Source organism: Mercurialis annua, linkage group LG2 (genome assembly GCF_937616625.2).
Source record: "Mercurialis annua linkage group LG2, ddMerAnnu1.2, whole genome shotgun sequence".
In the NCBI taxonomy this organism is placed as follows: domain Eukaryota; kingdom Viridiplantae; phylum Streptophyta; class Magnoliopsida; order Malpighiales; family Euphorbiaceae; genus Mercurialis; species Mercurialis annua.
The window spans coordinates 29,338,821-29,410,037 of NC_065571.1; the positions used below are offsets into that span (position 1 = coordinate 29,338,821).

General features: G+C 40.4%; 7 protein-coding genes and 4 pseudogenes across 7 annotated transcripts; 8 read left to right on the top strand and 3 right to left on the bottom strand.

Moving 5' to 3' along the window:
• Window positions 1–7,824: 7,824 nt before the first annotated feature.
• Window positions 7,825–8,665, bottom strand: LOC126667515 (putative cytochrome c biosynthesis ccmC-like mitochondrial protein; annotated as a pseudogene).
• Window positions 8,666–15,425: 6,760 nt separating this feature from the next.
• Window positions 15,426–16,128, top strand: LOC130015079 (secreted RxLR effector protein 161-like). The gene has a single exon (XM_056104588.1). The coding sequence runs from the start codon at window positions 15,426–15,428 to the stop codon at window positions 16,116–16,118; it is 693 nt and encodes a 230-aa protein (XP_055960563.1). The 3' UTR covers window positions 16,119–16,128.
• A 5,845-nt stretch (window positions 16,129–21,973) lies between these two features.
• LOC126668401 (ATP synthase subunit a-like) lies at window positions 21,974–22,868 on the top strand (the record flags this gene model as incomplete). The annotated part of the gene is made up of 1 exon (XM_050361606.2): window positions 21,974–22,868. A coding segment is annotated over one exon (834 nt), but the record flags the coding sequence as incomplete, so codon positions are not given.
• Window positions 22,869–25,740: 2,872 nt separating this feature from the next.
• On the top strand, window positions 25,741–28,022 carry LOC126667511 (intron-encoded DNA endonuclease aI4-like). Its single transcript, XM_050360500.2, has one exon. The coding sequence runs from the start codon at window positions 26,425–26,427 to the stop codon at window positions 27,982–27,984; it is 1,560 nt and encodes a 519-aa protein (XP_050216457.1). The 5' UTR covers window positions 25,741–26,424; the 3' UTR covers window positions 27,985–28,022.
• Window positions 27,995–29,045, top strand: LOC126668402 (cytochrome c oxidase subunit 1; the record flags this gene model as incomplete). Its single annotated transcript, XM_056104758.1, has 1 exon — window positions 27,995–29,045. A coding segment is annotated over one exon (894 nt), but the record flags the coding sequence as incomplete, so codon positions are not given.
• An 8,716-nt stretch (window positions 29,046–37,761) lies between these two features.
• Window positions 37,762–41,317, top strand: LOC126668403 (DNA polymerase-like). Its single transcript, XM_050361609.1, has 4 exons — window positions 37,762–39,350; window positions 39,426–40,000; window positions 40,667–40,878; window positions 41,126–41,317. Exons 1-4 carry the CDS (start codon window positions 37,762–37,764, stop codon window positions 41,315–41,317), a joined length of 2,568 nt encoding a protein of 855 aa, XP_050217566.1.
• A 5,482-nt stretch (window positions 41,318–46,799) lies between these two features.
• On the top strand, window positions 46,800–50,450 carry LOC126667517 (DNA-directed RNA polymerase subunit beta'-like; annotated as a pseudogene).
• Window positions 50,451–50,542: 92 nt separating this feature from the next.
• Window positions 50,543–52,846, top strand: LOC126667510 (DNA-directed RNA polymerase subunit beta''-like; annotated as a pseudogene).
• A 27-nt stretch (window positions 52,847–52,873) lies between these two features.
• LOC126668404 (ribosomal protein S4, mitochondrial-like) lies at window positions 52,874–56,478 on the bottom strand. The gene is given in 11 exon segments (XM_050361610.1): window positions 52,874–53,200; window positions 53,202–53,746; window positions 53,749–53,813; window positions 53,908–54,026; window positions 54,128–54,255; window positions 55,098–55,202; window positions 55,402–55,493; window positions 55,781–55,835; window positions 55,904–56,028; window positions 56,332–56,389; window positions 56,472–56,478. Coding segments are annotated over 11 exon segments (1,626 nt in total).
• Window positions 56,479–62,858: 6,380 nt separating this feature from the next.
• Window positions 62,859–64,213, bottom strand: LOC126667513 (cytochrome c oxidase subunit 2). Its single transcript, XM_050360501.2, is given in 2 exon segments — window positions 62,859–63,385; window positions 63,388–64,213. Coding segments are annotated over 2 exon segments (831 nt in total). The 5' UTR covers window positions 63,758–64,213; the 3' UTR covers window positions 62,859–62,924.
• Window positions 64,214–66,727: 2,514 nt separating this feature from the next.
• On the top strand, window positions 66,728–68,094 carry LOC130015104 (ATP synthase subunit beta, chloroplastic-like; annotated as a pseudogene).
• The last annotated feature ends 3,123 nt before the right edge of the window (window positions 68,095–71,217 follow it).

A 71,217-nucleotide genomic window follows, 5' to 3' on the forward strand; every position in this document is an offset into this window, starting at 1 on the left:
TATTAGGATTCTTCCGTACTTTCCATCGCTTTGCTTCTTCCTAGGGATGAGGTCTCGCTAATCCCCCCCCCCTTCCTAACAGCTTTCATGGAAGAATAGGCGCTTAGGCTTTTTTGATAGCCTCTGGATTTAGATCGACGTTGCCTGCCTGGGTTGAACCATAAATCATTGAAGAACCTATTCCGGAGTCATCAATAGAATATCTAGGGCCTATGGATCCAAAGCCTATTCCTTTTCCATTTCCAGACCTAAGATGCGATGCTTTGGTTTTCAAACCAATAGCATAGATGAAGGCATAGCCCATTCCAGTTCCATATCTCGATCCGGAACCATGAATAGATAAGGGCAGCATATGCTGGGGCTTCTCTGGAAGAAGATCTCATAGGGGATCTCGAGGTTGAAGATGAAGATCCATATGCATGTACGTACAGATCGACGATCCAATTGATCTGGGACCCGAGGCATAGCAATCAGAGACGTAGAGCATAGTATGTTGGAAGGTGCTTATAAAAGACCAACTAAAGGCCTGTCATAGTATCCCCAAGTATCATGGGGGTGGAGCCTATTCTATGAGTACCTCGGGAGGGGGGTAAACATATGGATTACTCTTTTTGTACATCGACCCGGCGTAGAAAACGGAAGTGCGCTTCAGCGCACGTAGGCTTGAAAGCTGTAGTTTTCTGGACAGCGAATGGAAGAAATGGAAATGTGCCACTATCAAGCCTATCTTGATGAACCAGAAGTGAGAAGGGTAAGCTCAAAGAAAGACTGAAAAGAGATAGATAGCCAGTCAAGTAGTTAGCAGGTTAAGGATAAAAAGCTTTTAGAGTGAATAGCCCGTTCTTCAGTGACCAAGGAAGCAAGATTCACGTAGAAAGACTAGCACTATTACAGGAGCGCTTATGAAATATATCTTTTCTATTTCAGAATGTAAGACTTGTTGGACTCTAGACCTTATAATATAAGCCTTTATACGTTATAGTAAACCCGGAGTCTCTTGCTTGAACCGCATTCTCCTATCTTAAATAAGGGGCTCGACTTCCCCTTCTCAAGCTAGTAATAGGTCTGCTGCCCTCCCCCTCGTCTAAGCAGTCTTTTGACTCCCCACCTCTCCTTCCTTTGGTCGCCTTGCTTTTGACCTTCAGCCTCTTTCCCGGTCTCAGAGCCTAGTGTTTTAGCCCTGCTTTGCCCATCTCCCTTTACTACTCTTCCAGTTCCTCGTGGACCAGACGCAGACAAGGAAAAAAAGAGAATCTCGAGGTCTAGAAAGATCTCTCTTATCTAGAGCCCTCCAAGGTAAAGAAACCTATATATTATCATTAGCCAGCCCTACCATCATGGAAAGATATATCCCTACCTGGAAAAGACAGATACCTATTTTGACTACTCTTCGATTCTTTATGCTCACGATATCGTCTGATAAAATGTATATCAAGACAAGACGGCACTAGGACTATGGGGACAGAGACTATACTTATTACCTCCTGCCTCTAAAGAAAGGCTTTCATTTCAAATAAAGCATTCTTACTTTCTTAACTCATATAATGCAGCTAGAAAGAATAGATTCAATAGTAGGGAATATGGCTTAGCCGCTTCAAAGGAATTATTGGCATAAGATAAGGGAAACGAATTATCTCTGCCTTCTCGCTCCAAATATGTAAGGTTTAACGTTAACGCCCTTACGGTCTTAACTCCATCTCTTCCTCAGAATCAAGCTTTCCGATAAAAGTTTCAAGCCGGATCCCAAACCCAATAAGAATTGCGAAAAGGTACGTAGTCGCTTATGCGAAGCTTAAGGAAAAAACTCCCTTTCACTTCGTTCGAGACTTTCAGTTCCTCTCAATCAAAAGGAGTCCAGGCGGGCTCATCCTCTTTGACACCCGGAAATGCTCTTCTTAACTGGACTAGGACAGCTAGAAGAGGAGTGGATGCTGGAACTGGTTCAAGGGCTAGGAGTGAAAGTTAGGCTGTCTAAGATGTGAGCTCAGCTCTGAGACTTGCGCCTTTCTAGCTAATAAAACCTCTTCGACCAATCCCAACATTAGAACTCTGAGTTGTGGAACTACGACATATGTCCCTCCCGCTTATTCCCTAATAGTGGTTTTCGGAGGGCCGTCTGAACTCGGATTGTCAGTTCTTTGAGAGACATAAAGACCTACCGACAAGGTATCCTTTGTCTACTACGTTTTTCCCCTTTGGTCTATCAGCTTTATCTAGGAGCCTCTTTCTCTTATGAAAAAAAAGCGATGAAAGACGTGCTCTAGTCCCTTTAAGGTGTTTTATAGTTGCGTGGCAAGAGCTCTCTCTTCTAAAGCCCTTCTTCAGTTGGTTGACTATACAGACCTGTAAACTTAAATGAACAGCGTGAAAACTTCACCAAAAGCAGTAAATATTAAGAGCAGTAGCTAGGCAAAGGAGAACTCGGGCTTAGACAGTACAGATGCCATTTGAACCACCATCGAGGCGAGGAACGAAGTAGCTCGACTGACCTCCCTATTTGGAAGGAGCGGAATTCACTCAGCAGTTAAATAAGCATTCTTGTATCCAGCAAGGCCGTGCTTTCTCACTCATAAACCTTACTCCTACTTTAATCGATCTTTCCTTGTTCTTTTTATTTGCATTCGATATGTTCTATTATCAATGTTAGTTGAATGCTGTTTTAAAACCTCACATTACTCCCCTACTCCATTTATCGGACCACCTGCCACTAACAGATCATAATAAAAGAACAAAAGGGAATTAGGATGAGTACAAATAGGTTAAATTCCAATCTCTGTTTGCCGTATCAAGAAAGAAAGATGAGATAGCCGGCAACGACAGATAAGATGGTTGATTATACGTGATAATGAGATCTGAATACCCGATCCGGCAATAAACATATAAGAAAAAAAAGAAGATCATACATGATCGGTCGATCGAGATAGGTTACATTGCATGGATAGGGAAAGAGGGGAATGGTCTCCGCTGGTCTGTCTTGTGCTTGTGTCAAGTCCCGGTAATCGGTAAAGGAATCCATTATCCAATCTATCCTTTTTAACCTGTCGTGCAGAATTCATGTTGTCAGTATCAGCTCCTTATAAGGGAATAGGACGTACAGTAAAGATCATTAAGCAGGTAAATAGTCCTTATTATAAGGCATCGCATTCAAGTTGGCACTCTTAATGAATTTCTGGGTAACAGCCTTTAATGTCCCCTATTTTGAAATAGAACTAGAAATGGCTTTTTCCAAGCCCAAGGTCACCTCATTCCTGATCTCTCCTCAGTACTCTTTTTTTTCTATCTTCCTTTGATTGTCTCTGCTTTTTATTTTAAATGGATGACTCATAGCGAGGGTTATTAACCTTTTGCTCCTATCGCTGTTGCTCGAGCTTGATTGCTGATTCGACTTTCCTATCCTTCTCCCTATCGTTCTCACTCCTCTCCTATTTTATTTCCTATGTCATAGAGTCGCATCTTAAGGAAGGAAAGAGCCAAGCAAGGGATACGATCACACCAACAAGACCAGAGCTAGGATAAGATCTGATTCAATAGCTGCCTACTTTGGGCATGAATGTGCAGCTACTCTTCTTTTTTCTTATTATAATTCTACGATTAAGACCACCAAATGAAACCTACTTCCTTCCCTTTGAAAGCTGGCCAATTCCTTGTAAAAGAAGAGTCCAGAATAGTAAAAGTATAAAGAAAAGTGCCCCTATTCACAATAACAGGATAAGTCCCAATTTTTAAAGTAGCAGGATGGAGAAGTCAGAGTAGGAGCATTTCCTGTGGCTAGCATATTTTGAGTGTTTTCGTTCGCCCTCTAAGTCCTCAAGCAAGTCAGTTACTTTGAAAGCACCAGTAGGGGATTTCTATTTCAATATAGCAGCTTCTATCAAAGGTGCTAGCAAGTCAGTTATCACGCTTAGGAAAGTTACTTAGGCAAGCAAGCTATTCTATGGATAGAGCATTAGATGAAATGACTTAAGGAAGTGAGCAAGCAAGTTAGAAAGCACAAGCTGGTAATCTATTTCATTTGTTAATAGCCCTTTCAATTGAAAGAGAAAGCCGTAGTGACATTTTATCCAGTCTCATCTCAATAGGAGCATGAGCATATTTTATCCTCTTTTCTTTTTCTGTACTAGAAAGAGGAATGCTTGGCCAGATCGAGGGATGAAAGAAGAGGGTGGACATGAATCAAGAAAATAAGCTGTTTAATCAGAATAAAGAAGGAATTCAAAAGATGCGTTAGTTTCCGCTTTCTTGTTCAGAGCTAGTTTTTCTTTCCTTATTTATTCTGATATATGAGTATAGTAGCGGGAAAAGGAAGAGAGCTGTAAAGGCGTTCATCAAGAGAATACCCTGCTACAGGAAAAACCCTGCTGTTAGCAAGTTTCAGGTTTGACATTAGTGCACATGAAAAGGGCTGACGACTCATAGGTTCCGCCTGTGAATCAGATCTGTGCTGTTCGGGAAAGTTTGCAAGAGAGAGCTGATGCCCTAGTCGAAAGTGGAAGCGGTTGGCAAGGAGTTCTTTATAAAAGAAGCATTTAACGATTCTCCGATCTATGTCATATTAAACGATTCACCCACATTAGTCTTCGAAGACATAAAAAATAGTAAATAAAGTGCATCGAATTGGACAAGGAATGCGCTCTTACTCTTGTTACTGTTCTCGAATCAGCTGCACATGAAGATGAAGTGGACTTCTCTTATATACGAGAGCATCTGTCTCCTTCTTATACTATTAGAAAACCTCCGCCAAGGAAAGAAGGGCATGAATAAGAATCGAGAGCTAAGAGAGATTAGAAAGGTTTAAATAAGAGTGTTCCTGACGTCTTTCTCGGGATATCCCTCTAGGAATAGGAATTTCTCCATAAGCTGCTATCGAACCGTCTCTTTCGAGAATAAGGGTCTTAGAGAGGGTGGAAAAAGGGCTTGTGCAAGGGAAGAAGAAGACGTAAGGGGGGCAAGATCTTAATTCCATTTCTAATGCTCTAAGAGCAAGAAGGGCTTTCTATTAAATAGAAAATGTCCGATTTCCATCTTTTGCAGATAAGAGAAGACACGAAGGGAGGAGTTCTGCTTAGCCCTTGCTACTCTTTGATAGAAGTAGCTCTTTTCTTTTCCAGAATGGTTTGTTAGCAAGAAAATGCCTTCTTAGGAAGTTAATCAGAATAGGCCTGCTTGAGAATGCCCTCTTCTTGTTCTCGAAAGAGGGCTTGCACATTAAAGGACCCGACCATCGTATATCAGTTGAACTAGACCGGATAGCGCATCCAATTGCAGGATAAAAAAAAGAAGACGAGACAGAAAGAACTCTTAGGCAGAGAGAGAATCTGCTGTGAATGCTGACGATAGCGGAACTGCTAAAGGAACTGACAGACTTAAGATAGGAATCAGATTCATGGGTAGAAGGGAAGCTGCTATCTTTGGCTTTGGCCATTCTATTATGATTTCGTTTCAAAGGAATCGAATCAGCAATTTCCAATTCCCAATCCGAGGAGAGTGAGTGCAAAAAGGCGGAGCTTCTTCTTGTTGTGCCCTACAAAGCATTGAAGTCACACATGGACTAGTCCTATAGGAGACTTCCCGGCACTCTCAACTCGTACTTAGGAGAAGGGAAGACTGATCAATTGAATGAAGACAGACTTGAATTGTATCTAGAGGAGAATCCTTTCTTACAACTCTCAACTTTGATACCCTCAACTCCTATCAAGGAAGGGAAAGACATTTAGACTACTACCAATACCAAGTGCTTCCGGTACAGGAGTAGAGCACTCACTTAAATGTGGCGAACCTTACATAGAGAGAAAGATTCCGAGAATGGGGAAGAGAGGCTTCATGGATCGAGGAATTCCATAGATATTCTAGGGTCACTATGAAATCACTGCGACAGACAAAGGCAAGGAAGGAATTGGATTGAGATTCCTGCTTTCTTGAAGCTCTCTTCCGATATATGAAATGAGATACCAAAGGGAAGCAGGAATTAGACCAATAGGGCACTGCTCTCCGCCTGTCGTAACAACAAAAAAGTCCATACCGGAATTTCATTACCTTCTTCCTAAAACGGAGACATTGGTACAACAGAAGGCTCGAGAGACCTCAAGCGTAATATAGTCTCTGCTGTCTCTCCAGTCTGATCCAGCTTCAAAGAAATTAGAACTGATGGGGTCACAAGACATTAAAAGATAGGTTCTGAAAGAAATGAACAAGGGGCACGTCAATTACAGGCTGTAACTCTAATGAAGATATCTCAGCCATCGAGGTGGCTACTTTCTCTTCAAGTTCTGAAATCTGCTTCTTTAACTTGGCCTCCTCGGTGACATGTCGCCTCATCTCGGCATCCTGTAAGAAAAATGGTGTCAAATCATGACTATTCGTGGGGATAAAAGGGGGGAGAATTGAATGGTGATTACCAAGTTATCCGAGGTAGTGAAGAATGTCTCTCTGAGATTGGCGATGCCCGTCAGACTCGTCATTGTCTTTCTGATTTGCACAAACAAAATGGTTCTCTTTTAACAGGATCTCGATAAAGTAACTTCCAACCCGAATAGAAAGAAATGAAATAAGGATTGATGGGGAGCGACTCTGACTTACTGAGGCAAGCTCGTCCTGCAAAATGCTCACTTTAGCCCTCAAAGAAGCAAGCCTGACCTTTACCTTTCACTTTGACTGACCCCTCTTCCGTTGGTTTAATAAATTGACATAGACCTCTACCTATGGAAAAGTAAATCAACTCTCCCTAATGGTCGAGCTATTGACATCTCTGCCCCTGAACAGGATAAGCTTTTCCGCCCCTTCCCTTATTCAGCAGAGTGGTGCTCACTTACCCGGTAAAGGCAGAGAGATAGGAAGGATCCCCTCGGCCCCTGATTCTCCCCACTCAAAGACACCATCACAGCCCAACTCCAACACATGCAAATAAGGCTCGACGCACGGATTATACTTTCACAATAGAATACCTGGAATCTCAAAACCAAGGCTGAGGAAAAGGAGAGAACGAACAAAGAAAGGGTTTCGATATTCACATTTCCAGAAAAGGAATATCCAGAATCATGAAAAAAAGAAAGAAGGTGAATTACCGGGTCCAATGGGAATTGTTTTGTTATTTAGGAAACCATACGGAGGATGGGAAAGCTTATATGACTAGTAGATAAAGAGTAGTGAAAGGATTGAAACCAAAGAGAAGGTACTCTCAATCAACTAGATCGATAGCAGCATGTCCAAAATTGCCAACATTACTAAAAAGAATTCAAAGAAGACGGTTCAAAGCAGTCAGCTCCTCCTTACCTTAGCAACCCGAGCGTCTTCTTTCTAGCTTTCGAAGCTGCTTCACCCTGGCTCTATCGAACCAGCTACTTCGTCCCTGGACTTAAGGAAGGCAAAACAAAAAAGTGCCCCTATGACTCTGGTTCTAATGAAAGCGATGAAAGTATAGCTGTGCTCCAGTTTTTCAGGTAAAGGTTGTACGGTGAAGAGCCCGATCAAGGCGACCTTATTAAAGAGAACATTCGGGACATAAAAGCCTATGGTAATCTCGTCCTTAGTTGCCGAATCTAATGGAGGTTTCAATCCGACGGATCAACCGTCATTTTCAGGTAAAATGAGACCTCGACGGAGATGATGGATGGGAACTCCTACTCTGACTATAGTTGCGATCTCTAAGTGGGATTTTCAATCAGCTATCCCTTTTCTTTCCCTAGCGAGTGAAGTGCCCCATAAGCTATAATGGCGAGCTATATGTATAAATTCCGTGAGCAGCGATTGAACTGAACGTTCCAAGTGCATCCAACAGGAATCGAACCTACGAATTTCCCCCTTTTTTAGGTTGGGCGCTTTAACCATTCAGCCATGGACGCAAAGAGACTCAGCGAGTGGACTAGGTTTTGGTATTGCTTCTCGAGCTTCTATTTCTTCCGTTAAAGGAGATTCAAGAAAAGATGGAATAGGAAGACGTGTTTCCAGAACAAACAAGATACGGGTTGAGAAGGGGGAGTTAGCAAAGTTAGACAAGATTGGAATTGGCATAGGAACATGTATTGATGTACCAGATCGGCTAATGCTCCCAGGTTGATGCGATGTATTCCACCAGTTGACTGAAGACTTGATTATTGGTATATCGATCGGTCCAGCACGGTTTGAAATAAAAGCCGGTTCGACAGGAAGCTTTTGAAAACGCAGTGCACCCAGGTAAATAAGGAACGAAATGAATACAGAAGTTAAACGAGCATCCCACACCCAAAAGGTTCCCCACATAGGTCTTCCCCGAAACCCCCCCAGTAACTAAGGTAAACAACGTAAAAAAAGCACCCATTTCTGTACCGGTTCCGGAAGAGCGAAGAAAAAGGGGATGTTTTGTTAATAGGAAAAAGAAAGTGTTGATAGCCGTAGCGATATAAACAAGAATACTCATCCGAGCCGCAGGAACATGTACATACGGAATACGAGAATTTCCACCTTGTTGAAGATCTAGTGGTGCTACCCGAAGACTTAAATGAATAGCCATCTCTGTTAAGAACAACCGAAATCCAATAAGAATTTGCGCATAGCTTCTGGTCTTTGACATCAAAAAAGAAGGTTGTAATAACGAAACGGACATGTGAGAATTTGGTCCTAGCTAGTGGAACAAGAAAGACATGGATCTATATTCAATACGCAATAAAAGGATTTTTTTCCCCCAACGAAGAATTCCCTCTGCTTTGTTTTCGCTCCGCTCGTGCGCGGAACTCCTTGCTCGCGGAGCGGCATACCGAAAAAAGACATAAATGTTAGTAGTTTGTGCCCTAGGGCCATTTTGTATTTATTCTTGTATAAAAAAATCCCATTGGCAATGATATATATGTTTTTATTTGAACTAAGTGTCTCATCAACTAAGTGTTTATTTAATACATATTGTCCTTATCACATTGTGATAGAATCTATTCTTAAGGTAGTAAGAATATGAGTGACATATTCTATTATACAAGTGATCTAAATTATCGTTCACGATCGATGGGGTCCTACGAATAAGGGCATCGCATTATCCCGGAAAGATCGTCACCTCTGTTTATTCTCATGATTAGTAAAGAGTTACTAATTATAGGAAGTAGTGAGTCTCATACTACTTGATGGGGATCAGAATAAACATGTGGACACTCAAGTTGTTGAGTGAGTCGAACAAGTGACGATAGATGACTTATACATGGTAATTCATCAAAGTCAATTTAATGTCATCTAGTTCATAATTGTACATATGTCCTTTGACTTGCGGTGACACTATCTTGTATATAGGTGATTAGAGTTTGATACTCCTTAACCCTAGATCTTTCATGAGCTAGGGCCGCGGGATGTGTTGGCTCTAATTAGTTGCATATGGAGATAGGGGTTTAACCTAGAAAGGATTCATCACTCTCGATGAACGGAGACAAGATTCTATGCTATCTCGAATTATTCTTGATGGATGATAAAACCTGCGCAGGTGTATATGACTTACATAGAAAGTTGTTTCTAGTGGAAGTCATATTTATCAAGAATTAGAACTGAGAGATGAGGTCATATGATCAAGACAAACAGTGTTTGACTTAACCGTGACACTAGTCGAGATTGGAATCTTAGATGAAGGGAATTTTGAGTGTACGGTATTATGAACAATGGTTCATAAAGAATGCATTGAAACATTCATCTCTATTTGGGGGTCGTGATATGTTGCTAGACGTCACTCTCGATCTACGAGAATTAATAATTAAATGGGATTTAATTATTTAATATAAGAAAGGCGTTTCTTATGACTCTCGTTGCCATATAGATGTGAACCTAGTTAGTCACACACAATAGAGTGTGCAACCGATTGAGTTTACAAAAGATCGATTTCATATAGATACTAGCATATCTCGGAAATTAATCTAAGATGAAAAACAAGTACAAATTAGGGACTAATTTGTAAGAGTTATAAATTAGTAGGAACCTAATTGTACTATGTCCAAGTTAATTAGGGACTAATTTATAAGAGTTATAAATTAGTAGGAACCTAATTATATTTTAACCAAGTTTTATCATTAAATGGCTTAAGTAATTAATTAGTGTAATTAATGATACTTAAATCATTAATCATATGCTAATGGAATGATGATGTCATGGTGATGATGTAATGAGATAAGCTTATGTCATATATGTGATGTCATATGATGGCATCACCTATATGATGTCACCTATGTGATGTCACCACATGAAAGGTGTCATGTGGTGGCAACACCTTTGCTTGGTGTGTGACACCTAGCATGCAAGGTGTTGCATTCTTAAGGCATGCTCTAGCCTATAAATAGAGCATGTCCTTACTCATTTCAAAACAACACACAACACACATCTCACTACAAAGTTGTAGAGAGAGAAAGCACTTGAAGGAGTTCAAGTATTCATCAATCACGGGAAAAACTTGGCGACGTTTTTCATATATCTGAGCAAGGTAGTGATCGCGGCGAGAGTTTGAGCTTAGGGCTGCTCGGCAAGAGGAACTCTTACGGATTACTTCAAGGCGAGGATTCAATCGGACGCATACTCGTGTGGACGAGCTTGAGGTCGCCGTACTTTCGGGACTACAAGAATCGTTGGAGAATCGACATAGGTATTCCTCTTATGATTCCTAGATGCGTGCTTTAATTACTAAATGATACGACGATCCATTTGTTGTTGATATGATCAACTTTTGGATCCGAATTGTTGGAATTTCGATTCATAATTGAAATATACGATCCGGACCCGCGCCTCCCGCTGCGCCAACAGTGGTATCGGAGCCACCGTATCATCGAGTATTAACGCTTTACGATTGAATAAATGTATAAATAATCATGGACTTAGGAATTATTATTGGGCATGTAATTTATAATTCCGAGGGATTTTGTTTTTCCAAAAACGAACAAACGCTATTGTGATATTAATTACATTTGATTAAATTCTGTCTAGGAGATTGGTACTTAAGTGGTCCGCTCGTGACCCTCCAATCTATCCTGGGAATTTTTCTAATGTGATCATTTAACACAATACGTGATTCGCTTGTGCATTATGTTGTCATCAACGGAATATGCGGAAAAAGCGAAACCCGAGAAAAAAAAAACCCGAAAAAAAAATAATATTTTTTTTTTCATAAAAACCAAAAATGCTGAAAAACGGGTTTTACACCCGGGAAAAAGTTTTCGGCCCGAAAAAAAAATATTTTTTTTTCTGTAAAAACCGAAATGCTGAAAAAGGGGTTTTACACCCGGGAAAAAGTTTCCGACTCGAAAAAAAAAAAAAAAAAAACGTAAAATAAAAATAAATTTTTATTTCGAGGATCAGCGATCGGTTCAGGCTTTCGGAGGTTCTAGGATGATTCCTCTATACCTAAAGAAAGCAGATATTACATAGTGAATGATTAAAGAATCATTTCCGAGATATGTAATAGTTTGCTCATTCTTTTGTGGCTAAAGAATGAGACCTAGGAAGTCCATGATCATACATGTGTGATTGCATGATTAATTTTAGCTTTAATATGTATGAGATGCATGCTAAAATGTATTGTGTGTTTAGTGAGACCTGAATAACTTAAAACCCTAAGAAATCTTCCTAAAAGTTAAAAGATTAAGTTTATATTTATTAATCATTAAATTGTTTATCAATGGCTCTCCATTGGAGCAATAAACTAACACGCTTTGAGTTATCATCTTGTCGGCTATGGATACATAGGGGTGAGATGATATCGTCAAGAGATGTTGTTGAGTTTATTGTTAAGCATGAGATGTTACGGGTGTAGTCGATATAATATACGGCGAGAAAGGCAATTAGGCGTACCTGAGTCGTATATTATTCAAATCGATACATCTTAGTTGATTCAATGGGTTAAACTTAACTAATGTGGAAACCTAAGAATAACATTAAGTACTTGAGGGTGAAAGCATTAGGAGCCGGAAATGATTGAACCTCATATGAGATATGATGAACAAGTAATTGTTCACTTATATATCATTTTGATCCCAAGAATAGCATTAAGTACTTGAGGGAAAGATAAATGAATATAAGAATTCAATCACCCACTTGAAATCATTTCCAACAAAGATTCACGTTTCCTATTTTGGAAGTGTAGGATTCAAAAAAGATAGTGGGAGGCCATTTTGATAAAGACCAAATCATTATGGTTAAATATACAAAATAACACGAATACTAATTAGAGATCTTTGCTATCCATAGGTTGATAAGATAAGATGAAATCGAATCCATTAAGTAGCATTCTCGACAATAATCGACTAGTGGGTCCTAACTTTGTTGATTGGTTAAGAAATCTCAAAATAGTTCTTGCAAGTGAACACATAGCATATGTTCTTGAGGCAAATGCTCCGGGACCATTGCCGATTGAGGCACCTCCTGAGGAACATGAGGCATTGCGCAAGTGGAAGTTAGATGACGAACAAGCCAAGTGCTACATGTTGGCATCTATGAATAACGAGTTGCAAAAGCAACACGAGAAATATCCGGGAGCCCGCGAAATATTGTTTCACTTACAAGAGTTGTATGGTGAATCAAGTCGTTCTGCTAGATATGAGATATCTAAGCAATTATTTCGAGCAAAGATCTCAGAGGGAAAGGATGTTGGAGAACATGTGAACATGATGATTCGATGTATCGAACGTCTAGAGGGTCTAGATTTCATCATGGACTTCAATCTCCAAACGGATATGATCCTTCAATCCCTTCCGGATTCGTATGGTAATTTCATCACGAATTACTATATGAATCGGATAGAATGTACACTTGCAGAGTTATCAAGTATGTTGATAACCGCTCAAAAGAACAATGTTAAGGGAAAGGAAGTTTCTCTCGTGGTTGCTTCTTCTAGTAAGACTAAGAAGAAGAAAACTAAGAAGAATGTTTTGAAGGCCCAAAAGGCCATTGCAAAAAGGAAGCGCACCTCGGAGAACAAAGGAAAGTGTTTCTTTTGCGAGGGCGAGGGACATTGGAAACGAAATTGCCCCAAGTATAAGGAATTTAAGGGCAAGAACAAGAAGAATGAATATCCCGGTGAGGGTATGTCTATTTCTTGTTCTTTCAATTCCAATAATGATAGCTCGTCCAAAGCTTGGGTATTAGATACCGGAGCTAGTTCTCACATTTGTTCATCCTTACAGGATCTAGCAAATGACAGGAAATTGGACAAGGATGAAGTGATCTTGAAGCTTGGAAATAACGCAAGTGTTGCGGCTAAAGCTATAGGATCGTCTTCTATTTTGTTGTATAAGCATGTTTTGTATTTGAACAATGTTTTGTACTTACCGAACGCTTATAGAAATATCATGTCTATTTCTTGTATGACAAGATTAGGATATGATTTTCTATTTACAAAGGATGTTTGTAAAATTATCTATAATAATGCAATCGTTGGTTATGGTTATGTACAAAATGGTCTTTATTGTATTAATGAAGATGCTCGTAATACAAATAATGTTATAGAAATAAATACCGTAAGTAATCAAACCTCGAAACAACTTTGGCACTTACGATTAGGACATATTGCGGAAGATAGACTTAATAAGTTGGATAAGATGGGAATATTGAGCAATCTTGATTCTGCATCAATTTCGACTTGTGAGTCATGTCTTAAAGGCAAGATGACCCGATCACCCTTTGTTGGACAAAGTGGTAGAGCCAAAGATGTTTTGGAGATCATACATAGTGATGTATGTGGACCATTTAAAGAAATGGCACGAGGTGGTTATTTATACTTCATTACCTTCACCGATGATTTATCACGGTATGGATATGTTGTTCTTATGAAGAACAAGAGTGAAGCTTTTGAAAAATTCAAAGATTTCAAAAATGAAGTAGAAAACCAAATTGGAAAAGGTATTAAAATCCTTCGATCTGATCGAGGAGGTGAATACTTGAGTACGGAATTTGGTACATTCTTAAAAGAATGCGGTATTATTTCCCAACTGACTCCTCCGGGAACACCACAATTGAATGGTGTATCAGAACGGAGGAATCGTACATTGTTAGACATGGTACGATCAATGATGAGCTATACTGATTTACCCATTTCATTATGGGGTCATGCACTTCTTAGCGCAAATTATATTCTAAATCGAGTTCCAACTAAATCCACTCCGAGAATACCGTATGTGATATGGTATGGTAAGGAACCAAGTCTTAAGCATATTAAGATTTGGGGATGTTCGACATATATTAAAAAGTTGATAACCGACAAGTTGGAATCGAGATCAATCATGGGAAGGTTCGTTGGTTATCCTAAAAACAGTTTAGGATATTATTTCTATATTCCATCCGAACAAACCATTAAGGTTAGTCGGGATGCCCAATTTCTTGAAAAAGAGTTCATTCAAGAAGGGGGCAAAGGAAGGAATATAGAATTAGATGAGGAGTCATCTAAAGACCAACAAAATGATACAATTGAGTTTGATAAAACCCATAGTGAACCAGAATTAGTAAAATCTACAGAAACACCTCGAAGATCAAGTAGGGTATCTCATCCACCAGAGAGATATGGTTTTCTTCATGATATACAAGAGTTGTTCATTCATGAAGAAAATGATCAAATAGTTGATCCCTCTACTTATGAGGAAGCTATATGTGATATAGATTCTTCAAGATGGCTTGAAGCTATGAAATCCGAAATGGATTCCATGTACAGTAACCAAGTATGGGAGCTAGTTGATCCACCCGAAGGAATTATACCAATAGGGAACAAATGGATCTTCAAGCGTAAAATTGGTGCTGATGGAAAAGTGGAAACTTTTAAAGCTAGGCTTGTTGCGAAAGGGTTTCGCCAGAGGCAAGGAGTCGATTATGAAGAGACTTTCTCGCCGGTAGCCATGCTTAAGTCCATCCGGATTCTTCTTGCCATAGCTGCACATTTAGATTATGAGGTTTGGCAAATGGATGTCAAGACCGCATTCCTTAATGGATATATTGAGGAGGAAATCTATATGGAACAACCTAAGGGTTTTGAATCCGAAGAAGGTTCCAAGGTGTGTAAACTAAAACGATCCATATATGGATTGAAGCAAGCTTCGAGAAGTTGGAATCGTCGTTTTGATGAAGCTGTAAAGAGTTACGAGTTTATCAAAAACGAAGATGAACCATGTGTTTACAAGAAGGTTAGTGGGAGTGCAATTACTTTCCTAGTCTTGTACGTAGATGATATTTTACTAATAGGAAATGATGTCGGTATGTTAACCTCTGTAAAGCTTTGGTTATCCAAAACTTTCTCCATGAAAGACCTCGGAGAAGCGACTTACATTCTCGGTATTAGACTCTATAGAGATAGATCTAAAAGAATGATTGGTCTCTCACAAAGGCTCTACTTAGAAAAGATATTGAAAAAGTTCAATATGGAAAATTCTAAGAGAGGATTGATTCCTGTTAGGCATGGAATTCACCTTTCGAAGGAAATGTCTCCAAAGACTTCTGAAGAAAGAGATGAAATGGCAAAGATACCATATGCTTCGGCAATCGGTAGTCTTATGTATGCTATGTTGTGTACGAGGCCAGATATTGCCTATGCAGTTAGTTTGACTAGCAGATATCGATCCAATCCAGGTTCAGAACACTGGATGACGGTTAAGAATATCTTTAAGTACTTGAGAAGAACTAAAGATATGGTCTTAACATATGGAGGAGGTGATCTAAAAATATATGGCTTTACAGATTCTGATTTTCAATCAGATATAGACGATCGTAAGTCTATATCTGGATTCGTATTCACGTGTAATGGAGGAGCAGTGAGTTGGAAGAGTTCCAAGCAAGAAACCACTGCCGATTCCACAACAGAAGCCGAGTATATTGCGGCATCAGATGCTGCAAAGGAAGCTGTTTGGATTAAGAAGTTTGTTTCTGAACTTGGTGTGGTTCCTACCATTGAGTCGGCGGTTCCTCTTTTCTGCGACAACAATGGTGCTATAGCCCAGGCCAAGGAACCCCGGTCTCACCAAAAATCCAAACACATAGAAAGGCGATATCATATTATCCGAGAAATTGTTGGAAAAGGAGATGTGTCTCTCCAAAAGATAGCATCAGCCGAAAACACGGCTGACCCACTGACAAAGCCCATGACCCAGAGTCAATTAGATTTACATCTTGAGAAGATGGGGCTTAGATATAGTAGCCAATGGCACTAGTGCAAGTGGGAGATTGTTAGTAGTTTGTGCCCTAGGGCCATTTTGTATTTATTCTTGTATAAAAAAATCCCATTGGCAATGATATATATGTTTTTATTTGATCTAAGTGTCTCATCAACTAAGTGTTTATTTAATACATATTGTCCTTATCACATTGTGATAGAATCTATTCTTAAGGTAGTAAGAATATGAGTGACAGATTCTATTATACAAGTGATCTAAATTATCGTTCACGATCGATGGGGTCCTACAAATAAGGGCATCGCATTATCCCGGAAAGATCGTCACCTCTGTTTATTCTCATGATTAGTAAAGAGTTACTAATTATAGGAAGTAGTGAGTCTCATACTACTTGATGGGGATCAGAATAAACATGTGGACACTCAAGTTGTTGAGTGAGTCGAACAAGTGACGATAGATGACTTATACATGGTAATTCATCAAAGTCAATTTAATGTCATCTAGTTCATAATTGTACATATGTCCTTTGACTTGCGGTGACACTATCTTGTATATAGGTGATTAGAGTTTGATACTCCTTAACCCTAGATCTTTCATGAGCTAGGGCCGCGGGATGTGTTGGCTCTAATTAGTTGCATATGGAGATAGGGGTTTAACCTAGAAAGGATTCATCACTCTCGATGAACGGAGACAAGATTCTATGCTATCTCGAATTATTCTTGATGGATGATAAAACCTGCGCAGGTGTATATGACTTACATAGAAAGTTGTTTCTAGTGGAAGTCATATTTATCAAGAATTAGAACTGAGAGATGAGGTCATATGATCAAGACAACCAGTGTTTGACTTAACCGTGACACTAGTCGAGATTGGAATCTTAGATGAAGGGAATTTTGAGTGTACGGTATTATGAACAATGGTTCATAAAGAATGCATTGAAACATTCATCTCTATTTGGGGGTCGTGATATGTTGCTAGACGTCACTCTCGATCTACGAGAATTAATAATTAAATGGGATTTAATTATTTAATATAAGAAAGGCGTTTCTTATGACTCTCGTTGCCATATAGATGTGAACCTAGTTAGTCACACACAATAGAGTGTGCAACCGATTGAGTTTACAAAAGATCGATTTCATATAGATACTAGCATATCTCGGAAATTAATCTAAGATGAAAAACAAGTACAAATTAGGGACTAATTTGTAAGAGTTATAAATTAGTAGGAACCTAATTGTACTATGTCCAAGTTAATTAGGGACTAATTTATAAGAGTTATAAATTAGTAGGAACCTAATTATATTTTAACCAAGTTTTATGATTAAATGGCTTAAGTAATTAATTAGTGTAATTAATGATACTTAAATCATTAATCATATGCTAATGGAATGATGATGTCATGGTGATGATGTAATGAGATAAGCTTATGTCATATATGTGATGTCATATGATGGCATCACCTATATGATGTCACCTATGTGATGTCACCACATGAAAGGTGTCATGTGGTGGCAACACCTTTGCTTGGTGTGTGACACCTAGCATGCAAGGTGTTGCATTCTTAAGGCATGCTCTAGCCTATAAATAGAGCATGTCCTTACTCATTTCAAAACAACACACAACACACATCTCACTACAAAGTTGTAGAGAGAGAAAGCACTTGAAGGAGTTCAAGTATTCATCAATCACGGGAAAAACTTGGCGACGTTTTTCATATATCTGAGCAAGGTAGTGATCGCGGCGAGAGTTTGAGCTTAGGGCTGCTCGGCAAGAGGAACTCTTACGGATTACTTCAAGGCGAGGATTCAATCGGACGCATACTCGTGTGGACGAGCTTGAGGTCGCCGTACTTTCGGGACTACAAGAATCGTTGAAGAATCGACATAGGTATTCCTCTTATGATTCCTAGATGCGTGCTTTAATTACTAATTGATACGACGATCCATTTGTTGTTGATATGATCAACTTTTGGATCCGAATTGTTGGAATTTCGATTCATAATTGAAATATACGATCCGGACCCGCGCCTCCCGCTGCGCCAACAATAAACACGTGCTACCATCCAACCAGAGAGCCTTAGAACCATGACAGCAGGAGTCTGGTTGCTTCTATGTAGAGCTCACTGGCAGGATTATGTAATTCTAAAAGAAGATTGAGCGCGGGGTCAGCACCCAGGCCCGCTGGAGTTGCCGTATTTAAGCTCTCCAGGTGGCGAGCTACGTCCAAACTGGTGTGTGATGGAGGAAGGGATAAGTTATGTAACTGAAAGTAATGATCGATCAAGCGAGAAGCCTTGTTAAGCAAGAGCTCATGGCTATCGCCTGGATCCGGTTTGAGCCTTTCTAACACATCGAAATAATTCATACGGGCTGTATCGACAGGCTCAATTTGCCTGTTCGTCGGCCTACGAAATAACCACGCGAAAAATGCTTTCATTTTTCATTTACGATCATTGCTCTCTGCCCACTTTTTATCACTCTTTTATGGTGAATGGGACTGAAGTCTTGTTTTACGCCCTTCTTTGGCGTTTGAAATTAAGTGGCGTGTTCCGCCACAACTGTTTGGGATGAGATTAAGTTGAAAAACGAAAAAGTATGTCACCGCTAAGCATAGCTACCATTGCAACCCAGTTTGTCTTATAATACGATGATAGTAGCAAGCAAGTCCTTCTTTCTTTATATACACAATTCTCAGTCAATAGTATGTTATTGTCGAAGAATAGTATGCTAAATCGGAGAGTAGTATTAGGTAAGAAGGAAGTAGTGCTTTCTTCTTTTAGAAGCATAGTGCTTACTTTACTGAAAGCAGGAAGCATCCAAAGCAATCTAACGGAATTAAAGAAAGTTAGAGTGTAGAGTGCATCAATTGATTGCCCATTAATAGTGGAAATTAGCTAAGGTATTTCTATCACTTGTAAGACCGACATTGAAGGCATAACCCTAGTTCTCAGGTAGAACATAGGGTATAGGGATGATAAGGCATCTGTCTCCTTGCAGGGAAGAGGTTTTCTTTCTAATGAGATGAGTGGAAGAGCTGCTTTCGTTCGAGCTCAATTCCATCGACCCTAGAATTGATAGAAATATTCAATAAAGTAAATAGCTCATACCCGTTATGATGCGAAATTTATCCGGTATTGTGCGATCCCCGATTGCCTGCTATTCCTATTATGGCTTGTCTATTGGGATAAGTTTCATCGCTTCGCACCTTTAGAGGTAAAAAAAGCTCCTAACTTTGGACAGAGAGTGATTTCCGACTTTAGGGCCTTCACTCTTAAAGAAGGTGTTCCGGGGGGAGGTTGAATCATTAGTAAAGATATCCGCGCACAGTAAATCTGATCAATAGCATGCAATCAGATAAAGGAAAAGTAAGATATTTGAGGAAGAAGACGAACGGGATTCCACTGCACATTCATAGGCTGTTAGGGGGGTTGTTGAGCAGGAATCAATCAGAAAGTACATCTTAGTCACGTTAAGTCACGCCGAGATAAAAAGAAATAGATAGGAAAAAAAAGGCTTTTGCAGAGAGTGGCGAAATGCTTCACTTGTAGATCTATTGTAATCGCGAAGGAAATGCATGAAAACGGAGGAGTTCATTACAATATAGGGAGGGATTCTAACTATAGATGCTTTAGGGTCTTTGCAATAGGTAACTATGTCAATCAACGGTTATTGTGGCCAATTCACTATTGGCTTGCTAAAGTTCTTCAAAGATTACCATTCGATGGTACCTTCGATCAACTTAAACCATTAGATTGACTAGTTGGCAATCAGGTGACATATTGCTACGACTAAAAGTCGGCTACCGATGGGTGGCCTTTTGTTTTTTATTGTTCGATAGGTCGTTCGCCTCAAGTATAGTTAATTCTGCGCTTGCCTGGAACATATTTGATATTCCTTTCGTGAAACGGATAATCAAATATGTTTCGTGGATGGACAACCTTTAGGATACCACGCCTCCTGGCCTCTGTTTGCCCTCTGTCACCATTTAATTGGTGGGCGGCAGAACAAAACAAGTCCGACCTGGAGAGCTTTTTCATAGGTACGCGGTACTCGGTGATGTTATTTTCATTGCCGATGAGGCCGTAGCTCAGTCTTATTCTTCAGCCTTAACTTAAGTAGGTTGGGGGTCTCAATTAGTTATCAAAAGTCCCTCATATCTACTTCTGGTTCAGTAGAGTTTGCTAAGAGGTTTCGAGTCTGGAGATTGAGTAAGGATGTTATTAATTTATCAATCAAGAATCTTTTTAATTCAAATCCCCCTTGTGGTCTGTTTGCAGTCCACATAACATATCCTGTCATTAGGGTTTCACCCCTTTGTAGGATAGGAGGTGCCGTGCCGGATTGAGTACTCTTAGTAGACTCAATCACACCCGTTCTCTTCACAATGAGAAGGTTCGGGCTATGTGGGATAAGAGCCTTCTTCCTTTTGAGCTTTGGCTTATAAGGGGAAGACCTCTTCATCCATACTTGCGCGGAATGGATCATCTTCGCAAGGGAATGAGACCAAAACTCATTCCTGATGAACTGTTTGTTCAGACTGGAATGAAAGATTTTCTTGAGTGGTCTTCTCTCCGAGCATGGATGAAGAGCTGGCTAAGGTACTGTCATTGGTACTATACTACCGCCTTGTCTCCAGATGTTGGCATCGAGCAGTTCTTCTCTGTTCCTGAAGTAAATTCTTCATGGAAGATTGTTAAGAAGGATAAAAATTGGCTTCGGTCTTTTATGGAAGATTTATGACATGGTGGCCGTGAAGGGTGTTGATTTTAGGTTACCTAGACTTGAGTCAACCTCACTTTCAATTAATGGAGGTTACTTGCTTGGTGGTTTCTCCGGTGCAGACTCCTTGGTACAAGCTGTGGGTTGTGACCAGCCTGCAGCTAATCGGTCTAGTATCATACCTGGAGGGTGTAAACACTTCAATGAGATTCTAGATTGAATAACCATCAGATAACTATAGACGCTTCGAGATAGACCGCGAAGGATAAGTTAAGAAAGGCCTTTCCGGGGATGCACTTAAAAAGACAATCCTTTTCTCGCTTAGATATGAATGAAGGTCTTTGGTTAGATGGAGTGAAATGACGTGAAGTTCCTAAGTATATCTTTTATATAATATAAATTTTTTTTATTATATAAAGTCAAATACCTGACTTGCCCCGAACTGCCTTCCTTGCTTGGCTTGCTTGCCTGGCTTGGCACACTCATACTAGAAGTAAAAGAATGAACTCTTAACTGACCTATTGCATAAAAAAGAGCTCTTTCGTTTTTAAAAAGAAGTGGAAAAATCCTCTTTTGGAACTCACACATCCGATTCTGGTCTATCTACTTCGTCTATTGATTCACGTGCAATATGCTTCTGGCCTTTAGGTTCGGCGAGCTGTTGCCTCTTAAACGCTCTCTTAGTGGTGGAATAGCGGGACTAGTCAAAAAATCCGGGGGGTGTGTGGTTGAATTGATCTTTACGTATTTTCTTAAGTAAGGGATTGCTAACATGAATCGGCCTACTCCGAACTTCCTTACGGGCTCTGGCCTACCCCCTGTGAACCTCTCCTTCTTCCAGGCCAGCCCTCTGGTCCAGCCTTATCTTGCCGCTCTATCCTGGCATCCCCCATCTCTCCCCGAGATTAATACGCTACATCTCGGATGACGGACTGGCTATCCCCCTCTCCTTGACTGAGGCAAGAAGTGACTCTTCCCGACGTTTCACCTTCTCAAGAGAAAAGGCTTCATTTAGGAGCGCTCTTTTCATCCAACTAGAAAGATCGTAAGAGAAGAAAAGGAATCTGATGCCCAAAGACTCCCATGTTTTTCTTGGTTGGACCAACCCAACCGGTGATTTCCGACAAGTCTTTCTAAATTTTTAGAGCAAGAAGCAGAACTACAGGGAAGAAATGAAAAGTGTTTCTTACGATTACGCCCAACAGCCCACTGGAGCAATTTGCCATTCTCCCATTGATTCCTATGAATATAGGAAACTTGTATTTCTCATTCACAAATCCATCTTTGTTTATGCTACTAACTCTAAGTTTGGTCCTACTTCTGGTTCATTTTGTTACTAAAAACGGAGGAGGAAACTCAGTACCAAATGCTTGGCAATCCTTGGTAGAGCTTATTTATGATTTCGTGCCGAACCCGGTAAACGAACAAATAGGGGGTCTTTCCGGAAATGTTAAACAAAAGTTTTTCCCTCGCATCTCGGTCACTTTTACTTTTTCGTTATTTCGTAATCCCCAGGGTATGATACCTTATAGCTTCACAGTTACAAGTCATTTTCTCATTACTTTGGGTCTCTCATTTTCTATTTTTATTGGCATTACTATAGTGGGATTTCAAAAAAATGGGCTTCATTTTTTAAGCTTCTCATTACCCGCAGGAGTTCCACTGCCGTTAGCACCCTTTTTAGTACTCCTTGAGCTAATCCCTCATTGTTTTCACGCATTAAGCTCAGGAATACGTTTATTTGCTAATATGATGGCCGGTCATAGTTCAGTAAAGATTTTAAGTGGGTTCGCTTGGACTATGCTATGTATGAATGATCTTTTATATTTCATAGGGGATCCTGGTCCTTTATTTATAGTTCTTGCATTAACCGGTCTGGAATTAGGTGTAGCTATATTACAAGCTCATGTTTCTACGATCTCAATCTGTATTTACTTGAATGATGCTACAAATCTCCATCAAAGTGGTTATTTTTTTATAATTGAACAAAAGCGAGGAGATTTATATTGACGAAGGTGCAGTTGGATGGGGACGGTTCCTGCTTATTCGGGTTTTTTTGTAAAAGCCGTTACGGAGAGCGATGAGGATTTCTTTCTCTGGTCTTCATCCTGTTTGGGTTCGTTTCAAATACGAACGTTTACCTTGTTTCTGCTATTTCTGCGGCAAGCTTGGTCACAATGAAAAGGATTGTGCGTTACTGCTTCGTGCGAAGGAAGATGGGGAGTAAGCGGAGTATCATATCAGTACGGTGATTGGCTACGGGCCGGTCCTGATAGAGCTAGACAGAGGGTGAGACGTGATCCTGGTGGAACAGTGGAGTCCTCTTCTGGCGCATCAACAAATGCTAAGGAGACGGAATGAAAGGAGCTGGCTGACAACTAGCACTTTCTCGCCACAACTTCTATAAATCACAAATAGGGAATCCGTAAGCTGTGATGCGTAAGGTCGGGGCTTCGTTATGGAAGTTCTGCAAGCTTTACTTTCTGTATATCCCTTCGTTAGCCTTTTTTTATAATTCAGCTACCAGCGAATCCTGTTGTTTGAGGAACCAAAACTTCGACAGAAAGGGAGACCCGCCTCCCCGGTTAATATGGTAACTTCGATTTCCGAATCTTATTTATTATTCATATTGCATATATAGTTGCATATATAGCATCTCATGTAATTGAATTCGTGAGATCTGCTGGGCCATTCTCAGAGTCAAAATGGAACTAGAGCTGCGATGAGACATTAACTTATCTATATCAGTCAAAATAGGCGAAAAAAGGGGTGCTTTGGCACCGATGCAGAATAAGCAGTCTTGGTGCCTGGGGAAATAGGAAAAGGCGTAAGCGCGGCGATCTTTCTCTTTCTTATAACGAATAGGTTCTTTTTTGGAAGTCAGGCGAGCTTGAGTTAGGAAGGAGATATAACAAGTGTGCCGGGGGTGAGTAAGAGAAGGAACTTAGTGCAAAGAGTTGGGAGACCGACCTCCCCCAAAAAGCGGAAAGAATGACGTAGAAAAGGATAGCATAGTGCGCCGGAGGAGAAGGACATACCCAGAGGGAGAGGGTGGGAACCTTCTAAAAGATAAAGAAAAATGAAGGGAATAGAACGATGTCAGATCCCAACTCTGACTTCCCCAATTCATCTGATCCCATTTATTTTCGCTTAGCAGACAACAAAATCTTTCCGCATGGTTTGAACGAAAAACACGAGTGTCGAGTCTCTCAAAGAGAGAGACGGGATACAACCTAATATCCAAATGATAAAGCAAATAGCTAACCGACTAAAAATGGTCGTTAAAGCAAACATAGGTCAAACCCAAAACCCCGACAGTAGCCGCAAAAGCCCCGAGTGTAAAGTCCCAACCCCAAGCAAGAAGATCGCGACATCTTTGACACTTCCTAAAAGCAATCTCCACCTTCCGAAGCTTGTAGGTGGTGTAAAGTCAATACAGCCTTTAGAATATCCCAGTACAAGTACGTTTGCAAGAGCTGGGATTATAAAAGCAACATCCCCGAGGACTTACTTCGAAGCTCCTGGGAACGGAGAAGCTACATAATGAAATCTTGTTGTCACAGCATAAAAGGTTAGCGAAGCTAGACAAAAGACTTCTGAAGTCACCTGAAAGAGGAGGGAAGGGTGCTCTTGTTGAGAAAAAAGGTAGACTGGGAATTGAGAGGTGGCAGCTCGCGAAGCAGGGGGTCGAGCAAGTGACCACTCATGGGGGGCGGGAAACATGCTTCTCCCATGCCTATATTTAGGATGCGCTCTAGCTTCGGGGATACTACCTGAGATCCTCGAGCAAGCGGGAGGCGAAACAGCAGAGAGAGGTTATAGAATACGCTCGACTGAAAGGAGAGGTTACGCGGGGCTCAGCAAATGGTTGAACCTCATACTATGGATATTGACCTCTTTCAAAGGGTACGGAAATTGCATATCATATAATAAGAGAAAGAGGCAAGGTCCACAGAAGGTTGGAAAGTAGTACGCCTGGTGAACCGGGTTCTACCACTGCAGGGCTCGGTTGCCATTCTCCCATTACTAAAGTCGTCCAAGGGACAGGATCCCAGGCTTTTGAAATGGGGATTTTGTCTGTGTCACTAGGGCTGAAGGATGTGCAGTTGCGCATCTAGTAGCAAGGGGGTGTCGCAGAAGCCCCGTCTGGGTCCTGGCGTGGCGCTGCTGGATGCTTCTGATTAATAGAACAGGAAGAGGAGTCAGCTTAAAAGAAAGACCACCAAGATAGGCATAGTGATTCGATCTTTTGATCACCCATTTTTGGAAAACCTTTTTTTTGGGGCTTCCACCTTACACACGGAAGATTGGATTGCCTGAATCACGAGTCTTATATACTGTGTTACGATCACCTCATATTGAGAAAAAGTCCAGAGAACAATTTGAAATGGAAATTAAGAGGTCATAAAAACAGAAACGCATGAATTGCGCAAGAAGTTCTTTCGGTTAAAACGCCGTGCGACTCGGAGGACATAAGACTTCTTGGTCAAGCCAAAAAGATTGCCGACAGGATGCTCCTACCCCACCATGTCTGGCCCTTTACCTTACCTTAAGAAGAAAGAGGGGGGTATGAAGCGTGGGAAAGAATGCAAGAAGTGTATGATACAACAGGTAACCTTAAGGAGTGGCGGCAAAGCTCTTGATTGATCAACGCGAGTGAACTGTGCTTAGACGCTTCGTAAAACCACACCGATCTACGAGAAAAGCTGATGGATGAGTAGGCTTCCCTTTTCGATACACGGAATGTGATCTGGGACACGATGGGAGTTTGCGTTCCTCGGTAGGAAAGAGATCACCGGAGTATAGCACAAGATCGCCTTTTCTTGCTGCCATTGGGTCGACCTGTAAACAAGGTAAACCCAATGGGAACCAAAAAACGGGAGGGTACCGCATTGGGCAGAAGATGATCCAAAAAGCGAAGGCTCACCCAGCCTAAGGTTGGAGCTTTGGAAGCTTACCTTCTTATTAGAGAAAGGGGGTGAGATAGGCGACAGGTAGCTTGCTTCCAAGCCGGCCCGGCCGCGAGGAAGAAAGAGATTTTTTCCGGTGCTGACCGGGTGACGGAATAAGGCGGCCAGAAGCGACGAGCAGTCGCGGTCGAAGCTTGGCTCTAGCCGATAGGCTAGCAGTAAGCTTGGCTACAGCGAAGCGCTTACCAAGCGCGAAGGAAAGGGCCTTCGCCACTTGAGCCGTATGCGGGGGAACTCGCACGTGCGGTTCTTAGGGGGGGGAGAGCTAGTAGGAGCCGTCCTATCCCAATAGCGTATATTTGGAGCTCAATATGAAATCCTATTTTCTTGCAAGACCCGTTCGGATAAGGGAAAACTCCAGAGATTGCTTTGAAGTAAGATCTTGCGTTGACCCTTTCCTGAACCAGAACGGGGGGGGTGAGAGGAAAGGGGGATCCAAATCATCAATAAAGTGAGGGCTTTCCGGACCCCCCTTTTCCATTCTTCCTTCCTCCATCACTCCCTCTTTTTCAATAAAGAAGCCCCCGGGCCCCTCTCTGATAAGGAAGGAAACGAAATAATCTCAATTTTACGAAAAATCTGGTCCGATGGCTGTTTTCCACTAACCACAAGGATATAGGGACTCTATATTTCATCTTCGGTGCCATTGCTGGAGTGATGGGCACATGCTTCTCAGTACTGATTCGTATGGAATTAGCACGACCCGACGATCAAATTCTTGGTGGGAATCATCAACTTTATAATGTTTTAATAACGGCTCACGCTTTTTTAATGATCTTTTTTATGGTTATGCCGGCGATGATAGGTGGATCTGGTAATTGGTCTGTTCCGATTCTGATAGGTGCACCTGACATGGCATTTCCACGATTAAATAATATTTCATTCTGGTTGTTGCCACCAAGTCTCTTACTCCTATTAAGCTCAGCCTTAGTGGAAGTGGGTAGCGGCACTGGGTGGACGGTCTATCCGCCCTTAAGTGGTATTACCAGCCATTCTGGAGGAGCAGTTGATTCAGCAATTTCTAGTCTTCATCTATCTGGTGTTTCATCCATTTTAGGTTCTATCAATTTTATAACAACTATCTCCAACATGCGTGGACCTGGAATGACTATGCATAGATCACCCCTATTTGTGTGGTCCGTTCTAGTGACAGCATTCCCACTTTTATTATCACTTCCGGTACTGGCAGGGGCAATTACCATGTTATTAACCGATCGAAACTTTAATACAACCTTTTTTGATACCGCTGGAGGGGGAGACCCCATATTATACCAGCATCTCTTTTGGTTCTTCGGTTTTAAATGGCCCTTTTCAGATGAAAATCTGAATACGCATTGCGCTATATGCTGGGACTGTCTGCTTAATGGTACTCCTACTATGTTCATAAGTGGTTTTCTAGTAAAACCCCGATGTAGTCAAAATGGAGTATCTAAGACACAATCAGCAGGTAACCAACGACATAAAAGCAGTCTAGTAGGAACCTCAGAGACTACATGCGCAACAACTTATCCTAAATCCTTCTGTGAGTGGCTAGCTGGAATTATCGATGGTGATGGAAGTATTCAAGTTAGTAAACAAGGAAAGACTTCTCTTGAAATTACTATGGGACTTGAAGATCTATCACTACTACGATATATCCAACATATGCTTGGTGGAAGTATTAAAATGCGATCAGGTGCTAAAGCTTATCGTTATCGACTACATAATCAACTTGGTATGATTAAACTAATGAATTGTATTAATGGTCATATTCGACATTCAGCACGACTCCTTCAACTACATCGTGTCTGTCAAGTACTGGATATCCCTGTAATTCTACCTATTACACTAGATGCTCAATCAAATTGGTTTGCAGGATTCTTTGATGCTGATGGTACCATTGGTATCGCTATGAAGAATCGACTACCTCAACTAAGTATTCGAGTAACTAATAAACTTCTACAAGATGTAGAGTCTTATAAGGTAGTATTTGGAGGAAATATCTACTTTGATAGTAGTCAAAATGGTTACTATCAATGGTCTGTACAAAGTCGAAAAGATGTTATCATGATGCTAGATTACTTTAAATCAAGTACTTTCCGAAGTCATAAATCACGACGATTCTTCCTTATTGAGGAATATTACAGTCTTTACGATCTCAAAGCATTTAAACCTGACAGTATTCACCATAAAGCATGGCTAGCTTTCCTAGACAAATGGAATAAGTTGATGATATAGTCCACCTTTCTTCTATTCATCCGCTTATATTAGTAGAAGAGAGAAGCACCCTGAAGTTTACATCCTAATTTTGCCTGGATCCGGTATCATAAGTCATATCGTTTCGACTTTTTCGGGAAAACCGGTTTTCGGGTATCTAGGCATGGTTTATGCCATGATCAGTATAGGTGTTCTTGGATTTCTTGTTTGGGCTCATCATATGTTTACTGTGGGCTTAGACGTTGATACCCGTGCCTACTTCACCGCAGCTACCATGATCATAGCTGTCCCTACTGGAATCAAAATCTTTAGTTGGATCGCTACCATGTGGGGGGGTTCGATACAATACAAAACACCCATGTTATTTGCTGTAGGGTTCATCTTTTTGTTCACCATAGGAGGACTCACTGGAATAGTCCCGGCAAATTCTGGGCTAGACATTGCTCTACATGATACTTATTATGTGGTTGCACATTTCCATTATGTACTTTCTATGGGAGCCGTTTTTGCTTTATTTGCAGGATTTCACTATTGGGTGGGTAAAATCTTTGGTCGGACATACCCTGAAACTTTAGGTCAAATCCATTTTTGGATCACTTTTTTCGGGGTTAATCTGACCTTCTTTCCCATGCATTTCTTAGGGCTTTCGGGTATGCCACGTCGCATTCCAGATTATCCAGATGCTTACGCTGGATGGAATGCCCTTAGCAGTTTTGGCTCTTATATATCCGTAGTTGGGATTCGTCGTTTCTTCGTGGTCGTAACAATCACTTCAAGCAGTGGAAATAACAAAAGATGTGCTCCAAGTCCTTGGGCTGTTGAACAGAATTCAACCACACTGGAATGGATGGTACAAAGTCCTCCAGCTTTTCATACTTTTGGAGAACTTCCAGCTATCAAGGAGACGAAAAGCTATGTGAAGTAAAAGAAAAAAAGGTCGCCGACTGACTGCTACTAAGAACCTAACAGAAATTTTAAAAATGTGGGTTCTAAAACCACTTGTGTAGGTCGGGGTTGAGAATTGGAGGGCCGACGAGGCTAGGGCCCTCTTTTCCAGCAATGACCGGTCAAGGTCAATCAAAGTGGGGATTCACAGATGATTCTAGATCTTAACAAGTCTGATCACCATCTATAGAAGGATGGAACGGCGGATTGATCATCGACTCAAGCACGTATTGCCAGCTTCACATTCTAACATGTCCCCTGAAAGGTCAACAAAGAGCGCCCCCCTCCACACTAAACCGAAAAACCTGACCCCTTGAGCTGAACCAACAAAGCATTCCATTGAATGAAGCCCACTTCCCTCCTAGAAAGCCACTTTTCGGGGGAGAACTCTTACTCACAGACTCCCTGAAACCAAGAGACAAGACAGAAGATGCAGAGGATACTTTGGATTCAGAGTGAGCCTCTATCCTATGTCTAGGAGTAGAGAAGAGAGCACCTTCAACCGGTTCCGTATATTTCATATGATAGGACAAAGCTAGGCATTCACTCGTAGCCCTGTATGCGCTCTTGAATAACAAGTCTTAGCAATAGACGGTGCTCTTATACCTGTAGACTGTTTCACTCTTATGTCCAAGAGGAGTCAAATATGAAAAGATTAGGAAGAATGGATAGTAAGTTATCCTTCCTTCAGTGACTATCCAATCTCATTGAATTCTTCTTATTATACGATAATAAAACCTATGATGGAAGCTGCTCTTAGATCAGTAGTAGGCATAGACAATTCACTAAATAGACTGATTCGAATGGAAGCACTTACTTAGACTTCTCTATAACCACAGCTTTGAAACACTTACCTATAATCTAATCACTGCCTTGTTACCCTAGGAAGTGGTTATCCCTAACTTTACCACCTACAGGTCAAGCATCTTTGTCCCCTCAGCCCAGACTTAGCCGCATCATTGCTACAATCATATCTTAAGATATAGATGAGATAACAAACATATAAAAAGTGTTCCGCGCCTTCGGACCCTTTTCCCCTACAGCTGAGAAGGGAGACTAAGAAAGCCTTTTTCCTCTTCTCCTTCGGAGATTCCCTATCCTCATCCGCTCTCACTGCTCATCCTTGGTTGCTATCTATGCCATTCCGATAAGAGATTAAGATATCAAAGAGAGAACTAGGAAAGAATCCACAAAAGGGAGACTCCCTCGAGCTAGAGGCTCTCTTATCCCAGCGAGGAAAGACATACGCGCTTCTTATCATTCTATTCCCCAGGCTGGGCTTAATCTTCTAAGCTTACAGCCCACAGGCTTCCTCGTTATAATGACTATTATAGTCTTCTTATTCTCCAGTAATTCTCTTCACTTCTATATAGAATAAGAAGGTCTTCGTCTTTCCTAAACTCACACTATTCTCTAGGATTCCTAAACTATCTAGAGTAGGGAAAGCTTTCGTCAACCACTAGCAGGAGCGTAGTCTTACTATATGAAATGGATTCAAAACCCTCCTCAATATAATCAAAATCTCTTTATATATGGAAGTAACCCTATACAGCAATGTACAATGAAATAGCTTACTATAATTTACATGCTATACTCCTAGTTATTTAACTACCCTTAAAAAAGTTCCCTATCGACTTTTTTGAAACTATAGCACAGAGGAATGCTATCGGTGTTTTATGCATGAACAACTATAGTGAGGAGCAAAGGAGGAAGGGTCAAAATGAAATTGCCTGGCTGTACTCAATGTACAAATATTAAATCCTGCACCACTTTCTATCAAGATCCTCTTTATTTGGAGTAGGAATAATAGGAATAGGAGCAAAGAGACTCTTGCAGAAATAGTGCTCTAATTTCAATAGCTTTAGTATTAGTAGCGGTAGTAGCCTTTATAGCATTGATAGACTTTTTTATATGTATAGAAAGGAGTAAGCCTTAGCTGTAAGGATTGGATTCCGAGAGGAGCGAAAGCCAGAGTCAAGACCAATTGTTGCAGAACGGATCTCCCTTCTAGTAGCCACTTTTGATGGAACAGAGAGACCATCTCTCCCATCCCTCAGTGCGGGAACTCTTTCAAGGGGTTATGCTAAGAGTGAAAAGGAGTGAATGTACCACTTTCAGTCAGTGCTTCTTCTTTGTGTGCAAGAGTAGGCAAGGAACCGAACTCTTATACCACCACACTCCAGTATATGAAGATTAGCAGCTTTGCCGGTGAAGCAAGTAACCGATTTTAAAGAGATGTTTTCGACGTGAAGGAGTTTGTTGAACACATTCAATAATAAGCCATATCCCTGATACCTTTTATTGATATCCCTCGGGGAACTATTGAAGTGAGGGGTAGTGAAAGAAGGTACCACAAGGTAATTTATTTATTAGGTTTTAAGGGTTGTGCCCCGTGCACTGTCTAGTTGTGATTTGAGTAATGCCAAGGGAGAAAGCTAAAAGCAAGGAACTCCTAAATAAGAAGTAAGCAAACCAGAAACTTTCACCCGAGACTTGAAACTAGCAACCATGAGATCCTTACTATAATATAGCACGAAAAGAGGGATACGTATTGAGACCGAATCAGATGGATAGGAGCTTGATTGTAGGGGATACTGTGTAAGAGAAACGATCGATGAACTTACTTTCTCGCCGATTGTCCGTCCTTTCTCTTTCTCCTCTATAGGAAAAAGAGGTTTTGACCACCAGGATCCGTCTCGGTCCGTCTTCCACCTCCTCCCCCGGGCAGCACAAGTCAAGTATGGAGGAATACGGCTTCCTTGCTTATCTCACTCTCATCCAACTGATCAATGCAATTGGAGGAGAATCGCTTGCCCATCTTCTTCTTTACCTCACTGAAAGGGCTTCCCCCAAGGGTTGTTCATAAAGTGGAGTGCATCGAAGAGCTGAGGAGTTTAAACAAAGAGTGGCTCGGCCTCTTGGGACTTTGACCCTGATGGTTACATAGAGGAGTTATCAGGTAATCGTTCTATAAGGAATCCTGTTTTGCTGCGCTCCTTTCAGTCGAGTCACCGCTTGCAGCCCCTTCCTCTAACAAGAAGATGTCTTATATAAGCTGTGGGACTTTGAAGATATGCCTTCACTTCTTCCGTTCCTCCATCTGGTGAGTTCTTAGCCAGTGCTTGAATAGCCGTTGCTAGTGATTCCGGTACTTAAGTAAGCGGTGCTACCCTTGTCGTATCCGCGGTTGATGGTCTTGTTGCAATAGACGATGTTACATAATCTGCTAGTATAGAATCCGCTTTGAAAGAATAGGTTGCAGGCTAATCCGCCTCTTTAAGAGGGCAGCATCCGATTTCTAACTACGAGTAGGAGCGTAGCCACTCGGGTCGATGGAATGGAGCTCGACTGAAAGGAGAGGAGAGATTTGAGAGATCCAGATCGGACCGGTTTGGAGAGGATTGGAGAGGGATGAGGAACCGTTTTTTCTTTCGGATAAGCCTCGGGAACTTGGTTGAATAGTACAATTAAGGAATTGAGTTCCAAAGGGGTGAGTTAATATTAATAGCAGTTACTATGTTAGTCTGAGTTTGGGACTCCTACTTGCTTGCAACTGCTTTGCTACTCGCTCAGTCTTCAATCGATTCCTTGTGCAATTCAAACCCATCTCAAATCTTCCCCCTAAGCATGTGTAGGTAACTAAAAATCCTCTTCCTGTTCGGCCAACGACTCTTTGGGTCTTAATTCTTAATAGAATATATCCTCCGAAAAAGGCTAGATATAGCAGCGGATCAGCGAAAACCGACTCTGCGACTTCTGGTTATCACCTTCGAAGCACAGGTTTTCCTATCATTTTCCTTAAAAGGGGAGGCTTACCTCAAGACTCTAAACGGCTTGTAGGCGTACGGAATGGAAATGCATGCAGGATTCATAGAGCTCCCAACGGCTGGAAAGCTACTTTCTTAACTAAAACTTTTCTTATTCTCTGGTTGTGGGGAGTAACAGCATCATAGAAAGAAAGCTCCTTTGGTACAATCTCCTCCGCCGGGTCTATCCCGTACGGTTGTTTTCAACAAGTAGTGCAATCAAAAAGCATTCTATGAATGAATTCCTTCATAGCCTTCATAGATAGAGTAAAGTAGAAAGAAATGGGAGTAAGCCTTTTGGTTCTTATTACTTAGTTCCTGTCTATCTTTATCTAAAGAAATAGACCCTCTTTGAAGCAAAGAAAGATCAGTCCAGTATTTAGAACTAGAATCGGAAAATTCACATACATAAAGGGTGAGGCTTTAGTCTACTTTCGATTAGAGTTTCGATTACAAAAGTCGAGTAGAAAGAAGACTCACTACTCAATTCGAAGGCGACACCTCTTGCTGCCTTTACGAAGATTTTCCTTCTTTGCTTCTTTTGTTTGAAATAGGATAGGAAAATAAAAAAGACCTTCGTAAGTTTCACTAAGTACCTTCGTACCTCTCCAGGATCAATACTTCTTAAAATTGAAAAAGAAAACCCCTTGTCATTACGAATAACTCTTTCTTTTCTTTCCTTCTTGCCAGTGGCAGTTGGACTTTCAGTTTGAGTTCCATTTGTTCCTAAAGGAACCTCGTCGACAGCTAGCTAAGACAAGGTTCAGTATGAAGGCAAGGAAGGTCTCTAATCGACAACAAAGAGGTATGCCAATTAGCGGCACACTTACTATAAACCTCTTTTCGTTAAATCATATAGTAAGACAGAATTCTTATCTGTCTTACTTTTATCCAATCTCTTTAGGGAAAGAATGACTCATGGGTATGGTTCAGGAACAGTATTCGATTTGTTTTCACTCTTATGAGATAGGAGGAATAGCGTAGTTTGTTTCGTACCCGAGTAAAATACTTGCCCTTTCTTTCCTTTGGTGCTTTAATAGAATATAAAGAAGAGGATCCCATTTCCTTTTAAGAAGGAATTGAGAGTCATATTCAATCGCCCGGGAATCCTATTTTATTAAGTTCGGAAAGATCAAGCCAAGCTATTTGGCAAGGGCCTAGCGACGAGGGGATTTCTTTTTAGAAGATCTAGATCTGACTGTTTTTATTACTTTTTTTCTTGATGTGAATCATAACTATCAGTTCAATCATTTCTTTTCCTGTTACAGATGTCAGTCTTTTTTCTGTTGATGCGGAAAAAAAAGCGCAGCTTGTCCTTTTCAGAGTAGGAGCAGTTAGGATAGAGTAAATCCCCTTCTTTCTCTGGTTTCAAAACCCCAACCGGTAACCAAAACAAAGAAGCCAGCTTCACCAAAGCTGTTATCATCGAAGTGAAAAACTAGTTATCAGAGAAGTAAATCAAATATCAGAGAAAAAAGTAACTATACCCATATCCACCCCTTATAGATATAATATAATTCAAAACAAAAGTTGTTATCATCGAAGTTCTAAAACATGTTATCATCGAAGTTCTAAAACTTGTTATCAAAGAATCAACGCTATCGAGTTAGAACATTCCTCATACGTTGTGCCTTGGGTTAACAAAGAAGATGGGTTAACATAACTATACCACTTTGCTACATACCGTGCTTTACTGCAGGAGGCTTATCGGCAAAAGGGTGTTCATATACACACACACACACCATAAGAAAGTTAGAATAAGTCAAAGGTTTGAGGTTATAGGATCTAAAGAAAAATACCCAGAGGGGAAGCAACGAAGGGATGAATCGGTCGAGTAGTATTAAATCCAAAATAAAGTCCAAGCGCGTGAGAAAGTTGTTACAGTGTTTATATGATTTTTGGTCCCCAAACTAGTAAAGAAGTGATGAATACAGGTCTAATTCGAAGTTTCCGTAGAAGTTTACATCAGGGGTCTTTCCTTCATAATAGACGGAAGACTAGCGTCATTCTGAACAGTAGTCTGAACAGTAGTCAGAGAAGACAGAAGAAGTATATTGATATTCCTAACAATATGAAAATTGGGAATACGTTTTTCCTTCGGTTCAGGTGGAATAGATCTTTTTCTTCTCAAAAGAAAGATGATGTTGTCAAAGAGACAGGAGAAAGATACCCTGATTCAGATTCAGTTTCATCTTCAGATTCAGATACTTATACTCATTCTTATGAAGATAAAGATAAAGAACAAAATCTATATAAATTAGCTTGTAATTACTTAGATATAAGTGATTCAAACCAATCTAAAAAACTAGATGAAGACATGAAATTGTTAATTATATCTAAGTTCTGGGATAAATTCTATGCTGAAATAGATAAGAATAAAAAAGAAGAGAAAGAAGAGAATAAAATGAAAGTAAAATATCACCATTCCGTGATGGATACTCTAGACAAATTTAAAAAAGAAAATCCAGTTGGAAGCTATAACTACAAATTAAAATTGGAAAAATTGCAATTAGAAATAGAAAATTTAACCACATATTTTGATGAGAAAGAAATCTTAAAAAATTCATTAATGTCTTTATTGCATGTCATAATCAATCCGTCTTTAGAAAGTGCAAAGAATTATATCCTAGGTAAAAGGGGGAAGAAACTGAGTTCTAAAGATATAAATCTCCTAAAGGAATTAGGAACATACACATTAGAAGCAATAATTATACATGTACTAGCACGATTGTTTAAAAACATAAACAATGAATATCCGTCTGTTAGAATGGCAACCCTGATCGATCAGCTGAATTCAGAAGTATTACGTCAAGGTGAGCATCTTAATATATCATATAAAAGTGAAGAGAAGATTACCTATCTTTTAGGCGTCGGCTTGCTTGAATTCATGATTACTCGACAAATAATTGATTTAAATACTCCTAAAAGGGATGAGACTCTCGAGTATTTATATGAAAAGAAAACAAAAAGTCTTGGAAGACAACATATCCAAATAGATTTCAAATATGACCTTGATCTTCTACCCATTAGAATGAATCTTCCAATGGTTTGCCCTCCTTTACCATGGAGGAAAAAAACATGGGAAGAAATCCAAAAAGAGAAAGAAGCAAGGAATAAGAAATTGTTAAGAATAAAAGTGAAGGATGCTACTAAGGAAGAAGCTGAGGAAGAAGAAGATCAGGATGAAGCTGAGGAAGCTAAGGATGCAGCTATTAATGCAGCTAAGGAAGTAATAATTAAAAAACCAAAAAATCTGTCTCGTTTGTTAAAAAATCTTGTTGGAGGTTACTTAAACACGCTATCTAATGAATTTATAAATCAGTTTTATTTCTTAACTTCAAAGAACCATGATTCCTTCCATGTCATTTTAACAAATCACCGTAAAATGTGTAAAGTCTTAAATCTCCTTCAGAATTAAGCCTGTGAGATAAACACAAAGGTCTTGAATTTCATTCAAAAAAATCATGATAAATTAGAAAATGAGGGTTTTCTTATGAATCGAATCCTTACTGATGTGAATATAAAAGAAGTCTCCGACATACTTAGGAATCTATATTACCAAAATAAAGATCTTATGATGAATGTTATTTTATATGAAAAGTTAGTGAATACCTTACATAAAAATATTCAGCAAGCTAGGAGTGAAACATTCATAATCAATCTGACACTCGATTAATAGAGTATATAAAAAAGGAGAAAGCTAAATCCCCATTTCTGTTCATATCCAAGTATCTTTCACTCTCTTATAAGAAGGACATTATTCTTTCATTACATAAGATCCCGTTGAGTCAAGACGCCTCAGCGAGTGCTTATCAGATAATGAGTTATTTTATGCTTGATAAAGATCTTGCAATGAAAACGAATCTGATTCCCTCAGTTCCTTTAGATACTGATATTCAAGATTTGTATATGTTTTTAAAAGATGAACTTCTGCAATACTTAAAAGAATGGGTGAATTCATCTATAAAGGAAGATAAACTTATTCTACATAAGTATGTAAGAATAGCAGAATTAATGGATAGAGACCTCATTAAAAAACTCTTTATGCCTAGGATCTATGGTAAGACACAAAGAGCTATGTCATTAGACATTTATAATGTTTATAATGATATACTGAGTAAATTAGACCAAAATAAGCTTGTTAAAAAATGTAATGAATTTTTTCATATAAAATATAATTAAGTTATCTCTTTGATGTTGTTGATAAATAATATAGGATGGATATGTGCAAAGATAGATAACCCTGTCTTATATAATATTCCCATGTTCACAACTGTTCAGAACTATACGTTAAGCTCTATCAGTAATGTATGGGTTTACAATAGTATGACGAAGAAAAAACATAAGGTTTCCCTCCGAGTACCTGAGACTACTAAAGATAAGAAGAAGAGTAAAGTATCTACATGCGTCAACTTTATTCATCAAAAGGATGCATATATAGCTATGTTAGTCTTAGATGAATTGACTCAGAAAAAAGAGAATATCCCTATTTACACTGTGCATGATAATTTCATAATGAATGCTGTTAACGCGAGTATTCTTTCTGAAATTTACACAAAAGCTTATATAAAGCTTGGATGTCCACTTCGATTTATCAACGAATTTCTTAATGATAACCTAATTAAGGAGAATTTCCCTTTTTACATGGATCTAGGTACATCCCCCGTAAATACCCATTACAATGATTCAGAAGGTCCTATAGAAGAGTGGATTTCGAAGGAACCGGTCCCTAAGACCTCTTTCTATCACTGGGTAGAAGATCCTATACCTCTTTCTCATCTTGAATATATTTTCAATTCTCATCATGAAGATGAAGATGATAATGAGAAAAAGAAGTTAAAATCTTACGAAAAGAAGAGATGGAAAGAAATAGTAGGTCAAATTCTGTCTAGTTATAGTGACTATGTTAATAAAGTGTGCGGTAAAGACGTGGCTGATCTACATCCTTCTGAAGCAGGTAAACTCCATGCACAGGAGTGGAGTCAATTTACACACCAGCTTCAGCACTGGAACATGTGTAGAAAAAACAACAGCTTGACATATTAGAATGTATGTCTTGAAAAACTATCGATTGTTAGACAAAAAGAAAACAATCCTATTTAATAGGGCAAAGTCTTATTATACTAAAAATAAGTCAAACTTCTATAAAAATTGGTATGACTTAGAAAGCTCAATCGAATTTGATAGATGCACGGTCCCATACCCAGGTTTGAGAATTGCTGAAATCAAATATAAAGAAAATTCTACCCCGCAATGTGGAGATTCTGAAATGATACTATTGGCAGTCTTACGACTCTTATTCATGTACATTTACAATCTAGATTTTCAATATGGTAAGTTTACTATAAGTTACAGAATGGAAATCTTTACAATAGAAGATGAGATTGAGATTCTTTCCTATACAATAGGTCCGGCTATATCTTTAAATGATGAAAAAGGGATTCATCTTCCTATTCAATCTTTATTACCTTTTATACTCAAATACCTATTGAAAAAAGCCAAGGAATACAAAGATTTTAAGCTAACTGGAATATTCATTCGTGCCTATCTTGAAGGAATTAATGAAAAAGACTCACATTCACCTTCGACTTCTCCTGAGAAAATAGCTAAGGATATTTGGAATAATATATCTTTATGCATAGAAGAAAAAGACTTTCATGAACCTGAAGCTAAATCTATGGTTAGGAAGCGTGCTATCTCCCCATTTATAACAGCTTTAAAAGAAGAATCCTGTAAGGATAGGAAGTCATTCATTGTAGCGGATACAGAGACTATTCTAATTGATAATGTACATGTGCCATACGCAGCGGCTTTCTTAGTGGTCAAACCAGATGAAAATCTTAGTCTTTCTTCTTTAATAGAAGTGTTTTTTAGTGAAGATCACAATTTCTTTATCTCTTCATTTCAAGAAAGGAGTTATAGAGTCTTGTTCGACTTTCTTAATCACATAGAAAGGGTGGCTACTAAGACAAAGAGTAAAACAGTCTACTTTCATAACTTTTCACGATTTGATGGGATTTTCTTTTTAGAATATTTAGCAAAAGTTGATAAGTACTACTTCAAAGCACTTATAAGGAATAATAAGCTTTATGAAATGAAAGTCTATAAAAAAGGTAAAAGCAAGAATTTGCTCTTTTCTCTAAGAGATTCATTGACTATTCTCCCTAACAGCCTGAAAGTATTGGCAAAGTCTTTGTGTCCTCATTTAGGAACGAAAGGCGAAATTCAACATGATGCTTTGACTTTGGAGAATTTGATGGAGAATAGAGAGATAATCTTAGAATATATGAAACAGGATATTCGTCTCTTAGGCGGTGTTATGGTAAAGGCTCAATCTCTCTTATATTCTTTATATAAATTGGATATTGTCAGTTGCTTGACATTGTCAGTGATATCTCTGAAAATCTTTCATATGAAATATTACGATTTTGCTCATTTTCCTATTCATATTCCAAGTTCTAATGAAGATACTTTTATTAGGCGTGCTTACTATGGGGGGCATGCTGAAACGTATATCCCACGAGGTCAAAATTTATACTATTACGACGTGAACTCCTTGTATCCATATATCATGAAAAACTATCCAATGCCGGGCGGTGTTCCTATCTGGCATGGGAATTTAAAAAACGAGGAATTGTAAAACTTGTATGGATTTCTTGAGGCATATATAGTGTGTCCAAGTTCCATTTCTCGACCTTTCTTACCCTATAGAGATGGGGATAGGTTACTTTTCCCTACTGGTGAATTCGTTGGTGTGTATTATAGCGAGGAATTGCTTTTTGCGCGCGAGTTGGGTTACATGATTAGACCATTAAGGGGATACTTGTTTGAGAAGAAGGATTCACCATTCGATAGCTTTGTCACAGACATATATAATGAAAGACTCAATGCTAAAAAAAGAGGGGATAATGCCATGACATATTGCTATAAAATACTATTGAACTCTCTATACGGTAGATTTGGTATAAATCCAGAGACTACTATAACAGAGGTGTGCGAAAAGAATAGATATACATCTTTGATAAAAAAGAAAAAGTTAATGGAGGCACATAAACTAAGCGATATTTACTACATCGTAAAATACTTGGAAAATACATTCTATTCTGATGAAAATGACTATCAACCTCCAAGAATATCTGCCGTTCATTTGTCAGCCGCTATTACAGCCTGTTCTCGCATTTATATGTATAAATACATTTCCAGACCTGACTGTTACTACACTGATACAGACTCTACAATTCTTGGTAGTCCTCTTCCTGACGAAGATATATCTTCCAATGAATTAGGTAAGTTAAAGTTAGAGTATTTTGTAAAGGATGGTATCTTCTTAGCATCTAAAAGTTATTCCATTGTAACGGATAATGAGACTAATATCATTAAGCAGAAGGGACTGTCTAAACACTTAGTCAATTACGAATGGTTTTTGAACCAATACAATGATCTCTCACATTCTGATTATGGAGACTAACTTCAGAATTAATTGGTCCATTTTAAAAATTGTAAAAATATTAGTAAATGTAAACATTTCTTCCAAGGTGGATACAAAAAGAGATCCAATCTTTGATAATTATATAATAATAAGTGGGTAGACACTAAACCTAAGAATATCCATGAATTAGGTAAGTACAAGAACTTTTTATATAATCTACAATTGAAAGATAGGCTCAATGATTCAGATAAGACTATAGCTATACTGAAAAAAGAGAAAGAAGAGTTAAAAGCTAAACTGGATTCGATCATAGCCACTACGCATCCTAAGGATTCTAAGGATGAACCATGATGAGAAGAGCACACCACCCACCCCACTTAATGAAAGATTGACATCACACTAGGAAAAGATTGACATCACTGGGAAAGGATATCCCCTGTTTAAGCTCCTTGTCTTAAAGAAGAGCTGTGGGTCGAAAAGATACGAATGGATAGGTAGTTTATCCAATTGGGATTCTTGCTAGGCGGGAAAGGAGATAATAAGAAATGCCAGCTTTGCTCTTTCATGACAGCGTCTACCTTTAGGGAAGAGGATTCCTCTTGGGTGGAACCTTCTACAGATAGATTCGTTCTACTCGACTCGATGAAGATCGCGCCCTGTACAGCTTGCTCAGCCCTTCTTCCTAGCTTCAACCTTGATATTGACCTTCTCACTGAAGCGTCATCCCAGGGGAGGGTCCGTAATGAAACTTTCATGAAGACTTGCTCGGAATTGGATCAAAAGTTGTAGGTAAACTCCTCTCTATAGGAAGGGATTCGACAGCCTTTCACTCCTACTCTCTTCATACAAGAGATTCTACGGAGCTAGTCATATACCACTAGATAAAAGGAAGTTTGAAAGACTAGAGGTTTCAGCCTAGCAAGAGGAAGACTAAGGCTAGCTAGCGGCCCCTTTCTTGCTTGGTTCCCTTCCTTGCCTATAGGGTGACTTAGGCTCTGCAAGACGTCCTATGTTGCACACTGACTCGAAATCTCCCTCATCCATTCCTGCATCAGTCAGTTGGAGCTTGCACAGGATGGCAATTGACTTCTGTCGAGTTCCTGCGACTCTGTACTCTTCTTATTCATTCAGAGATGGTCCTTACTCAGCGGGACTCGTCGGCACCAGACTTTAGGGAAAGATCTGTACTACTTGGGGTATTCGTACTCTCAGCTTAGTCTCTCCATAGTAGTATACTAGTAGAAGGCGTAGGTTATGACTTAATCCAATAGAGTCAGAACACTTTTATATCTAAAAGAAATGGTGCTCGATGAAACGATCCAGATTCCACACTATGCTGTGGGCTGGGGAGAGAGCTCCTCTGCGAAGCTGGTCGTTCAGTGTTCTTATGGAGGAACCATACTTAAAAGAAAAAAATAGAAAAGGCCCTCAAAAAAGAGCGGGAGAGTGATGGGCAACCTTAGTCTATATGTTGCTCGTAAGCCGACAAGTCCCAGTTTCGCAACAGTACTGGCGTAAAAGGATCGGTCCTTCACTTGCTGATCGTTCGCGAGTTGAACTCGCTCTCTTGCCACGCCTTTCACTCACTCGCTTGAAGTCGGACTCAATCACTCTTTTTGTTTGGAGGATCATTCGTTCTTCACCCTCTTGCCCCCGCAGGGAGCGCAACAACCAAGGTGTATATTATCATATAGAAAGAAGCAAGCGTAGCGAATCACATGGAGAAGCCCCTACCTGCCAGCGTGCGGATAGATAGGGCGAAGGGGATGGATGTCTGAGCGGTTGAAAGAGTCGGTCTTGAAAACCGAAGTATTGAGTTGAATACCGGGGGTCCGAATCCCTCTCCATCCTGCTACTAGGGTATAGTCAATGAGTGCACTACCTTATCTCCTCGAAACTTCCTATTCTTATGATCTAACTGCCTTTCTTCATCCCCTTGCATTAAGCCTAGATCTGTACTCGGCTAACCTTCTTTCCTTCCTCTAATTTGGTACCTCCTTAGAAAGAGAATCGGGATCGAGTTTGCACCAGGTTTGAGTATCGCCTATGCCATCAGTCGAGTTCCTGCGACTCTGTACTCTTCTCTTACTATTAGGAATAGCAATAGACTTCCTTCTATTGAGAGGTCCCATTCTTTCGAGACGGGAAGCCCCTCTGCTTCTAAGGTCTTCCTGTTGTCTAGGAATAGGCCAGTCCTACTACCGGAGTACGGACCAGACAAGTGAGAGAAAAAGAGGTCCTTGCTTTATGAGAGAAATACGAATATGAGAGAAATGCGAATGAGTTAAGAATATTGACTTCACAGAAGTCTTGGATTTATGCCCACATACCCACTCTTCTTCCCCCAGTCTTCCATAGAGGGCCTCATCCAAGTCGATTACAGTATTTCCTTTAGAAGAAAGAAGATTTTACCTAATAGGGAGAAGAACTCCATAATCGGAAATGGATTCTGAAAGAAGTATAGAAAGAATTATATACGCAAAAGAGAATGCATATGCATATAGAATTTTCTTCTTATTGAAAGATAAACGATCAAAAGCATATGTATCCTCAAACATGTCTTTAACGGTAACATTGAGGGGCTCACCGCACACGCATGGTGAAGGAATATGGTGTGTGCTACACATCCCGTATTCATATGTATCCCTCAATACATCGACCAAGAATCTAAGATCAGGTGATGCCATAGAAGCAGGATTACACCTTAATTGTAAAGGAACTAAATCCCACCAAATAGAAAATCCTATCATAGCACAAAAGACTAATACAAAACGTATATCATTGTAATATGAATGTATGATTGCTTCCTTAATGCCGAAGGATTTGATACGTGATTCAGGACTGGTTAATCCCTTTAATCCAGGCTGAGAATCATAAGTGCGTAGTATAGCCCTTTTTCCTGCATATTCCTTTATGCTAAAGGGAGGTTGACTCCTATTAGCCATGCTAGGATCCCACTCACCAAATGAAAAAAGAAGCCCCCATCCTCTGTTTGGAGGGGTGTAAACAATTGTTTTAGCCTGTGGTGACGATTTTTGAAGAACAGAATTAAGTACGGAATGAAGCTCCTCTTTATGTTCATCCAAAATGGTTTCAAGAAATACATGATCTAGAATATCTCTGACAGGATTCCGTTCTACCGGGGTAGATGGTCCTACCCTGAGCATCTTAACCCAAGAATAATTATAATTATTTGCAGAATCCTGCACGTCGTACATATTCCTATGTATTACAGGAAGACCTGTTCCTAATTTTGAAAAAAGACTGAACATTTCACTCATATCTTTTATCCCAAAACTATAGTTGTTTGATCCCTACATTCATTTGTAGTTCTTCAAAAGGAAGAGGACGATGACCCCTGCGATAGGGTGAAAGAAGCCCGCATACCCACTTTTCTTTCCCCCCAGCCCTCTATAGAATATAGAAGACTGGGGCCTCATTGCCTTCCATGACAACTACAGTATCTTTGATTTCAATCTTTTTGAAGAAATTCCAAGAATGATTGAAAAGGGAATATTACCTAGCTTATCTAGGGGGAATATATAGGAAATGCACTATACCTACAGCAAAAGCAATAGTAAGCGTAGCCATCCACATGGCTATGTTGTGATTAGCCCGCTCGTGTGGAAATTGATGAGCCATCACACTCGTTATTTTCCCTTCCCCTCCATTTTCAAGAGCATTCCTATAGACTTGTTCGATCCCTACATTTTGTTGTATGACATGATGGTGAATCACGTTTGGAATCAAGTCCCACCAAATTAGACATCCTATGTAAAGGACAGGGATTATAAGGTAGAAAGATAAATGCACAGGGCATATAGAGTATGCCTGCATCGAATAATTTTGAACTAAAGAAGGCACCTCCTCTATAGGAGGATCTATCACCACTTCCTCTATAGGAGGATCCATCACTTCATCCTCTATCACCACTTCCTCTATAGGAGGATCTATCACTATTGGTCCCACTGTTGGAGGGAACATCAACCATTTTTTCCGGACTACTATTAATGGGCTGCTACTGACCCTTTGGTTTAGATTTTTCAAACCTAATTCTGCTGAGTTCATTGAGATTCTTCATATTATTTATTTCATTTTGAAAGGAATTATGCACTAAGTTACTTACGATATGTTTAGAATCTAAAAATATTCTTTAGGATCACACACGTTAATATGTAAATCATGATCCAAAAAGATTATTTTATCATAACACATAACAGGGGGACTCCCTGGACCTAAACTCACTATCTTCCCAACCAGATGTAGCTCATACAATAGGTCACATGCTGCCTTCTCATCGAATTGATCTTTTTCTGAAGATCGAATCTGAATGAAGACCTCATGCCTGAATCGGAGAAATGGGATTCCGGGATACCGGAACTGAAACTCTCTATCGAAAAGAGAGATGAAAACATAATCTAAGAGGACATTAGAAAGTTCTCCAATACGAGAAAATCTTCTTAGCTTTACATTTTCACCTTCTATATTATAGATAGGAAGATGAAAAATAGAAGAAATAAGCTTAGAAATATGACCCTCACCCTCACCAACTAAAGATAGAACCTTAGATAAAAGAAGACAGAGAGGAATCTTTGTTAATGAGTCGTCTAAGTCTATCCTTAACAGTATTTCAGTCCTACCCATTGATTCTAACTCGCTATAAAGGTTAGATAGCTTATCCTCTTCAGGAAAGCTACTACAATAAAGACGAGATAATGTTAAGGACAAGCTCACGAGAACTAATTCATCCTCTATATCAGAGGGCATAAAAACTTTTAAGTGACTGGAATCTCTACCTCTCTCGAACAGGAGATCGGGATAAGATTCACGATACTCGTCAAAAAATTGACAGAGGTCCTTCTTATTCACTTCTCTTAATTCTAGGGGACATAGAAGGTATAACCCCTTTTGCAGTTTCTGTTTAATAACGGCTACTCTATATGGAGTAAAATTCTCCATAAAAAGACTGACATACATATGATTAATGTCATACATTAACTGCTGTAGTAATATAGAAGTACTATAGGTGCAAGATCTTTTCATTTTGTTAATAATGACACTGATCTATTATGGTACCATAGAAAAAATGTTTAAAACGGAAATAGAAAATACAGATAGGAAGAGTTTTTTAGAAATAAACTCCTTTTTACTTTCACCTGCTGGGCTTAACTCATCATCAGTCAAATCAGCAGCTTCGAGAACATTCATAAGAAATAATGGGTCTTCCTTACTAAAATACTTTATACCACTAATAGACTCTGGGTTACTGAGATCGCAAAGATTGAAGCTGTCATAAAATAGCATGACATTTGGTATAAGAGCATACCAAACATGAATACCTAAGCAGAACGAGAAATGAATAGCGTTTATCCTATAAAGAACTTCTGACACATTACTACTCAATATGAAAGATGATAAATGAGAAGAATGAAGGTTGAGAAGAGGAAGAGGTTTGAAAGAAAAATACGATTTTATGCGAAGACTCCTAAAAACTCCAACTGTATAGTTGGCTGATGCGATCCTTGCTAATAATGGTAGGGGTCTCCGCATAACGAGAAGATGCTTACTTATAGAAACGGAACAGAAGGCTAGGTATCGTGCTGATGCTCCATAAAAGTGCGGAGGGTAACCTGTAAGCATTGGGGATGAACTAATGAATTTAGAACGATGGAAATTTGCCAAGATATGCTTATGATGAGAAGTGAGGCAATAGGTTCATGGAGAACCTCTCTATAACTTGACGACTCATTGAGAAGTGAATTCGAAATATTCGATAATGCCCAGAGTAGTTTTATTATCTATTCACTCTTGATAAATAGGAATATAAGACGTTACCATTGTTAAGAAACATTAACACCCCTTCTTTTAATGAGAATTGGTTACCACGAGAGACACTATCTTTAGTAAACATTAGCTTGAGTTTATTTATACTTAATACAGTTTTAAAAATGGTATAAATATCTTGAAAATCTTGCTCATCATCTTTTAGAAAGAGGAGATTTTGATATCTATAAAATGTATCCTCTTTTAAGGAAGAATCTCTTAGCGCTTGATCTAGGTCAAGCATCCTGAGATGAAAGAGGGAACTACATAAATCACCACAAGGTGGTATGGATATATGGCTAATATTTAAATTATCCAGATCAATTTCCATAGAATTAATCCTTTGCAATCTCAAGCCAAGGAATTGTAGGATATACTTAAATACTTTTTTATCTAATAGGTCAAGATTGACAAGATCTTTTAATTTTTTAATAAGTTTATTTGGATTTTCCTCCATAAGAGATAATGTGAAGTCACATCTATAAATATGGGGAACATTGGTCCATTTATAACTTAAGAAGGAGTAAAACTCCTCAATATCAGGCATCTTAAATTCAAGAGATGAACTCGTACCCAGTAGATTCGTGATTACGAAGTTGATAGTAACAGCTAGAGCATTTTGTACTAGCGTGTCTTCATCTGAGGCATAAAGATTATAGCCATGTTGATCACAGAGTTCAGGAAATAGATCCTTTTCTTCTTCTGATTTTAAGATCTTCAAAGAAGGCCAGGTGGGATCGCGATACCTTATTTGTAGTGCTGAGAAAGTGTATGTTCCTTCTCGAACACTACAAATGATCTCATCCACTCTAGTCTGACTCAAAAGAGAGTGGATGAGAAATAAAATTGATGTGAGATGGGCCCAGAAAAAGGAGAGTTCCTGTTATAATCCGGAAATGATTCGTGTATATATTTTACAGAAACGTGAAATCAAAGTGGGTGATAAAGTCGCTGGAAGGCATGGAAATAAAGGCATCATTTCAAAAAATTTACCTAGACAAGATATGCCTTATTTGCAAGATGGAAGACCTGTTGATATGGTCTTCAACCCATTAGGAGTACCTTCACGAATGAATGTAGGACAGATATTTGAATGCTCACTCGGGTTAGCGGGAGGTCTGCTAGATAGACATTATCGAATAGCACCCTTTGATGAGAGATATGAACAAGAGGCTTCGAGAAAACTAGTATTTTCTGAATTATATGAAGCTAGTAAGCAAACAGCAAATCCATGGATATTTGAACCCGAGTATCCGGGAAAAAGTAGAATATTTGATGGAAGAACGGGGGACCCTTTTGAGCAGCCTGTTATAATAGGAAAGCCTTATATCTTGAAATTAATTCATCAAGTTGATGATAACAACCCCTTAGAGGAAGGGCCAAGCGAGGGGGACAACGAGTCGGAGAAATGGAGGTTTGGGCTCTAGAAGGATTTGGTGTTTCTCATATTTTACAAGAAATGCCTACTTATAAATCGGATCATATTAGAGCTCGCCAAGAAGTGCTTGGTACTACAATCATTGGAGGAACAATACCTAAACCTGAAGATCCTCCAGAATCTTTTCGATTACTCGTTCGAGAACTACGATCTTTGTCTCTGGAACTGAATAATTTCCTTGTATCTAAGAAGAACTTCCAGATTAATAGGAAGGAAGCTTAATCGGAATGAATCAGAATTTTTCTTCTATGATTGATCGGTATAAACATCAACAACTCCGAATTGGATCAGTTTCGCCTCAACAAATAAGTGCTTAGGCCAATAAAATCCTACCTAATGGAGAGATTGTTGGAGAAGTGACAAAACCTTATACTTTTCATTACAAAACCAATTAACCTGAAAAAGATGGATTGTTTTGTGAAAGAATTTTTGGGCCTATAAAAAGTGGAATTTGTACTTGTGGAAATTATCGAGTAATCAGAAATGAAAAAGAAGACCAAAAATTTTGTGAACAATGCGGAGTCGAATTTGTTGATTCTCGGATACGAAGATATCAAATGGGCTACATCAAACTGGCATGCCCAGTAACTCATGTATGGTATTTGAAACGTCTTCCTAGTTATATTGCAAATCATTTAGATAAACCTATTAAAGAATTAGAAGGTCTAGTATATTGCGATGTGTGATTTGATCGAAATTTTTATTTGACAGTTTTGGAATGAAAGAAAAACTGTCATCCCAAAAGAAACGGGATGTCCTGGATCTGACATGTCTCTTGAGAGGGGTAACATGAAGCTCATAATTATAGGTGTCTTCAATACTCCCTAATAAAAAATTGGTCTATGGTCGCTGCAGTAACAAATAAATAGGAATTCCTAGTTGTACCTCGTGAAAACCGACTTCTTTCTTTTTTTTTCTTTTTAAAAATAGAAAGAAACTATGTTTATACTCAAGTAATCAACTATGTCATGGTTACGGGAGTCTATACATCGCATATAGGCTTTAATAGCATCGTGGCATAACCATCGAAGTGAGTTCAGGACCTAAGAGATCGAATAGAAAGAGACATAGACAAATAAATCTCTTATGATATGAATTCTAGGATACTAGAAATTTCTCGTTCGAAAGGAAGTAGACTACTCAAGAATTTCACATTTCATTTAGGTCGTAATTGTGAAAATTGAATAAGTTGTGATAATTGAATAAAGAATTCAAAAATTTAAAAAAAATGAAAAAAAAATGGAAGAATGAATTAATGAGAGCTTGCTTGCTATTCATTATTCAATTCATTTGGAACTTGAGTAAGGAGTAGCTCTTTTTTTTGTTTTTTATGGATTTTTAAATTGGAAAGCAGGAACCCTTTCTTTCGATTTCTATTTGGTATAATTACTTGAGGCGGATGAGAGGAAACTTTCACGTCCGATTTTGAAGGGGGGAGACCTTATAGTATAGGAGTATAGGATCCTATCCCAATTTTTCTTTTGCTAGGCCCATAGCTAAAAAACCTACTTTTTTACGATTACGTGGTTCATTCGAATACGAAATCCAATCCTGGAAATACAGTATTCCACTTTTTTTTACTGCTCAAGGTTTCGATACATTTAGAAATCGCGAAATTTCTACAGGAGCTGGTGCTACCCGAGAACAATTAGCCGATCTAGATTTGCGAATTATTATAGATTATTCATTAGTAGAATGGAAAGAATTAGGGGAAGAAGGGCCTACGGGGAATGAATGGGAAGATCGAAAAGTTGGAAGAAGAAAGGAGTTTTTGGTTAGACGCGTGGAATTAGCTATGCATTTTATTCGAACAAATATAGAACCAGAATGGATGGTTTTATGTTTATTACCAGTTCTTCCCCCCGAGTTGAGACCGATCATTCAGATAGATGGTGGTAAACTAATGAGTTCAGATATTAATGAACTATATAGAAGAGTTATCTATCGGAACAATACTCTTATTGATCTATTAACAACAAGTAGATCTACGCCAGGGGAATTAGTAATGTGTCAGAAAAAATTGGTACAAGAAGCCGTGGATACACTTCTTGATAATGGAATCCGCGGACAACCAATGAGAGACGGTCATAATAAGGTTTACAAGTCCTTTTCGGATGTAATTGAAGGCAAAGAAGGAAGATTTCGTGAGACTATGCTTGGAAAACGGGTTGATTATTCGGGGCGTTCTGTCATTGTCGTAGGCCCCTCACTCTCATTACATCGATGTGGATTGCCTCGCGAAATAGCAATCGAGCTTTTCCAGATATTTGTAATTCGTGGTCTAATTAGACAACATCTTGCTTCGAACATAGGAGTTGCTAAGAGTAAAATTCGAGAAAAAGAGCCAATTGTATGGGAAATACTTCAGGAAGTTATGCAGGGGCATCCGGTATTACTGAATAGAGCGCCTACTTTGCATAGATTAGGCATACAGGCATTCCAACCCATTTTAGTGGAAGGCCGTGCTATTTGTTTACATCCATTAGTTTGTAAGGGATTCAATGCAGACTTTGATGGGGATCAAATGGCTGTTCATGTAACTTTATCGTTGGAGGCTCAAGCGGAGGCTCGTTTACTTATGTTTTCTCATATGAATCTCTTATCTACAGCTATTGGAGATCCCATTTCCGTACCAACCCAAGATATGCTTATAGGTCTCTATGTATTAACAAGCGGGAATCGTCGAGGTATTTGTGTAAATAGGTATAATCCACGTAATCACAAAAATTATCAAAATGAAAGAATCGCTTTTTGCTAATTCCTATGATGCAATTGGTGCTTATCGGCAGAAAAGAATCCATTTAGATAGTCCTTTGTGGCTCCGGTGGCAACTAGATCAACGCGCTATTGCTTCAAGAGAAGCTCCCACCGTAGTTCACTATGAATCTTTGGGTACCTATCATGAGATTTATGAACACTATCTAATAGTAAGAAAAAGAAATTCTTTGTATATTCATTCGAACTACTGTTGGTCATATTTCTCTTTATCGAGAAATTGAAGAAGCTATACAAGGGTTTTGCCAAGCCGGCTCAGATGGTATCTAATCATAGGGATCTAAGCTAAGTCATTCTATGACATTGGCATGAATTCCAATCTTTTCGGTTCAGCTAGGACCATAGTTCCTGAATTTCATTTCTATGCAAATCAAAATCGAGAAAAGGAAGTTTCCAATCATTGACTCAAATCCATTGTCGAACTCTACTCAACGGAATATGGAGGTACTTATGGCCAATCAGGCCAATCTGATCTTTCACAATAAAGTGATAGATGGAACTGCCATTAAACGACTTATTGGCCGATTAATAGATCATTTTGGAATGGCATATACATCACACATTCTGGATCAAGTAATGACTCTGGGTTTCCAGCAAGCCACTGCTACATCCATTTCATTAGGAATTAATGATCTTTTAACAATACCTTCTAAAGGATGGCTAGTCCAAGATGTTGAACAACAAAGTTTGATTTTGGAAAAACACTATCATTATGGAAATGTACACGCGGTAGAAAAATTACGCCAATCTATTGAGATATGGTATGCTACAAGTGAATATTTGCGACAAGAAATGAATCTTAATTTTAGGATGACGGAACCCTTTAATCCAGTCCATATAATGTCTTTTTCGGGAGCTAGGGGAAATGCATCTCAAGTACACCAATTAGTAGGTATGAGAGGATTAATGTCGGATCCACAAGGACAAATGATTGATTTACCTATTCAAAGCAATTTACGCGAAGGACTCTCTTTAACAGAATATATTATTTCTTGCTACGGAGTCCGGAAAGGGGTTGTCGATACTGCTGTACGAACATCAGATGCTGGATATCTTACGCGTCGACTTGTTGAAGTAGTTCAACACATTGTTGTACGTAGAACAGATTGTGGTACCACCCGCGGGATCTCTGTGAGTCCCCGAAATGGGATGATGTCGGAAAGAATTTTTATTCAAACATTAATTGGTCGTGTATTAGCAGATAGTATATATATGGGTCTACGATGCATTGTCATTCGAAATTAAGATATTGGGATTGGGCTTGCCAATCGATTCATAACCTTTTGAACACAAACAATATCTATTCGAACTCCCTTTACTTGTAGGAGTACGTCTTGGATCTGTCGATTATGTTATGGTCGGAGTCCTACTCATGGCGATCTAGTGGAATTGGGGGAAGTCGTAGGTATTATTGCAGGTCAATCCATTGGAGAGCCGGGTACTCAACTAACATTAAGAACATTTCATACCGGCGGAGTATTCACAGGGGGTATTGCAGAACATGTTCGAGCTCCCTCTAATGGAAAAATCAAATTTAATGAGGATCTGGTTCATCCCATACGTACACGTCATGGGCATCCTGCCTTTCTATGTTCTATATACTTGTATGTAACTATTGAGAGTCACGATATTCTACATAACGTGACTATTCCACCAAAGAGTCTCCTTTTAGTTCAAAACAATCAATATGTAGAATCAGAACAAGTGATTGCTGAAATTCGGGCGGGAACATACACTTTGAATTTTAAAGAGAAGGTTCGAAAACCTATTTATTCCGATTCAGAAGGCGAAATGCACTGGAGTGTTGATGTTTACCATGCGCCCGAATTTACATATAGTAATGTCCATCTCTTACCAAAAACAAGCCATTTATGGATATTATCGGGAAATTCGTGCAGATCCAGTATAATTCCTTTTTAACTCCACAAGGATCAAGATCAAATGAGCATTCATTCTCTTTCTGTCAAAAGAAGATCTATTTCTAGTCCTTCCGTAAATAATGTTTAAGTTAACCCCAAATTCTTTAGTTCATATTTTTCGGGTAAAAAAGAAAGTAGGATTCCTGATTATTCAAAACTTAATCGAATCATATGTACTGGTCATTGTAATCTCATATATCCTGTTATTCTCGTAGAGAATTCTGATTTATTGGCAAAGAGACGAAGAAAGACATCATCCCATTCCAATCAATTCAAGAACAAGAGAAAGACCTAAGGACTCGCTCGGCTATATCGATTGAAATGGAAATACCGCTAAATGGTATTCTCCGTAGAAATAGCGTTTTTGCTTATTTTGACGATCCCCGAAGAAAGAGTTTGGGAATTACTAAATAGGGGACTATAGGGGTGCATTCAATCGTAAAAAAAGAAGATTTGATTGAGTATCAGGGAGTCAATTTAAGCCAAAATACCAGCAGATCGCTTTTTTTTTCATTCCCGAAGAAGTGTATATTTTACCCGAATCTTCTTCCCTAATGGTACGGAACAAGAGTCTCATTGGAGTAGATACACCAATTGCTTTAAATACAAGAAGTCGAGTGGAGAGAAAAAAAATGGAAATAGTGAGTAGATGGATCCATATCTTTATCTCTATCCACGGAGATACCTATCTATATGGATAGAAATAAAGATATGAATCGATCTAGACTATCCTCTATCCGGATAGATATGTCCCTATGAGCGACTACGCCGATCTTTATATGTTTTGCCCACGTCCGTTTCCGCTCCGAAGAGGAAGGTTTAAATCTTTCAATCTTATGTCGTGAGGGATATGACCTATGTTAGGTCCATAAGATACCACAGCTTTTAGTTTTCTATGAAAAACCTCCGAATAATGAGTAGGTAGTTCGATCCTTTTGATTCTTCTCTTCATAGTAAACTGATGGGGGGATGCGGAGCAATAGATCGAATTACTATATAAAGAAGAGTTGTAAACTATAGGACTTCTTATTCGAGTAGGAAGATTTCGGTTTTTCTCGTTCCTTTTCTTCGATAAGAATAGGGATTTGAAATGATACAAATTTCCTCTTCATTCTGTTGTGCTCAGCGAAGGAACTGCCTAAGCATACTTTTTCGGATCCAAACTTCTTTGTTCTTTCTAAGTCTTCTTCTTGCATAGAAGAACGCAACTGTTGCAAAAACCGGGATTTTAGTAGTAGGCGGCATCCCCTCTTAGTTTTGAGTAGGTGGAACCATTCTGTTTTGGTTCTTCTCCACATTCTTACCGGGTGATCCAGGAATTTGCCTATGATTTTTTCAACTGATATTTCGATATAGAAAAATCTCCTTATTTCTTCACCGCGGATTCTTGCGTCATTTTCTTGAAAAGATATTAAATCACCGTGGGAAACTTTCAAATGAGTAATGCTTACCATTCCATTATTCACACAAAGCCTTCGATGACTTATCGGCTGCCTTGCTTGAGGAATAGTTTCACAAAAATGGAGACGAACCGGAATAACGTCCGATCTTGTTTCTGGATTAAGTAGAAAAGGGATATATGAAGTTCGTTCTGTTCCTCTGTGCATCTCTGTGATGGATAAATCCCCATGAAAAAAGGTCAACTTTGTGTAGTTTGTGATTGGATGTAACTGTTAAGATTTTCTCTGAAATTTGGACTTTTGGAACGCCAAACCCTTAGGAGAAGAGTGTTCTAAATAGTATAGGGCTCCTCTTAATACCAGTACTACCGAGCGTAATCTTTACCCGTGGAAGTCCTACTAGAAATGCCCTGAATATCGTTCATAACGTGCTAATGCTTCGACTAGGAGTTCTCTTTCATCAGACAAGTGAAAGCCGGATGAGATGAAAGAAAGTGCCAGTTCCCTTTTTTCCAAGCCCAAGGCCACCTATTTCTATTTCCATTACAGTGGAAAGCCACCCGGGTAAAAAAAGCGTACTATATTAAACTAAGAGTTTGATGGCTCTTCAATCAAGAAAAGAGGAATACTTTTAGGGTATCTATTTGACCAGAAAGAAGACCTTTGGGCTGGCTTGCCTTTGCCCGAGAGGGCTTGGGCTTGCTTTCACTTGCCTTGCCTAATGGCTTGAGATAGAAGGACTCCTCCAAGGAATCATCTAGAAAAAAACGACTTATACTCAGTGAGGGACAACTACAACTACTGGGTGAGTAATGAAGAAACTTTTCTTCTTCTTTTTTAGTCAAAATGACTTGACTAGTAAGTCTATTAATAATAATTAATAGAAGTCTTACTACCCTATTCAAGACTCTTCCATTCTACAAACTTGCCTATTAATTTCACTTATATAAATATCATCGGGTGAGGGACTGGAACTCCAATGTAAGTAAACTAGCCTTCAAACTATTACCTACTAGGGCTATTCCCGACTAGGGAACCTGCCTATAGACTATACCTAGAACTTCCTATCCGTGGAACCCAGTGAGGGGATTGGTATAACTGATAAAAATTCTTAGCCCCTTAGTTAGACACAATATCACTCTTATTTTATTCTGACTACTGAGATGAGAGTGCTCTAGCCGAAGTTAGAATAGTGTTACTTACGACCGAGACTGGGCCTTACATTACACAAGCGCTTAACAGTTTTACAAGGGATTTAAAAAAATAGCAGTTACACTCCATCGAAGGCAAGAAAATATCCTTCAACCTATACTGTTATGGATACTCCTACTAGCAGGACTTCTTATTATTCTAATTCCGCAGAGTAGGCATAAGGGAGGGATTACCGCGAAACTTACTTACAGTACACAGGACGTCATCAGTCGTGAATCCTATATATATGCCTATATAATGATATGTAAAGGGATTGTCAAGTGGAAAAATACCATTCGATTCGCCTTGACCGGATCACAAAGCGTTAGCGGAATGGTAAACTTCGCAGCAGGGCGCAGTACTAATTGATTCTTTCATCGTGTTTGATTGAAAAACTGGATTGCTAACCCCAAGCGAAAAGCTTATTGTCTTCCTCGGCTAAAGGGGCATTCGATGGTCTTAGAGATGGTATAGTTCCATTCCAGATTTGATAGTAGGGATCGATTGTCTTGTCTGAGGAATTACAAGTGGACGATTAAGCAAGCTTCCTTTAAGGTCCTTTTAACTTAATAATAATAAAGGGAAAGGAGTCGAAGATCAATCCCTCTTTCCGTTCTGCAACCCTATTCTACTGCGGTGTGCCCGGAGCTGTGTAGTGAAATGCCCTCGTCCTCGCAAAACTTTTCGACAAATTCAGCTGATGTATACTCACCACCATTGCCCGTTCTTAAGCGTTTAACCTTATTCCCGCTTTCTTTATTAACTAAGGCCTTCCACCGACAACGAAGACTTCGGACTTCTTCCCTTTAGGGTATAAACCCATACTTTTATCGAGTAGTCTTAAATGAAAGATAAAAATTTTATCCTCCCGTTGACGGAACTTTGGCTTTGGAAGGACCCCATACATCTGAGTGTAGATAATCTAAAGTACCAAGGGTACGGTGAAGTGCAACTTTGAAACTCACTCTATTCTACTTCCCAAACAAAGAGTGTTCAAAGAAGTCCAGCTTACAAGACTGAAACCCGTCGAGCAGCTTTCTCTTATGCAATTCAAGCAATTCCCGTTAACTCATATGGCCAACCGCATATACCACAACAGTGTCTGGTCTTCATCACCGGGAGTGCTTACCGCTGCTCCACCTTTCACTGTACCCCCAGAAGCTCAACATAAATATAAACTTACCCTTCATTACGACCAGTGCACCTTTAGAAACCTTCATAAAAAAACCTTCTGCTCTTTCTTTGCAGCCATTGGATTCCAGTGCATCCAAAGAGAGTTCTTCCTTTAGGTTGGGAGTAACCGCAAGCACCTCTTCTTCTCCTTATGTCGCCTCCCCCCCTGAAACCCAACACCTTGTATTTTGCCTAGCTTGCTAACTGGGATAGGAAAGCCGAAACCGCTATATAAACCCTCCTATGATGGATGAGGACTCTCAGATCTTAGCCCCATGTTTTCGAGTATACGATGACTGCCTGCTGCTTCTTACTTGACCCGACAACCCATATCAATTATAGTGAAAGTAGTCTACCCTGCCTTCTCAGTGAGAAAATGGAAATTAGGGCAAAGTTTGTTTGTATAAGAGGATTATGAAAGTGACGTCTTATGTGACTATGTGCCCATGCCCAGTGAGGTTCGGCCTACCTTGATTGACTAATGGCGAATGTGATCTCCTGACCCCACTCTCGCGAATCACTCCTTCCTGCTTGAAGTGTAGAATGGATTTAAAGAGAAAAAGTCGCTACACAATAGCCCATTTGTGAGCAGGTGGTGGTGAAGCAAACTTGCCATTATCCAAAATGAGAGGAAGTTAGTGAGTCTTCGAAAGTCTTTGTCGATACTTATATTCACTATATAACTGGGTTATGAAGAGGACTCATTGAGCAGAGTTTCCGGTACTTGAAGGCGGGTGGAGCTTACTTATTTGCTTTGCGCTCGGAATCATTCATATCGGCCTGTCCTTCATGACCGAAGCCCTTTTCTTTCTCAGGTCGAATCTCGAAGTCAAGTCCGAACCTGCAGTCAGGTCTCGAGAGAGCCTCTCTCGATGTCAGCCGTAAAGAAGCAAGCCGTATAGATCTTGTTCTCCATAGATTGGAATTGCAAACAAACTCCACGTAGCATAGCATAGAAGGGACTTGATAAGAGAAGCGATCTTTGATGTGTTGACCCATGATCTGCTGATCTCGAGGTCTTGATCCTTTGACAGTGCAGAGGGGTACCACTTCTTTTCTCTGTCTCGCTATACAGCCCCTTCTTCTTGCATTTATCTTGATTTGCTCTCACTTTCATTGCAGCTCCGCACCTTATGTTATGAGGCAAATTGTCTGAAAGAAGTATTTCACTTAGCCCCCTTTCTCTAGTGCTTCTTGACCCGATAACTACTGTGCTTAAGACAGAAATAGCCTTCATTTAGGACTTCTTGCTATTCCTAGTCCTCTCGCTACGCCCCTATTCCTTCTCAGGGATTCACTCTGCTAGTGATGAAGCAAGGGGGGTCTACGATCAGAAGCTTCTACGAAAAAATTAAGAGGGGATATGTGGTCTTCTTGCCACTCTATTAAAGAAGCACATCTTCAACTAAAAATCGGGTATAGAAGAGAAGAAGAGGAAAGAAAGTGACAGCTTTGATAAAAGCAGTTACTTCATACCAGGAAGATCAAATGCTCTCTAACCTTTGTCTTTTTCGAAAATAGTCGCGGCGTTCATATCCAGCCTTGAAGTGAATGAATTAGAAAAATTTGCCCATGCTACCTCGATGGATCATCGTATTTTCAATGCTCGGTCTAAGCAAGTTCATCTTTTAAGTTAAGTTAGTTAGGTGGCTCTTATCTTTTCTTTTGACCGCCCTTCGCCAGTGTGACAAAACAAGCGATTGCTTTGATAAGTTTAGTTATTACAAAAGGGCTGTAGTTGCCACTTTAAGACTCTATCAGCTTCTTTCCGATCCTATTCTCGAAGAGAAGAGAAAGGAGGAGAGAAAGAGATGACATAGAAAGTCATTTCGCAAGTAATGGGTCCTTATCATACCGTCGTAAAAAAGAGTACCCGGGCTCTGCCCGACTCGATTCTATTGTGTTTTTTCGGGCCTGGTATGTAAGCCATCTATCTGTTACGAAGTACAAGTTGGTCAGCCGCTTAGTTGAGAAAGGTATCGGCTTCCTTCAATGTACGGAGGCATTCAAGTAGGTAAAGACAGAATGAACAGTTAGTCAGGCCGGTAAAAGCAGATCCAATACCAAGAAATGAGAACTTTGAAGTTAAGCTAGTCTTCCTTTCCGGCAAAGCACTTTACTCGCCTAGAGGGGGAATGCACGGTTAACAATAGTCAGGTTAAGGTAAGGGCGGATATCGGGAATTCCTATTTCTTTCGTCCTGCCAAATAGCGTATTAGAACAAGTGAGGATAATAGGAGTTCTGCCCTAAGAAAGAATACTAGTTCCAGTGAGGGATAAAATAAAAGAATAGATAGTCCGTAAAATCGAATAGGATCTCTTCCTAAAAAACTAGGGCAGAAAAGACCCAGACAAATTTCACCGTCAAGACCGATTTCATAGTTCATGGTAGGTAGTCTTTATTCCTCATTTATGGCTCTCAATACCTCTAGCGATATCCTTTGATTAGTTACCGACATGCTGTGAATGTTCTCCCCTCTATTCATGAGTCTCTTGTCTTGACTCCGCTGAAGCAGCCCTTCAATGCTTTCTCCTTGTATGACTATACTATATAAGAAAGTCTAACATTCTACCGTATCCTTCACGCCGCCGACAACCCAAGCTCGTGCCACCCCTGAAATGAGAGTGAATCTTGGAACCAGAAAGAAGACATCTACATATAAAGTAAAGACGGATGCCGGGTTCTAAGATCGTCGATTCCCGTAGTCTAACCGAATTCATTCCTTGGCACCAGTCGTTGGGCGGCTCACTTAACGACTATTGATCTTCGAAGGGCCCTGCCTAAGGGTGGGTCATCCCGAGCCAGAAATTGGATATGAGTCCCCGAGTTCTCTCTCGAATAGACTATCGATAAGGGTGTAGATGCTCTAACTGTATGGCCTGGGTATGTAGGGAGGGATCTCCCTTCCTAGGGGGTGAGACCGGCCGAATCTTTACGGACTGGACTCACAACAATAGTAACGGTCATCCAGGGTTCCTTCGATCTATCTGTTCACTTAAGACTATGCTTTCAAAGGTAGTTATGAAAGGCACCTCTTCAATCCTATTCAACCTTCTATGGAGATGCCCCATAACTACGCTTGAAGCTTCATTCAGATCGATTCCAGTCGCCGCTACGCCACATCAATCCGTTATGGCTTGACCCTCTTCCTTAGCTGCTACGGATTCTCCGTAAAGCCATATTTGCATGGAATGGTTCCCCAACCGGAACAGGCTCCAACTTAGATCACTTCGATTCGTCTGGGGCGAACGGAATGAAGGACATGAGAGGCGTAGAGGACTCAAGGGCAAGACATGACTCAGAACCCGGAAATTGGATCTTCGTTGTGCCTTCACGCATTAGAAAGAGTCCATTCATGAGGACAGGATATGCTTTCTTATTGAAGAAATTCTCTCCTCTTTTACTGGTCGAGCTTCCGCTACTTCTGAACGGCAAGGTGCCTACATAGCCCGGCTTCCTCTTTGATTGAGACTGCTATATACTGGTTTTGCCCTGCCAAAAATCTTTTTGTTTGAGTTGCTTTCCCTCTTGTTGTTAAGGAATGATGCTAAGGTTGTTAAGGAGTAAGGAGTGATGCTACGGCCCTGAGGTAGAATCTCCCATTCCTAATGCTGTCTCTCGGCCAGCCCTCGGGAATTCTGTTAGATTAGTAAGCTAGGCCTATAGAGTTGCATTGGTAAACTAAACCCCCTGGAATTAGCCTATCATTACTTCAATTGGCATTGTATCACGAGTGTAGGATTCCATTCATCTTACAGGTTTAGCATTCCCCATAGCTTTAGTCCCCGTATGTTTAGTGGTCGAGTGAGGAAGTTTAACTCTTTTCTTTAGAACAGATAAGTTCGATACAGATAAAAAAGAATAGATCTTAGAGAGCTCCCTAGTGGTTAGCTTCCCAGCCATAAGGTAAATGTCCAGAGCCACACTCTCGCGAGAGTCTAACTGACACGTGTCGAATGAATTTGAACTATAAGCCATGCGGTGGGCTTGAAGCTTAAAACACTAGGGGAGCTCTTAGCCGTTGCCACGGATACTGAGGCAGCCTTGCAGGATATTACTGATTATCAAGTGCTTGGGTAAGAGACTGGGTTACAACTTCATGGTGAGACGTCCAAGCCAACTTTGTAAACTGAAATCAATGGTTATTGACCTGTTGGTTAAGTTTGAAAGTGAATAAGATTATGACCATGTGCTCTTTGATGGTCTGGTGGCTGACCAGTACATTACGGGGAGGCAATGGCTACCAAATTTCGACCCTGAGGGAAGCTTATATTGAGACAGTGGTGGATTGGGTGAGGCTTCCAAACATTCCCATTTATTTCTTTCAGTTACGGATTGACTAGTTCTATTTAGGTTTAGCCTAGCACTCCAACAGTATTGGCTTCTCTTTTTTCTCCCACTAGATAGCTAGCAGAAAGAATGGAATTGCCCGCTTCGCGCCTTGTCTTTCGAAGCAAGCTTCACGTTGGGAACAAGGAACAGGATATGCGACTACCTTTCCCCAGCATACTCAACTCAACAACGTATCAACCTTACAGGCAACCCTTGCAGACAGGTGAGACCGACAACTTAACTGGCGGCCCGAGTGCTCTTTCGACGGTACTCAGAATCTCCAAGCTATGTCCTCCTGTCTAAACTAAATGTGGCATGACCCATAAAGGAACTTTGTTGTCAATTGATCTTTCATCAAACCCGGCTCGGTATCGGTACTTATTGATACGTATCGGTAGTATCAGTCTTTCCTTACCAAGCGAGTCCCTCGTTGGCGCCTGTGCCTATTCCTTCTGACTTAGCCAGTCGATTCGCTTGATTTAAGAAAGTCGATTTTTGATAGAGGAAAGATCCTCCTTAGAGCCGGAAATGCCTACTTTACGAATAACTACAGACTGCTTTCACCAGGATAAGCAGCTTTGATAGAACCAGGAGAAGAATGCCACTCCCCCATTATTGTGCCCCTTTAGAGTAAAACCGATGTCGTTCTCTAGTTAGTATGCTAGAGGGATACATCACTGCTCATTTATACTGGGTTGGCACATTAGGAAAATCCATCTTGGATAGAGACTGACCTTATATACCTTCACAGGAAAAGCTCTATTCAATGCCGTTCTCCAGCTGTATGTCTTCGGATTTTTCTTTCCGAGAACCTCTCATAGCAGGAGTATAGAATAAATGAGACAGACTGATGGTCCGGGGTTGCGACACCTGATAAATTAATTAATAAGGGGAAGAATTTAAGGGAAAGCCCAAGTTAAAGAAAGAAGACGAAAATGGAATTAGGGATTCGATTTTCGTCTTCTTGTAGGTCGGTCATCTGCTCCATCTGGAATTTAATCTCTTGTTTGGTTTCTGGTACCGGTTTCAGTTTCTTTGTTCAAATCAATATATATGCTTCCCTTCCCGGTTGTCCTGTTCAATCCGTTTTTATTTTGTCTGAGGCAAAGGCGAATCCCTTATACTGTATACAGTCGAGCTGGCTTGGCTGGTACATCAAGCATATCGGCATATTGCTTGTTCGGTGTGGTACACATATCTGTCAATGTCAATCAAGTAATAGAATTCATTCCCACTCTCTGAAGAAAACGTGAAGAATTGCCATTTTTTTTATGAGCTTGTAAGACCCGTTGAAGTCCCCCGGGAGGGCTATAAGTAGGCCGTTTGCTATTTCTATAAGGGCTGCTCGCCTTTCTGCGGCTTGGCTTCGCTATCGCTCCTATGTAGTAGTCGGCCTATAAAGATTCCTACCATAAAAAAATGCCTATTATCTAATCTAGAAGCTTCGCCAGAAGCAAGCAAGACGAGGTCGCTCTGCTTCGTAGACAGGGCTCGTTCCGTACTTGACTTACGAGCTCGTGTAGTACTCCCCCCTATCTCTAAAGGGGCTTATGCACTCCACTCGCTGTCTACTAAACGAGCGTTAGAGCGAGCGAGTGAAGTCTTCCATTTCGTGGCTTCCCCCCTTTTCCCTCACCCTATTCTTACATTTCCACTTAAGCTTCCCCCGTTTGGGGAATAAATTGATTGGATACCCGAGAACCATAATCTTTCCTAGGAACACCTTCTACGACGATAGATAGGGGTCAGGTTTATTTGGCATCTATGTATGCCCCCTGCCCTCCAAACAGTATGGGAGCCTTTCAGCTCGTACTTCTCACACTCCTAGATTTTCACGGCACCTCCTCCACCATAGTGTGAGCTGGGAGCTGCTCCGAAAAGCGAGGCCTACTTAAAAATTCACTTTCAACAACAACACCACAAAAAAAGTAAAATATGGTTGCCCACTGATCTGATCATAAGTGAAATCCAATCTCTTCGCTTTGCGCCAGGCTTGGAAACCGTAAGTCAGGCTCCCTTCACCTCTTGGAAGCGAGAAAGCGAGCAGCAAGCTGAAAAAGCCCTTTCTCCTTTTCATAATAATAAGGTAGCTCCAACCGGGGCAAGCCAAAACCAGCTGAAGGAAGGGCTTCATAGCCTGACCTTCTTTTTAAAGAAACAAAGGGGAGCTTCTTCTTATTATATTCAAAAAGAATTATATAGGGTTCTTGGCCCTATCGAACCAGTCACCGCTTGCAGCCCCTTTTTTTTTTGTTCAATGCGGCACGAAATCATGAAGAAGCTGGAATAACTCAAAAAGATAGTGGCGCCAAGCCGTTGAGAGCGTCTGTTGTCTTTGTAGAGGAACAGTACGATCTTGGACTGGCCCCCTTCGCATGACCTAGAAAGAAAAAAAGTCCGTGCTACTATAAGGCCTCTAAACTCCTCCCTCAGGACACTGTTGCCTTGCCCATGGGGATGGGGTAGCCCCGACTTCCATAGGTCCTTGGTTTGACCTCCTAATGAGAATAGAGGTCCTTGCGCGGGCGTCTCATCCCTAAGACTTGCTTGCTTTGTATAGAGTGCCCCGTGGTTCCTCGAGTGCCAGCCGCAAAGAGGAATGCCATCAACTAGGGCACTATTGGCCACTAACCACTCGCTCGCTGGCCGCTTAGGCTCCGCGTTTCAAGTTTGTTATCCTAACCGTCTCCTCTGCTCTACCGGGAGCCTGGCCCCTTCTTCTATCTTATCTACCGCCTTGCTCCTTGGCTCCCTACAGCTCCAGCCGCTCGCTGTAATAGCTTGCTTCTCAGGTGGCTCGCACCCGGGGTGGTGCGGCTGAGCCAGAGTGGGCTCAGCAGTCGGCCTATGTTTCCGGGCGCACGCGTAAAGGCATGATTAGTTCCACAAATCTCACTGCACTGACCATAGTAAACTCCTTCTCGTTGTACCGAAATAGAGATCTGATTTAAACGACCAGGTACAGCATCACATTTGACACCTGAGGAAGGTACAACCCAACTATGAGGTACATCAGCAGATGTTACAATAATACGCAGATGAGTTTTGGCTGGTACAACAACTCTATTGTCCACTTCTAATAAACGTGATTGACCAAATTCTAGATCATCTTCTGGAATCGTATAACTGTCAGAAGTGAGTGACTGTTCATCGGAACTGTTATAGTCGGAATACTCATAAGTCCGATACATTGATGTCCAATAGCTTTGATAGTAATGGCGGGATCTACTATTACCTCGTCCATTGAGTATAACAGAGCAAATGATGGTACAGCAATGAACATAGGGATGATACTAGGAAATATGGTCCGAAGAATCTCGATAGTAGTTCCATGAACAATCCTTTGCGGGATTGGATTTTTTTGATAGTGGAAATGCCATAAAGCGCGAACCAAGATCCGTAATACAAAAACCAAAATCAGAATGAGGAAGAAAAATATATCGTGATGTAAGTCCATTATTCCTTGCATCATAGGGGTTGCTGCGTCTTGAGATCCTAATTGCCATGGTTCCGCTGCATCACAAGGAGCAATTGTGAGGAATAACCATTCTAGAACAATCATTTGGTTTGCTTCATTCTTTGACTGCTCTGCTCCCCCCCTAAAAAAAAGAGAGACGAATTCTTGCTCTCCGGAAGACGGAAATAACCGGTTGGGTTGGTCCAACCAAGAAAAACATGGGAGTCCTTGGGCATTGCTTGGGCCGAGTAAAGACTGGCTACCTAGAAACTAAACAATAAACATGAAAACTTCCCCCTTACTTAAGATCACTAAAAACTAGTTTTTCTACTTTTTATTTCATTCTCGATCTGAGACTCTAGTTCTCAAGAATTCAAGCACTCCTTGGAGTCCCTTTTAACACTATTTCTGCCATATTGTTGGTTGTGCTTTTTGATCGTGCGCAACTTTTCCAGACCATACTCTTCTCTTCTTCGAGCATTTCGACGATTCGTTGAATCTTATTAGGTGAGCCTCATACGTTCGGATTTTCGTAAGTCGATAATAAGGTCAGCTACCTGATTTTCCAATGAGATAAGCCTTCGCATATGTGAGGCCTTGTTAGCTCCACCTGTTTGCTCCTGCTGCTCCAACTCCCTCCGGATGTCTTCTTGGTTTACTTCAGCATCTTGGATTTCAAACGAAGGATTTGAAAAACCTGAGCTAGTGGTAGTGGCTCAGAAGCTTCCGGCACCGGGGGGAGGGCTTGCTGCACCTCCATCGAATCGACCTCGTCCTCCTCAAACTCGCAAGCTGCGACGATGATGATAGGAATTGAAATGGGAATAGCCAGTCATTTTAGTATGGAGTTGAACAGTAGCAGCACCAGAAAGAAAATAAAAAAAAGATCTTCAGATATTTTAGGGTCCGTGATGATAGATCTGGACCAGTTGAAAAGGCTCTTCTCTTTTCTTCTTCATTCTCAACAGGAATGCATCAAGAAAACTGTCCTTTCATATAGATCGTCGTGGCATGAACTTTGTCAATAGATTCCTAGCCTTCCTATTGATCTTGATTAGTTCCAGCTTGTTGAGAGTTCTCTTTTCTTTCTGGACCGGACCCATTTTTAGACCGTCTCCTGAAACACCTGCTTATCCCGAGAGTTCAGAATAACTTAACACCAACCCAATCTCGACGAAAGTACAAGCAACTACATCAACAACTTCTATTCCTGACGTGAACGGCCGCTTTCTTGAAACAAATTCATAGGCGCTTTCAGTTAGTTATACTTTTTTTTCTAACTATATAAACAAATATAACAAGCGTGCGATACAAAGCATCAACCTACGGAAAAACGAATTGATTTACTATTGAGTGCAACCCCGTAACTAGATAGACTATGGGTAGTTCAGGTGCGCTTAAAGTCTTATATAACGCATGCCAATGTTGCCAACGACAAACGTTTTACTTTGACTGTGAAAAACTCCAAACGGTAGTTTAGAGTAAATAAGAAAGGCGATGATTTGGAATTTTATAGTCTACAAGCCCGCCCCTGAGAGCGAAGTCTGTTGCCGTATCCGATGATGCTAGCGCAGTCAGAAGAATGGGTCAAGGTCCAGTGGGAATTGATTCGTTTAAGTTTCCGAAGTAAGTTCGCCTAGTTTTAGGTTTGAGCACCTTCGCTGTAGAAGCACCTCTTTCCGACGCTAAGCGCTCGAAGGAGTAGTGGGACCAACCATCACTACCATAGGGCTCTAGTGGTAAATCCTGCCATCTCAGACTCCTATTTCCCCTCCCGTGTCAACAAGCAAGTTGGGTGCTCTCCCTTAATGTGGTAGGACTCTGTTGCAGGTCTTGACGTTGGCTGATTAAAAAAGGCATCCTCGTCGCAGCAAAGCCCGTCTTTCTTAGTTTAGTCAAAAACTAAACTTTCACAGGTCCGATAGGTCTTTATACTAGACTAGTAGGGTGCTTACCTTCAAATGCGTTAATTTGCCTTTTTCTTCTTTGCCAACAAGAGCCAAAAACTTGGTCTTCAATCCCCTTGAGCTGCTAGCGAGCATCCCTCTTTGCTTTCTTTGAAGCGTGCATTGGTCACATAGATGACTTCGTTAAGGAAAGCTGCTTGAAAAGTGCTCATCTATTTGCTCTCCTCCTTCTGCTAATGCGAATATCCCGTTCTTGGTTCTTATCTTATAGAAAGATCCTGCCCCTGTTATGTTAGCGTCTCTAATCTCATCTATTGGTTGGAGCTCTCTTCGGGAAAGAGTCTAAGCTGCCCGCCCATTTCTTCTTCCATTTCACAAAGAAGATTTGAGCTTCCTTCGGAACCCTTCTCCTATAATGTTAGGCGAGGTGAGCTTTCTGCTCTCTTCTATTTAGCAAGCAACTGAGTGGCTTTCGCTCTTCTCACTAACGTTCGAGACTTTCAGTACCTTGGTCTATTGTCTATCGATGTCCTGCCCCACCTCTCTTTAGTTCTTGAGTTAGTTGATAGAGACCTGTACTGTAGGAATAGGCCACTTCTTGGCAAGTTAGGAAGCTTTGGTGAGAGGGGAACTCATGCTAATAGTCTCAAATATGGCTCAGAGTACTGCCTCGCTTAGTCCAGCTGAGCTCTACTATTAACTAATGAGACTTACATAGAGTACAAGTACCAAATACAGAAAAAAAAGTGTATGCGAGTCGAAAGCTTTTGCATCTTCTTTTCCGTCTACTAATTTGAGCTCTTCCTGTCGATCAGTGCGACTCCAAAATCCACATACAGAGAAAGCGGATGTGCCCTTTTTAGCGCAGTTGCAATATCAATATATTGCGTAGTTGCAAAGCTTTCTTTCGTGAGCTAGCCTTGTTTCCTTCCTCTTTTCCTCTCTGTTTCGGATGTCCATCCAGTCTCTGATTCCAGTCCATAACTTTCTTGAATCTAGCTCCTGTTGCTCTTCTCTGGCTAGGATGTCACTTATATGGCTATCTTTTCTTAAGCCTCAGGGTCGGGACTAAGGCCTGTAAAAGAAGTCTCGATTATAAGACCTAATCCGGCTTTCCGTGCGAGATTTCCTTGCTAAAAGCCTATCTCTCATCTTGAAGGCTGGTTGAATGGATCATAGAAGGTGCAAGATGTGCTTCCATTCCTTTACCTATTTCTGTGCTTATTTACCAATCTGTGCTTGTTTAGCAGCAGGCTTCTGTCATTCTTATTTAATATTAAGTGTTGTTAAATGATGTAGTTGTAAGATCCTCCTTCTACTCCCTCTGCTTGGGAATCAGTGTCGGGTACATGGAAGGGTCAGATTGAGAAAGAGAGGGTACGTAGAGGGTCAGAAGTAGCGACGAGTTAAGTTAATCAAAAGTAGCAAGTTTGTTCCGTAGGCTTTCGTGAATGGGGCTCATGGCTTTCGAAGTCGAAATCACCCGCAATGGCTCTGATAGTTGAATTTTTTGTTCTTTCTCAAAGGGATCGTATTGACCCTCTTCTGAGACTATGGGAGAAGACTGGGTAAAAGAAGCTTTTAGCCCCTTATCGCCGTGGAGGAAAAATCAGACTATTCGGGGGAGCTGGAGTGAGTAAAACAGTAATTATTTATGGAATTAATCAACAACATTGCGAAAGCTCATGGGGGCGTATCCGTATTTGGCGGAGTAGCTCTAGTCTATGGTCAGAATCAAAAGTAGCTCTAGTCTATGGTCAGATGAACGAACCCCCGGGAGCTCGTATGAGAGTTGGCTTAACTGCCCTAACTATGGCATAATATTTCCGAGATGTTAATGAACAAGACGTACTTCTATTTATCGACAATATCTTCCGTTCCGTCCAAGCAGGATCCGAAGTCTCCGCCTTATTGGGTAGAATGCCTTCCGCTGTGGGTTATCAACCTACCCTTAGTACCGAAATGGGTTCTTTACAAGAACGAATTACTTCTACAAAAGAAGGGTCCATAACTTCGATTCAAGCAGTTTATGTACCTGCGGACGATTTGACTAACCCTACTCCTGCCACGACATTTACACATTTAGATGCTACTAATATACTATCCAGACGATTAGCTGTTAAGGGTATCTATCTAGCAGTAAATCCTTTAGATTCAAAACTATGATCCAACCTCAGATCGTTGGTGAGGAACATTATGAAACTGCACAAAGAGTTAAGCAAACTTTACAACGTTTCAAAGAACTTCAGGACATTCTATCTATCCTTGGGTTGGACGAATTATCCGAAGAAGATCGCTTAACTGTAGCAAGAGCACAAAAAATTGAGCGTTTCTTATCACAACCCTTTTTCGTAGCAGAAGCCTTTACGGGTTCCCCGGGGAAATATGTCGGTTTAGCAGAAACTATTAGAGGGTTAAAATTGATTCTTTCCGGAGAATTAGAGAGTCTACCAGGCCTTTGATTTGGTAGGTAATATTGATGAAGCTACTGCGAAGGCTACGAACTTAGAAATGGAGAACAACTTGAAGAAATAACCTTAAATCTTTGTGTATTGACCCCGAATGGAATTGTTTGGGATTCTGAAGTGAAAGAAATCATTTTCTCTGCTAATAGTGGACAAATTGGCGTATTACCCAATCATGCGCCTATTGCCACAGCCGTTGATATCGGTATTTTGAGAATACGCCTTAATGACCAATGGTTAACGATGGCTCTGATGGGTGGTTTTGCTAGAATAGGCAATAATGAGATTATTGTTTTAGTAAATGATGCAGAGAAGGGTAGTGACATTGATCCACAAGAAGCTCAGCAAACTCTTGAAATAGCAGAAGCTAACTTGAGGAAAGCTATTGATAGTATAAGGAATGGAAAGTAGGGTTCTTTTGAGCTTGCTTGCCGACAATTTGATCTGCGACACTTGTACCGCCTTAGTCTATATGGGGCTTCACTTCATGCTTACACCTGTTGGGCGGGGGCTTCACAATCCAGAACTTCTCTTTCTCAGCTCCTTCCTTGGAGTTAGCAGCGCAAGGGACATAACTAAGGGATCCTTTCTTGACAGGACAATGGACCATATGAGTTCGAGAGGATAGTTTTGACTTCAAGGCAGCTACTTTCGTTCCTATACTTTACAGCTCCGCTCCTGATACCTATCCCTCCCCCGGTTGAACCAGCTGTCGCTTCCTCCTTTTTATTAGCTCAGATGGTGATAAGCGGCATATTGATTCCATACCGTACCGAAGACGAATTTCCTGTTCCTGGCCCTTTCGAACTCTGCGCCCCTGGGAGAAAGATTCCCTCTGGTAAGAAAGGATGGTAATAAATGAAGACGAATACCAATCCACCCCGGGAGTAAGATCATACCTCGCTATGAAGCATCCTAGAAGGATGAAAGCTGACTTTCACGTGGCAAAATTGCCCATTCATTTGAACCCTTAGGCGATTTAATCAGTCTTGCTTTGCTGCTGCCAAGGCGTCTCGGAGAAAGATCTCAGAACAGGTAGGGGGTCCTAGATAAAGAATGGGAGCTAGCATCAGTCATTCCCTGTCTCCTAGGTAAGAAAGAAGCTCAACTGAGAAGGATTCACCTCCCTGTTCAATAAACCTGCTCGACCCTGATGATTTTAAAGTTCACAGGGCAGCACTGCTAGCATGAAAGTCCTCGAGAACTCCATCTGGACTAGTTACAGACGAGCCAAAGAGAGTTGAACCAGCCTTGCCTGGACAAGCACCGGATTTGGCTAAGACTTTGAAGGTGGCAAGTCATTTACAGGTCCTGGGGAACTTGACTCATTTGCAGCTACAGCTCCTAGGGGCCTAGTTCCGACTCCTTGTTCAGATGTTGGGAATTGCCCAGGGTCAAGAAGTCCACAAAAGTAGAAGTCTCACGATCCTTCTTCAAAAGACCCCGAACCCTAACTCCCAGAATTCTTATCGAAGTATCCCAGCTCTCTGTCCCCGTTAGCATAAAGAGACCAGAACAGATGAAACTCTTCAACTAGAAGGATTCCCCTCCCCACCTTATTAAGCAATTAGTCTCACAGTAACTACTAGGCCTCACCTCAGCGGTCAGACCCTTTTCCGAAGAGGAGCTACTAGCCGATCAAGCGGAACTCCTGTCTTCCCCTTCCCAAGCTAGTAATACGTCTGCTGCCCTCCCCTTCTGAATGTTGATACCCTGGATAAAGTGATTGGGGATCCTTTTCGCTCTCATTCGTTAGAACAAGTCCTGATGGGCGGGCATGCCAGGCTCTATTTCCCCTATTTCCATTGCAAAGAAGTAAGTCCTCTTCCGGATTCTCGGATTTTTGATTGTGCTTTATCATTCGCGTGAGAACCCCTTGCTTTTGAAAGCCTTGATCATCCGTAGGAGAGGATACTTTCAAATTGGCTATAGAGAGCTACTTTCCTTTCCATGCTTCATTCATAACATAAAGGGCGGTGAGAAATAGAAATTTAAGAGGGAGTAGCGATCAATCAGAAAGAGGGTGGCATAGTCTCTTCTATGCCAATCATCAGTTAAGGATCCCCGATCTTAGTACGATTACGCAGGATCAAGCAAAAAGGGAATTCGTGATCCCAGTAACCGCTCTTGGGCTAGATTATTGCCGTATAAGTAGGGCCCTACCAATTTAGCTCTAAAAATCGATACGATAGTTAGTCATTTTCATTTTGATGCTAAAGGGCTTGAGTTTGAGCTCTCCCACTCGATGAGAGGGAAAGTTATTAGGCTAATGAAAAAGATTGAGCTCAATGTATAGATCCGAGTAAGATTCATGTGCTGCATCGATTGAGGGACCCGCTTCACATCCATCCCAGATACCAGAGACCCTCTATCATTCAGTGAGATCTCTCCTTGGCTCTTTAAACTGAACTAAGTCCAACTCCATAAGGAAAGCCTCTGAGGGAAAGAATTTAGAAGGGCCGCTTGTTCTATTCTCGGATGTCAAGAAGGAAGATGAACCCACTTTATTAGCTCCACAGAGGCATGAGCAACCAGATCCCCTTACGATAACACACTTGGGCATGAGGACTTAAGCTCCCATTATGTCGGGTCTTACTGAGACTCAAATTGAACTCTTCCGCGATGGTCTAAAGCCTTTATTTACGGGCTGCTATCCGTCTTCAACCATCATTACTGTGCTGCTAAGGGTAAATCGCCTGAATCAAGGCCAGAGGGTGACCCCTAAGATTGATGATGCTCCGGTGGAGAAAGGTCTGTAAGCGATCTGCTTAGCTTCAAATCCCTTCATTAGAGGCATTGAGCCCTACTCTTAAAATGAAAAGTAGATCTCACTGCTTAGCGAGTGGAGAGTAAGCACTCGGATTATGCTGGTGCCTTGGGAATGCTGACTTGAGTATGCTAGGATTTGAAGCTAATTCAACTAGGACCTCTTGTCTTTCTTTTCCTTAAGGATTGTAACGCGATTCAGTAAGTCGATCCTAATACTAGAGTAATGGAGTGACTAACCCCATCCCCAGTCTTGACACAAATGGGGTTTCAGACTTAAAGAAAGCGCTGTGGGGAAGGGAAGATAGAATAATGTCTCCCTGCTAGTTCAGTGAGTAAGGGATAAAGTGTGAGATCGCTAAGGAATGAGATAGAAAATAGCTTGACTAGGTTTGACTTATCCGCCATGCATTTCTTTATAGGCTTT

Excerpts from the sequence above, each read along its gene's own strand:
- LOC130015079 (XM_056104588.1), top strand. The coding sequence starts at position 15,426 with ATGGCAAAGATACCATATGCTTCGGCAATCGGTAGTCTTATGTATGCT.
- LOC126668403 (XM_050361609.1), top strand. The coding sequence starts at position 37,762 with ATGTATGTCTTGAAAAACTATCGATTGTTAGACAAAAAGAAAACAATC. Across the intron at positions 40,001-40,666 it reads TATATCTTCCAATGAATTAG|GCGGGAAAGGAGATAATAAG; the intron begins GTAAGTTAAAGT and ends GATTCTTGCTAG. Across the intron at positions 40,879-41,125 it reads AAGCGTCATCCCAGGGGAGG|GGTGACTTAGGCTCTGCAAG; the intron begins GTCCGTAATGAA and ends CCTTGCCTATAG.
- LOC126667511 (XM_050360500.2), top strand. The coding sequence starts at position 26,425 with ATGGGCACATGCTTCTCAGTACTGATTCGTATGGAATTAGCACGACCC.